Source organism: Numenius arquata, chromosome 22 (genome assembly GCF_964106895.1).
Source record: "Numenius arquata chromosome 22, bNumArq3.hap1.1, whole genome shotgun sequence".
In the NCBI taxonomy this organism is placed as follows: Eukaryota; Metazoa; Chordata; class Aves; order Charadriiformes; family Scolopacidae; genus Numenius; species Numenius arquata.
Window position 1 is genome coordinate 2,456,438 of NC_133597.1, and position 56,267 is coordinate 2,512,704.

At 56.1% G+C, this 56,267-nt stretch overlaps 5 protein-coding genes across 5 annotated transcripts; 4 read left to right on the forward strand and 1 right to left on the reverse strand.

Annotated features, from left to right (window-relative positions):
- Positions 1–4,067: 4,067 nt before the first annotated feature.
- POU2AF2 (POU class 2 homeobox associating factor 2) lies at positions 4,068–10,581 on the reverse strand. Its single transcript, XM_074162280.1, has 4 exons — positions 10,384–10,581; positions 6,125–6,167; positions 5,098–5,396; positions 4,068–4,469 (listed from the first exon to the last, which is right to left on the reverse strand). Exons 1-4 carry the CDS (start codon positions 10,579–10,581, stop codon positions 4,068–4,070), a joined length of 942 nt encoding a protein of 313 aa, XP_074018381.1.
- Positions 10,582–16,272: 5,691 nt separating this feature from the next.
- Positions 16,273–20,291, forward strand: HINFP (histone H4 transcription factor). Its single transcript, XM_074162409.1, has 9 exons — positions 16,273–16,435; positions 16,628–16,854; positions 17,060–17,171; positions 17,662–17,814; positions 18,169–18,246; positions 18,338–18,458; positions 18,572–18,710; positions 19,008–19,132; positions 19,769–20,291. Exons 1-9 carry the CDS (start codon positions 16,273–16,275, stop codon positions 20,289–20,291), a joined length of 1,641 nt encoding a protein of 546 aa, XP_074018510.1.
- A 7,968-nt stretch (positions 20,292–28,259) lies between these two features.
- Positions 28,260–35,536, forward strand: ABCG4 (ATP binding cassette subfamily G member 4). Its single transcript, XM_074162373.1, has 14 exons — positions 28,260–28,488; positions 30,963–31,080; positions 31,168–31,300; positions 31,531–31,581; positions 31,764–31,909; positions 32,235–32,358; positions 32,606–32,720; positions 33,001–33,140; positions 33,457–33,555; positions 33,744–33,912; positions 34,480–34,580; positions 34,774–34,932; positions 35,082–35,200; positions 35,311–35,536. The coding sequence occupies exons 1-14, from the start codon at positions 28,260–28,262 to the stop codon at positions 35,534–35,536; spliced, it is 1,929 nt and encodes a 642-aa protein (XP_074018474.1).
- A 5,585-nt stretch (positions 35,537–41,121) lies between these two features.
- Positions 41,122–48,439, forward strand: NLRX1 (NLR family member X1). The gene is given in 11 exon segments (XM_074162396.1): positions 41,122–41,171; positions 41,306–41,542; positions 42,017–42,205; positions 42,702–42,829; positions 43,048–43,108; positions 43,529–43,626; positions 43,826–44,442; positions 44,894–46,308; positions 47,161–47,247; positions 47,340–47,591; positions 47,746–48,439. Coding segments are annotated over 11 exon segments (3,453 nt in total). The 3' UTR covers positions 48,065–48,439.
- A 409-nt stretch (positions 48,440–48,848) lies between these two features.
- Positions 48,849–52,779, forward strand: NHERF4 (NHERF family PDZ scaffold protein 4). Its single transcript, XM_074162397.1, has 10 exons — positions 48,849–48,864; positions 49,467–49,494; positions 49,814–49,878; positions 50,081–50,292; positions 50,449–50,635; positions 50,720–50,856; positions 50,932–51,136; positions 51,318–51,514; positions 51,693–51,863; positions 52,117–52,779. The coding sequence occupies exons 1-10, from the start codon at positions 48,849–48,851 to the stop codon at positions 52,159–52,161; spliced, it is 1,263 nt and encodes a 420-aa protein (XP_074018498.1). The 3' UTR covers positions 52,162–52,779.
- Positions 52,780–56,267: the final 3,488 nt, after the last annotated feature.

Genomic DNA, 56,267 nt, shown 5'->3' on the forward strand with positions numbered 1-56,267 from the left:
CGGGCCGGGCCGAGGCGGCTCTGCGGCACCCCGGCTCCCCCCACCGGCCGCTGTCGCCGGGCCGACCCTGGCCGCTGCGCTCCGGCCCCGCCGGCGGCTCCGCGGCGGCGGCCCCGCGGCCGGCCGGGGCTGGCACTTGGCGAGCAGAAGCCCTTCCCTTCCCTGCCTCCTCCTTCCCTCCTCCCTGCCCTCCCCGGTTCCTCCTCGCTTGGGAGGCGAGGTTGCCTCACTCGCGAAAATGACCCCCGTGAACCCCGAAAGTGCCCCAAATTGGGGTGGCGGGGGGGCTGTGGGGGAGGCACGGCGGGGCTTACCGGACATCCTGAGCAGGAGCGGGCAGCACCTCGCCGGGCACCCGGTGCGGCAGCAGTGGTAGCCCCGGCCCCAGAGCAGGTGAAGGGGCCAAGAGGCAACAGGCTTAAAATTTGGGGGCGAAGGGACCCGCTTGCCTGGTGGCAGTGCCAGGTGGATCCCGACAATATTATTGTTTTATCCCTACGGGTATAAGTTTGAGTTTTTCTCTCCTAATGCCAAGTATTTAAAACCTCTAGAAACCAATGATTTGACAATCAATGATTGCGCGATACTTTCAATTTGAATATTCAAAGGCTCCACAAAATGGGCTATCTTTTTGTGAAACTGAGCACATCCCCATCTATCAGAGGGTCTGGGGGAATAAGATTTGGTGGGGCCACCCTCCTCACCCTTTGCTTTTGGGACATTTGCAGGGTTTTATCCACCTTTCCCCAAACGAAGCAGATGCCTTGAAAACGGCTCAGTATTTTCCTCTCAGACGCACAGGCTGGGCTCCAGCCCTCTCATATTTCATGTGCTACCTGCAGAGAGGACTCTGCAAGGGACTGAGCTGCTTTTTGCACATTTTTTCTCATTTTAAGGCTAAATACTAAGGGTTTGGGACCAAAATGGCAGTGCGTGGGTGTGGCGTAACAACAAGGCTACCCTGGGCACCCAGGCAGCTGAAGCTACCCAAACCCCACTTCTCTCCACAGCACTCCCTTCCCTCTGCCCAGATGCTGGCCTTATATTGGAGTTTATTTGCGTTTTCCCCTAACTCAGACTATTTGGTCTTGCTGCACAAATTGGCCTCTCTTCCTACGTACTTCAGCACTGGCCTGCCCTGTGTGCTGCAAGTGGTGGGTTTTCAGCGTGTGGTGGGATGACACAGTTTTTGGATAACCCTTCATCACTATACAATACTGACGTAGTTGGGCTTTTTAGGTTGCGTTACAAATTTTCCCTGGGCACTGCAGTCTCTGCCGTGCCCCGGGAATAACTGGCTGAGGCAGAAAGCAGGCCAAGCTGTTAATAATCTACTAGCAGTTCAGTTTGGCTATTGTTGCAGCTGAATCTTTTCTTTTCCTTTAAGTTGAACAAATACACTTGATTTCTGTGGGGAGTGGTCGCAGCTGCGATGCCATTCCTTGCCTCTGCAGCTCCCGGTAAGGCCAAGCCTTGCTCGGGGGAGCCCTGAGGGGATGCTTCCCCCGGGCCCCTCTGGAGAGCAGCCCAGGTGCAGCAAAACGGAGCCTGCTGTGCCGAGGGAGTTGTAGAGGAGGGTGGTCGCAGGGGAGTAAGACCCTGCTAAGCGGTTTGGGAGCTGAAGCCCTCGTGTTAGCGTGGGTTCCTTCCCGCTGAAGCATGGGTGGTGGGTGGGTAGAGACTGGTGAGGCCACGGGCGCTGTGCAGGGGAGCCGGCACTCCCGGGAGCTGGCGTAATGTTTACCTCTGTAACCGGAGACCAGGCTGCTCAGGTCCAGTCGTGACTGAGCTGCACACCTTAAGGAAACACGAAGCACCCGTGCTTGGGGTGTTCCTGCATGTCCTGGGTTTCAGAGCATTTCCAGGCTCACAGAGGCCCTACCTTGGTTAAGAGACAAATGCCAGAGCGCGTCAAATGCTTCCAAGGCAGCTCAAAAACTTTCTGTCCTGCTTCTCCCTCAGAGCCCGGTGGGAATACAGCCAGACTGACCCTGGTATCTCAGTGCGTACAAGGTCTTTGAAGAAGGTTCCAGCTCAGCTAGCTGATGGTGACTGCTTTGCCGCTTTGCCAAACAGCAGCTACGGACAGCAATTCAGCCTGGCGATGTGGTCGGTTGTGCTGCAGAACAAGGCTGCGGGCTCGTGCGGGCTCAGGTTTGGGGGCACAGGAGCTGGGTGCAGGGCAAGGAGTCCTGCACACACCCTGAGAGGCTCTGGGGCTCCTTGCCTTGCCCTGGCCCATGGTTTGGGGGAGCAGCTCTGCCTGAGAGGGTGCCACTCAGGGTGTTCCACACCTGCCTGTGGTGCCCACGGACCAAATAGGGAGGCAGCCAGGCTTGCCTTGCCCCGAGCTTAGCATGTGTGCGGAGGAGCCCTGGCTGCTGGCTCTTTCCCTGGGCTAAGCTTTCCTTCTCCCTCCAGGACTCGACTACCAAAAAGAAGGGTGCAGCCTGTGGGGTGGGCAGAGGCGAGATTTGAGGCACAGAGAGCTACTGGAGTTTGCTTTTCTGAGCAGGTCTGAACAAGGCTGGGGAATCAGGAATTGTCGAGAGGGTCCCAAGCCCTGCCAGAACCAGAGCTCAGGGTTCCAGCTGTGGACCCCGACGGGGTAGAAGCAGGGGCTGCAATAAGCCCTGAGCTCTGCCAGGCACGTTGCACCAGGGCTGCTGGTGCTCCGGCTCTTGCAGCTGCTTCTCAGCTGTGCTGCAAGGGGTCAGGGTGAGAGGTCTGTCCCAGGGCAGCCTGAGCAGAGCCTTTGCTTTTGGGGCAGCTGCTGAGATCCCTGGGAGCACTCATTCCATCCTTTCATGCCAGAGCATAGCCTGGATGGTTTGTGGGTGCCTAAACAGCCAGCAGTGGCTGCCAGGCACGGGCTGAGCAAGGGGCTTGTACAGTTACTGTGTGCACACTGAGGTGCAGGGACATTCCTGGGCTACAGGATGAGGAGTGCCAGGGATGGTGCTAGATGGTACACCTGTTAAAAAAAAGACTTTGCGTAGAACGACTGGCGTGGCCTGCTTGGCAGCTCTCTGGAGTGTTGCTTACAGGGGCCCAATATTGCTGCCTATTTCTCAGTGCAGTCCTGTGTCCCCAGTCCACATTCCCCAGCAGAAAGGTGCCTGCAGGACGGATCCTGTGACCCTGGTGCTATGTATGACCCCTGGAGGGTGCTGAGAAGGCTCCAAACGCCCTGTCAGCCCCAGGATTTGAGGAGAAAAAGCAAGGAGATGGCCTTAAACCATCTCATCACTACATATTCTCAGGGCCTGGAAAGCACCCGTTCTTCCTCAGTGAGGCTTTTGCTGCTGCTTCTGTGGGTGCCAGGCTGGGGGACAAGATGGGGCAAAGAGAGTGGCCTCCGCGGGGTATGGACCAGCAGGCGGGACTGGCCACATCTGTGAGGGCTGCACAGGACTCCTGCGTCTGTGTGTTTGTGTGTGCAGAGCTACCTCTAGTGGCCACGGGGCTCAGCCAGGCGCTGGGACTTGCAGTCAGCCTTGTTCCCAGTTGCAGCCCCAGTGGTGGGTGCCCGTGGGTGCTCTGGCCGTATCTGTTGCCCAAGACAATGCCATGTTCATAGCATGTTAGTGTTAGGGATGTACATTTATGCTGCTAGGTAACCAGATGCCATTATATAGACTCTGTTATTAAGGAGGGCTTTCCCCAGCCCCTGCCTTGCTCCCTGGCCTTCCCAAATCTCTTCTGGTAACGTTGCTCTGTAGATGTAGTTTATGGTTCAGAGCAACCCATTTTCTCAGCATCTGAAAAGAAGGACATGAGATTCTTGTTTGTAGGAAAGGCCCATAAGAGTGCAGATATTTTTCAGGCTGTGTATTTCACTTGTAGCACAGCAGGACTGTGAGCAACGACTTTCATAAGGCACTAGAAGGCATCACTGTAAGCTAAATGTGGTGTTTCCAAGTGATTGTATTTCTATACAGAGCATAAAGCATTGCATGTTGTTAGCATCCTCTGTTTGAAGGACCAGCTTTAGGAAAAAGGCATACAAGTAATTAATTTGCTTCAATAATGGTCCGTTTTTCTTTTCCTCCAGCTCTTATCTCTCATCAGTAAGTTCTCCGTCCTTCATAAGTCCCCCAAATGGGACTTCCATCCTCTTTTGCCCAGGCAGAGTTATCGTGAAGGGATGGCATCTCCGAGGACTGCTCTGGCGAGAGCTGGCTCATTCTGGAGGTAAGCTCATTTGCCACAGTCATGAATGGTGAGAAGGAGTAGGATGAGGTGGCAGCATAGCTGGGGGAGTAGTGGACATCTTCAAGAGGATGCAGAGGGTAGGGCTGGGTTCCTGGGATGGCTGGTGTCCAACCTGAGCTTCGGTATGGAGAAATGCCTCCAGACTCCTGTGCGGAGAAGCAGCTGGCGCTGGCAGGCAGAGGTTGCAGAGGGTCTGAGCATGCACCGTCTGACTGCCCAAGACTGTCAGGTGAGGTCTGCTCCCAGGACTCTCTCTGCATGGAAGTGGGGAGAGAAGGCAAGAAAGACCCTTAAGGATAAAAGCTTGTCCTGGAGATAATGGCATATCTAGCTTGGGTTCACCAAGCCAAGCTATCCCCAGAGCCTAGCTAGGAACACTCACAAGGGTTTCTGTTGCGCTGGAGCAGTGTTTGGTGTTAAAACTGTTGAAAGGAAACATCCATACTGTCAATAGTTTGCAAAGCCTGGAATAGGCTCCCGTGGGATTGATCAGCCCTGACCCTGTGGGGCCCAGGAGCTCTGCCCTCAGGGTGTGAATGGAGCCAGCTTCTGGGAAGCAGCTCTGATGAGGACAGGCAACAGCCTGGAGCTGACAAAGGATGTTTCTATAAATTTAAGGACCTTAATGGAGTAGTTTTCTTGGGGAGCAGGGAAGGTTGTCCATTTAGAAGGTGGTGTCCAACAGGAAGAAGGGACAATTAGACAGAGGATGGGAACAAAGAGAAAAACCGTTCTCCCTCAGCCCTGCCCCATCTGCTGGTGCTCTGCTGTGGCTGTCTCCTGTAACAGCCACATCCTTTCCACACGAGTCCCCCTGACTTAACCCCAGCTTTAAATTGGGTAGTCTTTCATTGGGTAGCTGAGAACTGTAGACTCACTCACTAGTAGGAAGTGCGCTGTGTCATTAGGGAAGGATGTCAGGAGAGGGGGCACAGAAGAAGAGCTGAAGAAGGAGCTGGTACCAGCTGTGAGGGGAGTAGCACGGTAATCCCCATATTGGTCGGTGAGATATGGGTCCAGAAGCGCCGGGTAGCCCTGAGTGGCAGAGGAATCACACGAGAAGGGCTTGGACCCTAGAGGGGACGAGTAGACATCACCGACAAACTGCTTTGTGTTGGGGAAATCCAACTCAGTTGTGAAGGATCTCCTGATGCCGTAGTAACCAGCTGTGGCAGGTGAGCCTGTGATGGTCAGAAAAAAAGGGTTGACTAAAGAAAAACTGTAACAGCAGCACCTGGGGAGACACAGAGCCATGGACAGATCTGCAGGTGCAAAGTAGAGCCCTTTTCTCTCTAGCATCACCCAGGGCTGGAGTCAATCCTATCTTGAAACAAACGTGTTAGCCCAAGTGCTTTTGGCACTTCAGACTGCCCTGATCCAGCTGATGATCTCCATCTGCAGCAAACCCAATGTGTTTTGGGAAGCTTCAAGTATGAGGCCAGGGGGGTTGGGGTTAGCTTTGCCAGCCTTGCTTCTTCCTTGCTCTGCTACGGCCCCTGCGGAGGAGGATGGGGTTACAGTTGCAAAACCACTAGCCTCTGCTGTAGCCTCACTCCCCTTTCCCTGCCCAAAAGCTCAAGGGACAAAACAGGTCAGGTCCAGGGAAAACTGAAAGATGCAGGGGGAAAAGAAGGGGTTCTCTGTGGCACCTCTATCAAGAGAGGTGGGAACTGCTTTGGTTACCTCTCTTTCCCCTCTTTGGGATTTTCATACAAGATTACAGGGGCCTTTCTTTTATTATCACTGCTCCTATTTTGACTCTCTCAATTACTTTTCTTCTGGGGTCTCTCTGAGGGTTGGCCCTGCTCCAGAGCTCCTTTGCTCATGTAATGCTCTTTGGAGGGGAAGAGACAGGAGCAGCATCAACTGGTATTTATCAAAGGTATTTATCGGTGGAAGAAAACCTCACCTGGCATTTGGACAAATGGTGACTGCGATGTGCTGGTGCTGCCCTGCAAAAGATAAAGATATGTTAAAAAATGTTTTTTCAAAGCAAGGCAGCTCTCTAAGCATGTTGTTGGGGAAGGTGATGGCATAATTCAGATGCACAATTTGAGCCTTGGTGCTATCAGTATGAAGAGCTTAACTACAAGATTTCAAGCCTGGGGCCTCTGAGGTATTAGCAGATGTAGGCTAAGAAGAGATTTTGAACGTCTCATGTAGGGCCGATGACAGTAGAAATATCAAGATAACTGGCTTCTTTCTCATTTACCGCAGGGTCCCTTAATGCAGGTGTAATGCTGAGCAGTTATTTTGGTGTTGGCACAAAACAGGTCTCAATAAGCTGGTATCTAAGCCCTTGGTTGGTGAAAACAGGCAGATTCTGCGCTGCCCATTTCTAGCCCAGCTCTCCTGTGCTGTGTCTACCTGCCACGGAGCCTCTTTAGCTGGCCCCTTCTAGCAGAACAGGCAGGCTGTGTGTAGAATGCAGTTGTTTCTGGCTCCTGTTTGGGTGCTACAGCAATACTGATAATAATATCTTCTTCGTCCCTAGGTAAGGGAAAATTAGCCCTGCATGAACCTGGTGCTCATGGTGGGAAATTACTTAAAAAACACCGGGGCAAAGGCATTTGTTCCTCTGGAGCAGAGTTCATACATGGAGTTTCATTGAGTTCTGTCTCTGGACCTCCAAACCCATAGAGCGGAAATACAGTGCCCATGGCTGTATTTTCTTCAGTTGTGCTGTCTCCCTCGCCAGTGATGGTGGCATGCTATTTTCAGTTTGCATAGCGCAAACAAGAGGTTCCTGCCATAGCAGGCAACCAAATTTAGAGGTTTAGATTTGAATTAAATTTGCCAGCACTAGGACTTCCTTTTACTGCTGAGAGAGGTTTGCAGCTGCTCCCTGCTCCATCATGAAAATGAGCTCTGAGCCCACACAAGTCACACGGGCTGCAGGAGTGATAGAAGGTGTCAGGAGGGAGCCCTTTGGCTTGTGGGCAGATGAGAGTGTTCACGTTGCAGGGTCAGGGCCGGGGCTTGCACCTGTCTCCAGCCGGGCCATTTTTGGCTGCAGACCTCTGGGGATCATAGCTGGTAATGCGCACTGCCCTGCAAAGCCAAAGCCTCCACATGCAAATCTTGTCTCAGCAGACATCCCTCTCTCACCATCCATGTCACTTTAGTAATACCTTCTCCTGCTTCAGGGTTTTTTCCACTACCTCCTCTGCCTGCCCATGGCCATCGTATCCTGCAGCCAGCTTGTGTCTGCATTCACTGAGGAGGAATCTCTTTGAAAGAGGTGCAGGCCTCTGCAGTAGTGTTTAGACCCCATTCTCAACACCCCACTGAGAAGTAGTCTAGTACTATCATCTGGCACCCCTAATACTGTGTTTGAGGAAAATGTTGAATTAGGAGGTGCAGGTCGCACAGGTGCTGCCTACAGGTCAAAGGGCTGCAGTGATGAGAGCTGGGATGCTTTGCTGGAGAGACAGGAAGGTCCTGGGCGCAGCTCCCATTCTCTAGTATGGAGCATTTCAAATTACCAGTACACCTAAGTGCATCTTTGATCCTGTCTGGTCAACAGCCACTGAAACTATCTGACTGTGTGTCATAGGCAGCAGGTCCTCTTGCACATGCCTATGATGGATGGCCACAGAGCTGACATTAGCTGCCAGGGCTTTACCTGCCTTAATTCTATTGCAAGAGCCTCTGCAGCAGCCCATCTTTGGCCTTCATCGTAGCAGGCACCCACATGCTTGCAGAGACCTACATTTCACTTGCCTCCTGGCTCCTTATTAGGCGATGAATGGCTTGGCTTAATTGAAGCCCATTAGTTCATTTCCTCCCTGCATTATTTCCTTTCAGTGCTATGGGACTGGGGTAGCTGGATCTTCTGCAACACATCAGTGTGTCTGTTCAGCATCACTTGAGCCCACAGCATATTCAGCTGTTGATAAACTTGGTCTCAACCTGCCTCGCACATGACCAGGCAGAGATACTGGCTGTGTTGCTTCGCTGCCTTGGTAATCCAGGAGCGTTGCTCAGCTACAAGGCTGCATTGGGGGGACTAAATGTAAAGGATCCAGGTCAAAATAACTAACTGGTCCTGCAGTGGGGACCTATGGTGTCCTTTGACCATGCTTTGGCTTCAGTGTATCTCCTTTCTGGGCCCAATGTGTAGTATAGCAGCTGAAGTAATAAAAATTAATAATAAAAGCGAAGCTTAGTCTGGGCAGGGCGCCTCTCTGGTTTGCTGACAGCAAGATTGCTGGATGATCTGTCCCTGGCCTCTGAGTGCTGCTGGGCATAGTGCTTCGTCTGCGTACCTACCAATTTCCCTACCTGAGAAAAGAGGGTAATCCTTATTGTGCGGAGGGTAACTGCTTGTTCATGCCTACGCAGTGGACGAGCCAAAAGAAAAAAAAGTCAGACCCTCCCTAAAGCCGAGGACCAAGCCTTTCTGCCCTGCAGTTGATGGGAATTCAGAAGCCCAAATTGTGTGGTTCTCATCACAGTACACACTGGTTTCCTATCGTTTGATGTGTGCGAGGCCTGGCTGTCGTGAAATCGTTGCTGTTCTGCTGCCTCAGTAAGCAGCCCAGCAGCTCACCTCTGATGAGCAATGACCTTTCCTTTGCGGCACAGGTCTCCTCCATAGATCTGCCCTTGTGCAACAAAGGCTTACTGATGTCGAAGAAAAGATCGTGTTCAAACAAAAGTTGTAGCTGAATTACACTGCATCATAAATATACAAAGGGGTGTTCAGTTATCTGCCGTTTGCTTTGATTCTGGATTATATTATGTGAGATAAACAGAACTGCATTTACAGCTGTTCTTTTTATGATATGTTTGAGGAAATGCGGATGTTTGCCCTGCACAATAATTTTTCATCTCTCACAGGGAATAAGCAACAGAGCTAATTTTGCATTAGATAGACACACAACTGCTAAGCTTTGGAATACAAAGCAAAGGGCAATAAAGGAAGCACCAAGTGTTTTGCAGTTCCTAGGGCTTTTGATTGCAGCCATTGAAGGTGCTGCCTCCAGAAAGGGGCAGGTAAAGCATGATATTCATCAACCAGGAGCTGTTTTCTCAGTGAGTGCAAACACAGCAGTTGCTTCCTGCTGCTCCCCAAAGCAGTTTTCCTAAACGCCTGCCTGGTGGGAGCATGTTTCCCAGTGACTGTCCATGGCTCAGGGGGTCTTCAGCCTGTCTGCATAAGCTGGAGGCTGTGAAGAGATCTATGGCTAGATCTTGCTTTGTTTGGTAATGCCCATGCTGTTTTTCTGCCTGTTTTGTTACACAGAGTTAACACGTGTGAAAGTAACAGCAAGAAATATACTTGCAAGTCCCTTCGAGGTCTCTTTGTTTCCTGAAGGCAAAAAGCCTGAGGCAAATGGCTTTGGGGGGAAAAGAGCATCAAAACTCCTAACGTGTCTTCCACTGCCAGTAATTGAGGTCTCTGCTCCCACCTTTCCTTCCACGACACAGTTTCAGCAGCTTGGCTGCATGTCCGCATCACTCAGGGGCCCCATGGCTGCCCAGTCAGCTTGGAAGTGAAGTGCTGCTACTTGGTAAAGGTGAGTATTGAGAGTACACAGGGAATGGCTTACTGTGCCACATGCTGGCACCTGCAGTATTGTGTCCTCTTCTGGGGACAGCATTTCTTTTCTGGTGAGTAATTGAGAAAAAACAATGTAGCGTACTATAATGTGACTTAGGTTTCCTGTTGCCATAGAACCACTTTAAGAAGAATTCATCTTTTACAAACTGATGCTTGGCTTCTTTCCAGGCCATACCATCATTGCATCTCCCCTGGCACTCTAGTGTGTCAGAGAGGAGCTGAAAGGAGCACAACATTCAGGGAAGAACATCTATTTTTGTGGCTCTGAGTTGATCTAGTGTAGCTAGTGAGAAAGGAAGCTGACTTGAAAAGGTGTCATATGCAGGATGTGAAAGGAATGAGAAATTTAGCATTACTGATTTGCTTAAAAAAAAAAAAGGGGGGACTTTAATCCCTCAAAGGTTCACTGATGTAAAAAATTAGGGAGCCATCTGTGATCTTTTAGGGCAAACACTAGTGTTGCAAATCTTTTTGCTATTCCCTGTCAATACCGGAGGTAGCCTGAACTCAACACAAATGCTCTTTAAACCAGAGGATTATATGGCATGGCTTTTCTGGTTTAAAAAAAAAAGGGGGGGGGGAGAGGGTGGGAAGTGACTTACACTGAAGCGGGAGCCACTGCTCTGCCTTGATCGTTTTTCGGCAAGAAGATCTTTGACTGTGTGTTTCACTCGCACTCCTTGGTACACCCGTTTGCCAAAATCTGTAGGGACTGAGGGAACGAAATGAGCATTAGGGGAGTTCAGTGAAGGCATAAAGCAGCTGGAAGAGGTTGTTATGGAAGAAGAAAATTCATACATCCGTACACCAAGTTTGGATGGAAGCATATAAGGCTGATATTATTAATACAAAATCATCCCTTAGGAGCCCAACAGTGAGGGCTGCTCATTTGCAGAGAAAAAAAGACTAAGGTGCCCTACCCCATATTCCAGCATTGAGTGCCATGCGGTTTCCTTGCAGCTCCCTCTGTGCCAGATATGGCTGGCTGATGGGGTTTGGCTTTTGTTTTTCCAAAGAGAGCTTTGGGGGATCCTACATTTCCCCTTTGGGTCAGCAAAATTTGATTGAACTGTACAGCCCCTATTGCTTTCAGCAGAGATGCTATGGTTTAGCCCCTCATTGCCCTTCTGGAGTTGCTGGCTTTCAGCACGTTGGTCTGTGAGCTTTGATCTCAGTACAGCAAAGCTGGAAGTACCCTAGACGGTAGAGTGGCTCCTCTGGCTGGGGATGTGAATCACAGTGCAGATCTCAGAGAAGGAAAAGGAACTGACTGCTCAGTCTGCTTTGTATCCACAACAAGTGCAGACAGGTACCTGGGGACTCTGTTGTTTTATCAAGGTTATGGAGGAAGACACAAAGAGGGGTCCAGTGTCTCAGCCATGTCCCCCCAAGAGGCTGATGGCAGGCCTGGCTGCGTTTTCTTGACCTGCCTGGAATATAGCACAACCTGTCCATGGGGTCTGTGTAACTCGGTGTGAGGCATCTTTATCCAGGCATCTTCTGCCTGGATAAAGCTCTGCGAGATCTGCCTTGTGTACAGGTGTTTTGGCACAAGTGAGGGCAGAGAGGTAGGAGGTACTATAACACGGACAGCTCTTTCATCCTGGCCAGCAGGCTGGGCCTGAACAGAGAGCTCGCACCTGTGGAGCCAGGGAGGAGTGTCCATATGGGCTTTTATCAAAATCTTCCAAAGAACCTAACTTTGAAGCTAATCCCTCGGAAAACACACAGCCGTGTTCTCCTGAGGGTACACAAACAGCCATTCCACAGCTGATATGTTTGATCTCTAAAATTGTGATTTATATTTTGCCCTTCTGCTTTTCAGGATGTGTCACTTGGCTCCATTTATCACTTCCATTCATGTGGCATTGTGTCCCCAGGTGCACATACACATGGAGAGATTACAAAGGGAAGAGTAGAGTGTTTAAACAACACAGAATCTCAGTGCTGGCTTGGGGTTACCCCAAATGTTTTCTGTTGGGCCGTAGCAATTGCAATTTTGGTCAACTGCAGCTTGGTTTTGGTGTTTGAGTACTAACCAGAGAGACTTCAGCCAAGACTGGGAACAAGGCAAACTCATTGAAAGAGTCAGCGCCCCTTGAAGTTTATGATAAAAATAGTCAAAATAGAGGTGAACACTAAGCCTGCATACCGACCAGTGAGTATCTGCGGACAAGCCAGGACACAGATAGAAATGGATAACATTCCAGAAAAGGAAACAGTCTTATATTTAATTTTCAGAATGGGCATATTTATAAAATAGCACCACTGGAAAAGCTGTGAGCACCTTTTATTATTTTGTTCTGCAGTCTGATATTGCCCAATCTCTTTGTATCAACTGATCTTGCTTCTCTGCAACCATTTCTAGCAAGTGTCTGATGTTCTGCACTTCTGCAATCCTGTTTTCCTAACATCTTTACTGTAGTCTACAGGCATTAAAAAAACACTTCCACACCTCCTTACTTTTACACATGGGTGCTGTGCTATTGAAGTTATTTCACTCGTATACTCACAGTTATTTCTCTGCTCAAATTCTTATAAGCAAGCAATGTAATGGCTCTGTCCTATAACCCTGTGTTTAACTTAGCAGTCCAGCCTCACATAACTAAAATGGTTGCTTTCAGTAAGTTATTCAGCAGGATCTGATGCTGAACTATTAAAACTCCAGATAACTCTGCTATTGGCAGCATCAGGGAAGTGAATGCTAATTTAGGCCCAAGTTTATATAATTTTCAAGCAAACTGAATCAGATTTCACATCACTTTGATCTAACTGCCTTTAGGAAAAATATTGCATTGTGAAGGAATATAAACTCAGTCTAGAGAAGGCAGAGCATGCTATTAGATACTGTTAAATTCTTGAGACATTAAAGATGCCACACTGATTTTTGACAATTCTTTCTGATTTTTTTTTTTTTAAAGAGCCCAAGGATGGCATGGTATGTTCTTTCCCTGATATTTCCATGAAGATGCATCTTTACACTTGTGAAAAGTCAAGGTGCTGAAACTCACCTGTTTCCATTGTCGTCACTGCTGACAAGTCCCAGCTCTCAGATTCTGCAGGACTTTGGAGAAGGGCCGTCTGTCATGAGCTTCCCAGAGCAGAGTGAAGTCAGTGCTCATACTCCACTGGTAAAGTTCCAGCTGAGCCTGACGGAAATGTTTTGTACAATTTAGTGATGTCTCCACAATACCTTGTTTGGGATTTGCTTAAATGCAAATCTCTTGATGTGTGTTTCACTCCAATTTGCATGGTCAGTGTGGATCATTCCCGAAGATTCTCTTTCCTGGCTGAGCTGACATTTCATGGATTAATACTGAGCTGAGGTTTACCGACAGAAAAATCTTGGGTTAAAGTGAAAGGCTGGTAAGTCTTGCAGTGATGAGCCATCTCCTTACAGGTGAGAAGCCTGGCTGGAAAAACAAGGCTTGGGACAAAAGCATCTTCTTGTGTTTAAGTGTGAGATGTCTATGTGCTGTGAGATACCCATGTGCTGTTGAAGTACAACTCGGGGAAGAGTACTGTCTCTCTGGGACCCCACAGGCTAGCTTGTGCATTGCACAATTAAAACTGGATCTTTGGACACTGTGAACCCAGGAGCTTTGCATGACATCCACTAGCATCTGCGAGGAGAAGGGTAATACTCAGCCAGGGACAGCATGCTCATGGGACCGGCAGGAATATCATTTAGCAAACCCACATGCTCCCTGGGGGGGGAAGCTGGGGTTTGGTTCTCTGTTATCAAGCGAGGGGTCCCCTTTCTGAAGGTCTGAGGTTAGTCCCCAGTGAGGTGCCAGGAGTGGAAAGAGCAGCTAGGAAAGGATCTGTTCTTACACTGCTGCTGGACCCAGATTAAAGGGGCCTTTGGCCAGGCCTGGTATAGCCATTCCTGTCCCCAGCCTCCAAATGGTAGTAAGTCTGTTTCTGCAATATTTGAACCAAGAAGCAGAGTTAAGCTTTAAATTCTTCTTTAAGCACCGTAGCTTATATCCCAGTTCTGAAACATATCCACATTTTCTCTAGGAGAGCCATTTTCTTGCAAGATGTCTAGCAGAACCTATCAGTACTGTGAGGACAGGCTGTGGTGAGGCAGATGATCTCTAGAGAGGGTTGTGTATAAGCAGAGAGGGCTGGTGCGCGGTATTGCTGTGCTCATCTTACATGAGCAGAACAAGACTGGCGCCAATACGTTCCATAATTAAATATTTCTCCTCTTGTGGAGTCTGCTGCCAGCTTGCGGGTCTATTAGGTAAGATCTGTCCCTCTCTGTAATCCCATGCGCTTTCCCCAGCGTTGGCCCAGAGATTAATTTGGCCTGTCACATGAACTGCCTTCCTGGGGAAGGCTATTGGATTTTCAAGTGTAATTATTCTTTTCCTTCAGAAACAAAATAAAATGCAAAGAGCAGCAGCTGGCAAAGGCTGCATCTGCTCAGGCCACCGAGGAAAGTGAGGAAGGCAGAGCTGAAATAACATCCTGAATAATTCCCAATATTCTTAACTTGCAGAATGACTTCTGCACTTCTTGCAGAATGACTGGGTATTCTGCCTGCTCAGACACAGAGCTCAGGACCAAGTGGACATCACAGAATCGAGCTCATGGAAGACTCGAGCTCCTGCACACGGAGTCTTTCACCATGTAGATACGCCCAGTTATGTAAGACAAGTCTTATTTTGGCCTGTCCATTCCTGGCCACCCCGTCCTGGTATCCACAGGTGTCTGGGATTTGGCTGACAGGTAATAGAACGGGCAGGAAGCACCAGGCAGGTTCAGGAAGCATGGGCAGATGTAAAGTCGCTACAGAGGAAGGCTGTCTTTGCCTTGTCAGCAATAGGCTTGGTTTGCCACCTGCCTCCTGGCAGGCTTCCCAGGTAGTTTTCTCTCCTGTGCCGGATGTTTATATACTTTGATTAGGATATACAAGTTAAATCCCAGCCCCATTCAAGCTAATAGCTTGCACCGACTAGCCAGTCCAGGTGTTTTCAGTTCTGATTACAAAATAATTACATTGGAAGCAACAGATCCTGCAGAAAACAAACAGATAAAAACTCAGCCAGAGTTCTTTTAGATGGGATCCATCTCTTACCTTACATTTTCATTTGAAAAAGCATTAGACTCAAATTTTCTATAGAGTTTAGTGAACTTGGGCATGTACTTTGAATTCACAGCTGAGGGGAGAGCGGGTGTGTACGACAGGAGTTGCAGAAACAATTGTGTATTGGCAAGGCACGCTTTGTGGCACATTTTATACAATCCCATTTGGTTTTAGCATGGCATTTACCTGTGCCAAAGCAAACTTTCTGAGAATTGTATCTGTGTTTTGTGTTACAAAAGCCTGGAGCAGCAGATGCAGTAGTCAATGTATATTTGTTTAATTCAAACTGCTGTGTCAACCCGTCTTCTCATTCCTGAGAAAAGGGAATTATGTTGCATTATCTCACAGCAGGAAACACAATACGCGTGGGTGTTGTATTGGGTGCTTGGCGAGTATGCCTGGTTGTGTGGATACTGACCGCGGTCTTTGTGCTGTGAGGACTCTTGTTTGGGTGAGGAGTGAGCCTAGAGAAGAGGAGGCTGAGGGGAGACCTCCTCGCCCTCTACAGCTGCCTGAAAGGAGGTTACAGAGAGGTGGGGGTCGGTCTCTTCTCCCAAGTCACAGGCGATGGGACAAGAGGAAATGGCCTCAAGTTGCGCCAGGGGAGGTTCAGATTGAAGATTAGGAAAAATTTTTGACACTGAAAGGGTTGTTAAGCCTTGGAATGGGCTGCCCAGGGAAGGGGTCGAGGCACCATCCCTGCAGGTATTCAAAAGCCGCGTTGACATAGTGCTTAGTGACATGGTTTAGTGATGATTTTTATCAGAGTTAGGTTGATGGTTGGACTAGATGATCTCAAAGGTCCCTTCCAACCCGGACAGTTCTATGATTCTATGATTCTGGAGGCACCGGAAATTAACATCTGTGCCAGCGGCAAAGCTTCACCACTGCAAAGCCAGGTCTGTGCCAAATCTTAACAGAACAAAAGCGGTCCCGGCTCCCGGGAACAGGGGTTTCCCCAAACCACACGCGAGTTATTCCCGCGGGTGTCCGAGAGAGGTGCCCCGCTCTCCTGCCCGTCGGCCCCCAGCGGCCCGGGAACCTTTGTGCGCCAGTGCCGCTTCCCGGCGGGCCCTCTCCGCCGCTGCACGGGTGCCGTCGCCTCCTTGCGCGGTGATTGGTCGGCCGGCCCGGCGGGGGCGGTCGCTATTGGACGGGCGCGGTCCGTTGGGTTCTGGCGCTCCCCGGCGGGGCGGGCGGAGGGTGAGCGGGGTCGGGCTCCCGTTTCGCCCCGTTCTGCCCGGTGTCGTCCCCCCCCCGCCCCGCCGCGGTGGCTCACCTCCCGGCTCCGGCCAACCCTTGCCCTGGCCGAGGCCTGCCGGACAGCGCCCGGGCCGGTTTCGGGTGGTTGGGTGACTGCCACGGTGAGGGGAGCCCTCGGCGTCTGCAGCCGGCCATGCCGCCCGCCAAAGCCGCCGGCAAGGAGGCCTTGGTGCTGCAGTGCGAGTGGGAGGTGTGCACCTACGTGGCCTCGAAGATGGAGGAGTTCTGCGAGCATGTGGCCCAGCACCTGCAGCAGCACCTTCCCGGCGAACAGCGGGAAGAGGTGGACCCTCTCGGTAAGGAGCTGCACTCCCTCCTCTCTGAGGTATTTCGCTGTCAGAGAATCTTCCTCTCCCAGAGGAGAGCAGCGCTGCCTGTTGCAGAACGTCATTAAAAAACGCGTGGTGTTTTTCTCTGCGGGAACCTGATCTTTACTTGGAGAGTTTCCGTCAGGTCATTATGACCTGTTTATCCTGTTTGTGTTGCAGAGGAATACACGTGTTTGTGGCAGGAATGCGGTTTCTGTTCCCCAGAGAGCTCAGCTGACCTCATTCGCCACGTCTATTTCCACTGTTACCACACCAAGCTGAAGCAGTGGGGGCTGCGGGCCCTGCAGAGCCAGTCAGATGTGAGCCATTGCCAGCTGGACTTCCAGAGCCGCAATATCATCCCTGAGATCCAGGAGAACTTTCTGTGTCTGTGGGAGTACTGTGAGGTGAGAACAGGGGACCCAGTTTCACTTTCCTATGTGTTGTTTGTGACGTGGTGGCCAAGGGAGAGCTGCTTTTGTCCTGCAGCTCACCTGCATGCCTGCTTGTTGGCTGTGTTTGTACCAGCGCGAAAGGGTCTGCTGTGCTCTGGCTGAGGCCAGCTCGTGCTGACCTTTTCAGCCTGTTCTGTCTATCCCTGCTCCCCAACAGAGGTCATTTGATAATCCCGAGTGGTTCTATCGGCATGTGGAGGATCACAGCTTCTGTTCGGAGTACAAGGCAGCAGGGAAGGAGAACCATGTGGTCCTCTGTGGCTGGAAAGGTTAGTGGATGCATGCAAGGCCTCTCTAGAGAGCTTTGCACAGGGCTGGATTGCAAACGTTGTACAGGAGAACTCTGCTCTCCTTGGCAGGGTTTCAGGGAGCCCCTTGAACTTCAAAAATATGTGTGCGTGACCCCAACAGTGAAATATTCCTGTAGAATTTCCTTTAGGGGATCCAGTGAGTGCTTAATATTGAGCTTTTCATGTATATTTGATTACTACTTAACAGAAAAGGCTCTAGTTTAATTTTTTCAATAATGTGTCTCTGCTGTGTTTGTGTAATTGCCTTAGCTGCTTGCAGTGGGGGGGGACTCATGCCAGTTGCACACTAGTGATCTCATCCTGCTGTGACCCTGCTCTGTGGGCTTCTTGGTGCAAGGAGTTGATCCTTGCTCGTCAAAACAGAAGCAAGAAGCCTGCCATTTAGTTAGGTTGTGAAACATAGCCTATGTGTGAAGGATCTTAATGGCATTCTGTTGTTTCTGTTTAGACTGTGATTGCACGTTCAAGGGGCGCTGCAAGCTGCGGGAGCACTTGCGCAGCCACACGCAGGAGAAAGTGGTGGCCTGTCCTACCTGTGGGGGGATGTTCGCCAACAACACTAAGTTCTTTGACCATATCCGCCGTCAGACTGCGCTGGACCGTAAGCTCCTGTGGGCGTGGGAGGAGTGGGTTGTGAGCAGTCCTCTGGCTGGGCCGTTTGGTTTGCTAGAGCTGCCTGTTCTCTGCAAGCAAAGGGCACAAGTGAGCTTGGAAACAGCCTGGCTTCTCTGATAATTGGGAACGTAGACACTGATCAATCTCTGAGAAGTGTCTTCTTGCAGAGGCAGGAGGGTTGGAGGCTGACAAGGCTGCACAGGGCTCACACTGCTGTAGCCAGAGCTGTTCCTCTTGTAACTACCTCTTTTTCTCACTTGCTGCTCTTTGTGCTGTTCTCTATGCTTTGATCTCTTTTCTCATCACCCCCTCCCCTTTCTCCCTGACCTCAATGCTGCAGAGCAGAGGTTTCAGTGTTCTCACTGCTCCAAGAGGTTTGCTACAGAGAGGCTGCTCCGTGACCATATGAGGAACCATGGTGAGTAAAGGCCCCTTCTTCCAGCTGAGGCTCTCAAGAGTGTGCTCTCCCCTGCTTTGTGGTAATGTTTTCCACCCATTCTTTCACGCAGTGAACCATTACAAGTGCCCTCTGTGTGACATGACCTGTCCACTGCCCTCCTCCCTGCGCAATCACATTCGTTTTCGGCACAGTGAGGAGCGGCCTTTCAAATGTGACTACTGTGACTACAGGTGAGGACCAGGGCTTTCCGTCTTCTCAAACTGAAGATGAAGAAGCACACAGAGGCACGTGTGTGTGTGTGCTACACAGTGTTCAGCTCTGTTCCCTTATCATTTCCTTTTAGCTGCAAGAATCTCATTGACTTGAGGAAACATCTGGACACGCATAGCAAAGAGCCAGCCTATCGCTGCGAGTTTGAGGCTTGCAGCTTCACTGCACGTTCCCTCTGCTCCATCAAACTGCACTACCGGAAAGTCCATGAGGTAGGAAGGGAGCAGAGGGATATTCTGCTGTGTATTCTCTCCCAATGAGGCTGAGAACTGCAAAGAGCAACAAGCTGTAGAGAAGCATGAGGAAAAAAGGTAAAGTCATGTGAAGTGCCCCAGGCTGACCACGGGTGTAGGAATGTGAGGTCAGGTTACATTCCTTTCTCACTGCTGCAATGATAGGTCATGTCAGTCTTCTCAAGGAACCTGATTCCTCCTTCCATGCATATGCATGAGTACCAGGCCCTCTCATCAGGCTCGTGGGGTATTCACATCCCTCTCTCTGCCCTTCAGGGTGACTCAGAGCCCCGGTACAAGTGCCATGTCTGTGACAAGTGCTTCACGCGTGGAAACAACCTCACTGTCCACCTCAGGAAGAAACACCAGTTCAAGTGGCCCTCAGGACATCCTCGCTTCAGGTACTTCCCATCCTTAGCTCCTTACTACCTCCTCTCTAGTGCAAGAGGTAGCTGGAGCTGTGTCTTGCTGGAGCAGAGACCTGGCAGTGCTTGGGCTCTGACGTTTGCCTGTAATGTGCTTAAGACCTGTTTCCCAGTGGCTGAGAGGCACTGGGCTGCAAGCTTTTGGTGGGATCTTGCACAGTGGCAGAGCAGTTCTGGGTGCTAGTTCCAGCAGTTGGTCAGAGATGAGGGGCAAGGGTAGCAGTGGTGCCATCATGTGGGTGGGGTGCTTCTGAGCTTAGCAGGGGCCAGGTTCAGGTGTTCCACTCTAGAGAGAGCTGCTGCAGATCAATCTCTTGACAGATGCCTCTGCTGAATCCTCTCTAGGAAGCTCCATAGGGTTTCCAGAGCCTAAAAGCTGGGAAGGGAAGACAGTGGACTTCAAATGCTCCTAGTGAAACAGAGTTGGTGGAAGGAGGTGGGCTTGGGATGTGATAGAGGCCTGGCAGAAAGCTCAGAAGCTGCCACGTGGATGTGCTTTTAGGGGTAGGGGCTGAAGTTTTTTTATTTTACTTGCCTGTTATCATCTGTAGCACTGGGCTTGGGAAGGGGCTGCAGTGTGATCGGCTCCATTACCCCTGGCTATCTGCTCAGGTACAAGGAACATGAGGACGGCTACATGAGACTGCAGCTGGTGCGTTATGAGAGTGTGGAGCTGACAGAGCAGCTACTGAAGGACAGAGAGAAGCAAGGGGAGGCACTGGATGCCTCAGCTGAGTGTGTGATGCTGTCTGAAGGTGAGGGCAACCTGCAGGGCATTGTTCTGGAGGCCCCGGCAGAGGCTCCCTCAGTAGAGAACAGTGTTGCTGAGCTGCAAGTGGCCCCACTGCGCTCAGCAGCTTGCTCTGCTGACAACCCTGAGCCAGCACGGCCGAGTGCCTTCCCAGGAGCAGCACTGTCATCGGAGCAAGAACCCAGCACCCCAGCCAACCCTATCATCCGTGTGGTGAACCGGACCAACGAGCATGGGGAGAGTGAGACTGTGTATTATGTCATGGCCAGCACATCCTCAGAGGAGCAGGTGGCAGCACCTGGTGGGCTGGGTATGGAGCTAGAGGAGAATGTCATGGACCGTCTGCAGAAAACGGCTGAGGAGCTGGGCATCCAGATTGTGTGAGGCGCTCACCTGCCACTCTGCGTGTGGAAAACTTGGGGTTCCATGGGTTGTGCTGGTGGGGAAGGTTGGGAAGTGCTTGAGGGTTAAGACTGAGCTTGTCTTCACCTACCTGGAGCTGGCTGACTTACCCCTCTGCTGCCCCAGCCTCACTGGGTGCAGGTTCTGGTCAGCACAGGGTTTCTCTCAGTTGGGGGTCAAGGGATCTGAGCTGGAAAGAGCTGCCTGTCTCCTGCTTTTGGGGATTAGGGACTAGCAAGCCTCTCCTACCATTCCAGGAGGTCTGGCCTTAGCCTGACACAGGCCTTCCCCTCTTGGTTGCTCACTGGTGACATGGTCCCCGCTGCTGTGCAGCTCAGTTGTCAGCCCTTGCTGAGCCTGGTCCTCGGCTAGGATCTCCCCAGGCAGGATGGTATGCTGAGTAGACACTGCGGCTGAAGCTTCTTCCCTGCGGAGATGTGTGGCCCTTAGCAGGCCTGTTCTCCCCTATCCATACTTTGGTCTCCAAGGGATGGTGTGCTCTACTTCTGCCTTCATCAGCACTTCCCTGCGCATCATCTGTCCTGGGCTATTCAGCTGGTGCTGTTGGTGGTGTTTGCACCACTGATCCCGTTAGGCTGCACTCATCTCTGGGAGGAGGGGACTGGAGGTGCTGTCCCTTGCAGGCTACCGCTGCCCTGCAGCACTGGGGGATTGGGAGCTTCTTACTGCTTTTGTCCTTCCCTGGGTTTCCTCCCCACATTGGGGTTTGGGCTCCTGGTTGGGCAAAGTGTACTTTGGCAAGACAAATAAAAGTCAGACTGCCAAACCATCCAGTGTCTGGTGTCTCTTTCAGCCCCAGCCCTGCCAGCCATGGCATGTTGTGGTGAGAGGATGAGACTGAGTTGTCTAAACCCTGCAGTGTGGGTGGTGGGCACCCAAGAGCTGCCAGGATCTCTTGACATACCCTGCGTGCTGCCACTTGGTGTGGCTGGTGACTCGCCTTGGAGAGTGTGTTGTTCCATGTCCCCAGAGGTGGCGCTGGAAGGCCAGGTTTAGCTCTGGCACTCTTGTTCCCTGCTGTCCTCATAACGGTTTTGATTTTTGCTGCCTCCTTCAGGGTGTGAATGTCAGCTGCCTGCAATGTCATTTTTTGAATATAGAGAGTGGCGGGGGCTTGTGTGCAGAGCCAGCCTGTCCTCTGTTGAGTGATTTGGATGAGGGTGGTGTGAAGCTGATGTCCCTGGAGTGACACACAGGCCCTCACTGCCCTGTGTGTGGAGGTGATGGGCCCAGATGGAGGCAGGGAGGCGACCTGCTAGTCTCCTAAGCTGGACACTGACTTTTTCCCCTTGCTTCCTTTCTCAAGTGGTTCAGCAAAAGCTCTTGGAATTCCAGGTTAATGTAGGAAATCACTTTATGCTAAACCCTTGGCCATCTGCTCGCTTTCTAATTACAAACACTGTGGGTGTGATTCGTGGCTGTGCCCTTGGGGTGGGGTGACGAGAGCAGCCCCTTTAGCCTGTGCCCTGGGTGAGAGGCAGGGATGAAGTGGGCAGAGCTGCCTGCTGCAGGCTGGGTGGGAGGGTTTCCTGGGGCTGGATCCATGTGTGAAGGGCAATGCATGTCCCTGCACCCCAAAACTGCTTTCTCCAAGGGCACGGATGCAAAGTGCCTCCCATGGGCCAATGAAACACATCTAGGGCCACGTGCTGGGCACCTTGTGCTCGGGGTGAGGCAGGGTGGGAGGCAGCCGGCTGTCCCAGCAGCCCTGACAGCGTGCGCTGCAGGACGATGCTGGTGGCTCTGGGGAGAGCATCCCTGGGCTGACAGCATGCAATGCCCCTGCCTGGCCCTCGCTCCCTGGTACTTGGCAGAGCTGGGCTGAGGATACCTTCGAGAGAAGGGCCTCCTGCCAGGTTTGCATTCGCAGCACTTCCAGCTTGGCCCTCTTTCTAACGTGGGCTTCGGGGCTCTGCTGCCGGAGCCACGACTGCACCTGCATGATCTCAGACTACAGCGCTCCTGCGCTACGTGAGTGCTAGGTGCTGGGAGCAGAGACGAGGCTGTGGTGGCTGGGGCGAGTTGTCCCTTTAAACGCGGGGTCCGGGGAGGGTAATCTGCCAGAGATTATCTGCTGGGGAGAGGATTGGCATTAAAGGGAATGTCTCCTCCCTTCCCCCATGTCCTACAGCATCCCTTGTCCTGTGTGTATGGAAACCAAGTTCACTTTCTCCTGGGCAAGCAGAGAGGGGGCCTTTGATTTGAGGGGCAAGGGGAGGAGGGCAGTGTGCGCTATGGGACTGGGCCTCCTCTTCCTCGCCGTGCTGGTCACGCTGGTCTCCTGTGAGGACCCAGAAGGTAACAGGGTATTTGGGGAAAGAGGGGGCTTACAGGGTGCCCCAGAGGTGCTGGCACCTGGCTGGACTGGTCTTCTCCAGCAGGGAGGAAGACCTTTGTCATGTCCCTGTGCCGAGGCTTGGCACAAGGGAAGTGGGAGCTGGCTTCCAGAAGAGCTGGGGGCCAAAAGTCGATGCACTCTGCACCACAGCAGGGGTTGGGGGGTGGGCTGAGATGAGCCTTCACTGGGCTTGTACCATCTCCATATGGGTCTCTGAGGACTGCGGAGCTGGTGGGAAGGGTGGTCCTCGCCCCTCTGCCCCAGCCCTGTTCTGCCTTGCTCCTTATGACACCAGGAGACCTGGATACTTACTGGTCTGGCACAGCACCCATCTGCCTGGGGGGCTGCAAGGGGAAGCACAAGGAGCTGAAGAGGAGCCAGTGTGGGAACAGCAGCTGCTGTTGGCTGGGCTACAAGTCCTTCTGCCGAGGTACAGCCAGAGGGGGGGAAACCTGGGGGGCCCTGGGGATGGCTGGAGGGCTTGGCACAGCCAGCCTGGGGAGGGCAGGTTTTGTGCCTTGCACATGTGCATGGAGTCTTTCCGGCAGCCCGGTCCTTGGGCCACAAGAGGACACAGCCTGGGGCACCCACAGAGCCTGCCCAGTACCCTGGTCCTCGCCCAGAACCCACAGCATGTCTGATTGCATCCCCTTGGGCTGCCGAGCTGCTTACAGGAATCTCCCTGTCCCCAGTGAACTGTGGGCGACCTGAAGCAGACTTCAACTCGGTGGTGCACGGCAACGACTGGTGGGTTGGCTCGGTGGTGCGGTACAGCTGCCGGCCTGGATTCCTGCTGCTGGGGGACCCGGCCAGTGCCTGCCAGTCCGATGGCCACTGGACACCCAAGCCTACCTGCCTCCGTGAGTACTGCTGTGTGTCATGCTGAGCCCGAGGGGACACCCTGCCCGCATGGGGAGCAGGTGGGAGTGCTGCAGGCATGGCTCCAATCTCTTTTTTCCCCCAGCCTGCTGCAGAAGGGCTGTAGGGCTGGTGGGCACCCTGTGACGTGCTCTGGCCCTCCTCTTGTAGGGATCTGCCTGCGCGGTCGGATCGAGATCAGTGAGCGGGATATTACTGGGAGGTGCTCCTCATCTTGCAGCACCCAGGCCCACCTGGGAGCCTTCCTCAACCATGGCTGCATCAAGATCTCAGCCTGCGTCACCAAGCGCTCGGGCTGGGCTCGCTGGTTCCTGCGCTGTGATATCTGCGAGTGCGACTGCCATGTCCCATGCGGTGAGTCCCAGTAGCATCTGCCCACCTTTGGTAAGGGTCTGCCCCACTGTTTGGTGGGAATGGTTGGCACTCACAGCTGGGGGCTGCAAAAAGCTCAAAATGTGCTGCTCTTGCTCTCCTTACAGCTTCCTCTGGGTAGAGCTGGGCCACCCGGGACTGTGGCCACTGGCCCCACGCTGAGGGAGGTTTCCACCCTGGATGTCTGCTTCCCTTTGCCACATGTTTCCATCACTGCGCTCCTTCCATAAGCTCTCTCCATCCCAAGGCTGTCATCTGAGAGGAGAGGAGATGTTCTGGACTCACTCTCTCACAGGGCTGCCTTCCTGCCTGGCCCCATCCTGTGACTCTCCAGTGGAAGGGGATGCTCTGTGAGCAGCAGGCACTGGGGAACTGCATGTGATTCCTGCAGCTGGGCTTGGGGACGTTGGTGTCTTGGCCTCTATTTCACAGCTGCTTTCTGGAGAAGGCTCATATCCCCTTAATTAGTGGGGAGGTTGCAGAAGTATCTATCCCACCTGTGGGGCAGGTTGTGATTCCTTCCTGCCACCTATTTCCTGCAGATGGACCAGGCTCTGGCCAGAGAGGTAGATCTGCCCTCTGCGCTTGCTGTAGCCATCAGGAAAAGCTGGAGCAATGTTCAGTGGGTTGCATTCATGCTGATGCTGGTACGTGGCTCCAGCCGGGAACAGCATTGTGCTCCCTGAGGGCTGCCCTGGCTCCCTCTGAAGCAGCAATGGAAAAGCCAGTGTTTTTATTCCCCCAGGGAAGGAGAAGGTGGTCTGGAACATGTGTGATGGGATTGCCAGTGGAGCAGCACTGCCATGGGTAATTAAAAATATGTTTACACGAAATTACACAGGTTTTCCAGTTATGCAAATAGATTCTACTGCCTGCTCTGCCCCCAGAGCCCTGGATCTACATGACAGAACCAAGATGGGCTCCCTCTGCCACTGATACTGTCCTGGACATGTGAGCCACCACAGGGATGCAGCTATGGTCAAGGCCGCTGTAGGAAGGTCCTAGCTGGGGACCAGATGGATGCTGAATGTGCCTATGGCACTGGGCACCAAGCCTTTCTGGGCTCTGGACTCCCATCCCTGCTGGCTTTCCACCTTGAAACGAGTCCACAGCAGGGTGCTGTAGCAGCTGCTGTTTGCTGTATGGCCACCAGCTTGGTGTTGGGAGCTCCCGACCCAGCCTCAAGCAGTTGAGAAGGAAGGAGCTTTAGCATCAAGGGGATTGACTCCCAGACCCTGCTTGTGCCCACCTGCAGGGAAGCAGGGCTAGGCTGAGACCTGCTACCAGTGAGTGCCCTGGGGGGATGGGAGTCAGTGTGTTGAACACAGAGCAAACTGGATGGGTCTGGTGTGCCTTTTGCTCCATGAGGAGATGACTTAACACCTCCATATGGAGTTGAGCTCCACGACTACCTCCTTGTGCCCTCTCCCTGCCCAGCCTGTGGGCTGCCCTGCCCCACAGTCTCTCCTCTGGCTGTATCCCGCTCTGCCAAGCAGCCAAATCACTGCCCTAAGCTCTGTCTCAGCCCAAGGCTGGCTGTGGGAGGGGAAAGCTTTCCTTGGCTCAACAGATGGTTTTTTAATTAATACTCTTGTTAGTGCCACTCATTTCCATATGTCTTTCATGTTTAAGTGCTGTGGTGGGTGAGAGGTGTGAGTAACAGCGAGAATGGAGCCAGGCACGCTGCTGCAGAGGATGGAGGTGCAGGGGGATGGCAGGTCCCCCACGACGAGCTGCAGAGGGGAGTGTGCTGGGGGCAAAGCAAAGGGGGAGGGCCTCTTATCAAGGCCCTTTGTGGCCAGCTGTAACCTAATCAGCCCTGAGTCTTGATGTCTGGTGTGGGCTTCCCTGGCAGTCCTCTGCGTTGCAGTGAGAGTTTCACGCGGTTTGTGCCCCCCTTGGGGTGGCTGGGCGGTGGAGTGGCCCCTGTCCCAGGTCAGTGCAGGGCTAAGTGGGATGCAGGACCCTGGGATGTTGGGGCCATTGGGATGCAGGAGCCCTGGGATGCCCAGGACACAGGGGCAACCAGGTGAGGGAACCCTGGGATGTTGGGGGCATTGGGATACTGGAGCCCTGGGACACACAGGGATGTGGCCAGGAGCGTCATGGTTGGGAGCAGACTTTGGGGGTGTATGGCCTGTGGGATTTTGGGCTGAGGTGGCAATGGAGGGAGCTGCGGTTGGCTCTGCCCCATATGTGAACAGCGGCGAGGAGGGGCGCCGGGGGGCTGCAGAGACAGGGCTAGCAAACCCCAGGCGTGTGCGCTGGGGATGCTCAGGGCCTTCTGGCTTGCGGGGAGAGGAAATAGGGCCGGTCCCTTTAAGAGGATTTTTCGCTGCCTGGCAGTGCTGCCTGCCTGGGCAGCCCATCCTGCCGCCCCGACAGGCAGCAGCAGGGACAAAGCTGGCGGAGAGGGGCACGGCCGGCACCGGGGGGCTGCTGGCCACTGCTGGGCCGGGGGCTTAGAGTCCCCCTCCCGTCCTGCCCGCCCGCCTGCCGCCCAGCCCAGCCCCCTGCCCTGCCCAGCCCAGCCCTGCGGGAGGGATGGAGAGGAGACCCCGGCTGGGGACCCGCGGGGGCAGCGCCCAGCCTGGGTCCCGGCGCTGAGGACCCACCGGCTGCCGCCGGACCCGCTCCCTGCCCTGCCCGGCTCGAACGGGGCGCCGGGCGCCGTTCCCCGGCTCCCGCCGCCGGGCATCGCCCCTTTGTCTGCGGAGGAGGGAGAGGCGGAGGGCGCTGCGGAGGAGGCACGGCCGCTGCCGGCGGGGAGAGGAGCTGCCGCGCCCGCAGCCTGCCAGGTGAGCCTGCGGGGAGCCCCTTTGCCCAGGAGGAGCCCCCTCCCCTGCCCGGGGTGGGGAGGCTGGGGGCGGCCGGGGATGGAGGGGGCCGGCGGGGAGCGGGGATGAAGGAAGAACATCCTCGGCAAAGCTGCCTTCCCCGCTCCTCGCCGCGGGGTCGGGCTAAGCCGCGGAGAGCGGCTTGCGGGATTTAGCGCTCCGTGTAACGTCCAGCCGAAGGAGTCAAGGTGAGCCCGAGGGCGCTTCGTGCTCGGTGGCCTCCCCCGAGCCCCCTGTTCCCGTGGCCCGCACCCTGGGGCTGGGTGCCACGGCGTGTCCCAGACCTCGCGGCTGCTGAGAAGGGGATCTGAGGGCTGGCATCCCGCAGCCCTCCTTCCCACCTCTTCTTCCCTAGGGCTGGGGCTGGCCGTCTTCCAGCCCTGAAAGGGATCTGTCTGCAACGGGGAGAGGGCTGGGAAGATCTCGGTGCAGCTCCTTGCGAAGCCGGCTTCCCCTTTCAGGGGACTGTGTGTGCATTGCAGCTGTAGCGAGGAGCTGCCTGCAGCCTGTGCCTCAGCAAAATGTAGGTTAGGGAAGCATTGAGGACCCTAGCCTTGGAGGCAAGATGGGTGCTGGGCCCAGCCTGCTCGGGTGCAGCTCAGGCTCCTTTTGCCAGTGCCATAGGGATCCCCAACTCTGTGGTGCCGCAGCGGGACCTGGGGTTAGGATGCTCCCCGCTCTGCTTGGCTCAACATCCCCCCAGCACCGCAGAGAGTCCTCAAGCCAAGCGGGGATGCAGGGAGCTTGGCCATGCTGCAGCCGGCTGTGGGGAGGATTGCAGGCAGAAGACACTGCCCATCAGGAGAGTGTTTGGGCAGGTGTATGTATTAGCAGTCAGGCAACAGCCCCAGTTAAGTACTGGCCTGGTCTCTGAGGCTGTGCTGGTGAGCGCCAGGAAGATGAAATGAGCTGAGGGAGTCAGAGAAGGACTGGCACTATTGGGGTCCCATCCTTGCTCTAGTAAGTCTTTCCCAGTAAGCCCGTGGGGACCCAGCTGAGGATCCAATCTAGTCTGGACTGCTCTGCTCCAGGATCCTGGGTGAGCCATGGCATGCTTTGTCTGAGGAACTGGCTGGGAACAGTATGTTTGCTTGGCACCCCATACCTGAGTCCCCTGAGCCCTGGCCAGCCAGGCAGGGGTAATTCCTGGTAAGCCCTTAGGCACATCCAGGCACAGATGATTGAGGGCAAAACAGCAGGTCTCCCATCTTCCATCCTGCGCGCACCACGGTGGGCAGGAGTGGGACAGGGAGTCTAGCAGCAGTGGGGCTGGGGGAGCTGAACAGCCTGCCAGGTCTGCTGCCAGAACTGGACCCAGCCACAGGAGTTGCATGAATTATTGACTGTGGAGCTGATCAGCTCCTCCTCACTGCGAGCCCCTTAGTGCTGGCTGAGCTGCCCTGGCCAGGTCCATCCTTCCATCCAGCTGTGGGTGCCAGACCCTGACTCTGAGAGAGGGCTCGCTGTGAGTCAATCCCTGTGTGTTTCCTACAGAGCAGCAGGATGGCAGAGAAGGCTATGGATCCTGCATGTGTCTCCATTGCCCTGGAGGACACGGTGTGCCACGCCAGCCCCCCAGATGCCCCGCTCCTCACCACCCATTTGAAGAAGGTGGAGAACCACATCACAGAGGCCCAGAGGTTTTCCCACCTCCCGAAGCGCTCAGCTGTCAACATTGAATTCATTGACCTGTCCTACTCTGTGCGGGAAGGCTCCTGGTGGAGGAAGAGAGGTAGGAGCTGCGGGAAGGGGAAGGGGAGAGGAGCTGCACAGCTATCGCACCCCTCTCCTGTTCTGCATGCCTTGATCTCACCCAGGTGCCCAGCACCTCTCTCTGTGCTGGATTAATCTCTTCTCTGCCAATTGCTGCTCCAGGCAGCCCCAGCCTTTGCAAGCACATCGTGCCTTAGCTTTGCATGCTAACAGGAGCTTGCCTCAGTGCATGGCAGTGGGGCTGCCACAGCGGGAGATGCTGGAGCCACAGCGGGAGACGCTGGAACCGCTCACCTTGCGCTTGCCCTGCTGTCCCCTGCAGCAGTGGGGGCTGGCTGGGTGGTCGGGCTGTCCGACCCTGGGGTCTATCTGAGCACCAGGTGCTGTTTGCAGCCATGCTGTGGCTGGCTGTCCTTGCTGGGCACCCATGGGTGGAGGGTGGGCTTGTGTCCCGCACAAATTGCTGCGTGCCTCTGCTGTGTGATGCTGGAGGAAAGCAGATCGCATCCCAGGAAAGCCTCTGGCCAGGGCTGCATGGGGGAGATGGGGCAAATTTCCTGGTTCAGGGCAGCCAGGATGGATTAATTTCCCCAGCACTGTTGTTTAGGGTGTGCCTGTGTGTGACGTGCCAACAGCAGGAGACCCCAATAGGTGCCCCAGTTCAGAGCCTGGCAAGGAGAATATGTGTGATTTGCAGGGGATTTCCTCTCCAGCAGCTCCCTGTGAAGCTGAGGCCACGGTTCCCTTTCCTGTGTGTGACTCTGGCCGAGAGCTCAGGGAGGGGAGAGGGGAGGCAGATGGCGGCTGGTGGGTGGTAGTCTGCTTTAATTAGCTCTCTCAGTTAATGGGATGCCAATCAGGCAGCCCCATGAAATGGAGGGGGAGCCGATCTGCAGAAGTTGAAGGCAGGCAGGGATGAGCAGGGGCCTGGGGTGAGCAGACCAAGGGTGCAGGGCTGCTCAGAGGGGTGCCTGCTCAGTCAGGAGTGCCGTCCCGAACCAGGCTCTGTAGCTAGGGAAACTGAGGGTCTGAAAGACAGCGGGACCAGCCCTGACATCGCCCCGGATGAGGTCTCCCTGTTTGCCCGGGATGCTGAGGAAGCATCCCAGGAGGAGCCATGGTACAGCCGTGGGTTCCCCAGGGCAGAGTGTGCTGGACCGGCCGCTTGCTAGGGGTCCAGGGCCTTGCAGGGAGGGAGGGGAAAAGGCTCAGACAGCTGGACTGGAGAGGAACATGCCAAGGGGTGCTGGGTGGCAGTGAGAGGTGCTCTCGTCTCCCCCAGGACAGGTGTGGGTGGAGGAGCAGGCGGGGAGCTCCCGGTGCCTTTGACCGCAGCCCCCAGAATCCGCCGCGCTCTGCTGAAGCAGGAGGTTACTGGCAGTCAATGAACGCAAGTAACCGCTGCGCAAGCTGCAGTGGCGCCGACGTGAGCAGCATGCGCGGTGCCGGAGCTGTGTGCGTGGTGCCGGGATGCGCTGGGGGGGCTGCTGGGCACGCTGGCTCTGCTGTCGTCACGCACAGCCCCTTGTCCTCCCCTCCCAGCTCTCGCTGTCCCTCTGCCAGCAGGGCCCGCTCCTGGGCACAGTGCACCTGACTCTGAGGTGTGCAGAGGAGGAACCAGGAGCTTGCGGTGCTGGACCCCCTGTCCTGGGGATGGACAAGCCAGAGGGGTTGCTCCCCTAGTGTGGTACAAGGACTGCGAGCTGGTCTGGCCCTGGGGCTTGCCCCAGCCTGCGGGTGGGGGATGGACATATTGCCCCTGCCCAGCACCAGCTGCCACCACAGGGCATATGGGGGGCCATATTTCCAGCAGGGAGATGCTCAGACCTGGTCCATGGTTCAGCATGGTCCTAGCACCCTATATACCATTGCTCTCCTGCCGGGGCTGGGTTTTGGGGGCAGATCCTGAGAGCCTGAGGCTGTGCCTGTTCCCTACTCCCAACACATCATGTTCCTTCTGCCAGAAAATGCTAATCAGCTGCATTTAAAGCAGAGATAATTCCAGGTCTGATTAGCAGTGGCTGCTGCTGGGTATCACAGCATGAATGCCAATGAAGGCAACAGACAGGCATCCAGCGGGCTTGGGGATTCTGCCTGCCCCATGCTACCCTGTTTCTTGATGCCCTGTTCCACTGGCCCTAGGGACTGGGATCTGATAACGTGCTCGGGTATGTCACAGCCTGGTAATCTTCCTCAGCCACTATGCGCCCTGACCCAGACATTTCCATGGTCTTTGCCGTGATCCAGGGCACGTGCTTCTTCGGTGCTGGAAATCTGTGGAGCCAGCCAAGGACTGCGGTCAGGGCTGATCGTGCTGGAAATGGCAACTGCTGTGGCTGGAGCCCTGGTGATGCTGATGCAGACGTCTCCAGGCACATGCAGCCCCTGGCATGACATGTGGAGGTTCTGAGGTCCCCTAGGTGCTGAGAAGGCATCGCAGTCCCTGTAGCGCTGCTGCTCTTGAAAGCTGAACCCATGCTGCTCTCTCTCCAGGGTACAAGACTCTCCTCAAATGCCTGTCAGGGAAGTTCTGCCAGCGGGAGCTCATTGGGATCATGGGGCCTTCAGGTGCCGGGAAGTCCACACTGATGAACATCCTGGCTGGCTACAGGTGAGGCTGGGGGGAAGCCAGCTAATCTATGGGTGCAGGGCTGGGTGCTACACTGTGCTACAATTCCCCCATGCCTCTTTCCTGCAGGGAGACTGGCATGAAGGGGCAGATCCTGGTGAATGGCCGGCCACGGGACCTGCGTACCTTCCGCAAGATGTCCTGCTACATCATGCAGGATGACATGCTCCTGCCACACCTCACTGTGCTGGAGGCTATGATGGTGAGCGATGCAGGACCCAGGCAGCCTGCTGGGTTCTGTGGAGCATCCTGTGGACTGTGTCCTTGGGCACTGAGCCCACACTGACATCAGGCATTTCCAAGGGCTCTGGGACACAGGAACAAAATCCCGCTGTTCTTGCTCCCTTCATCCTGAACCCTTGCTTGGGCAGGGATGGGGCCACAGTGCAGCTGATTCTGTTCCCTGCATCTGACAGTTGTGTCTCCCTGCAGGTCTCTGCTAACCTGAAGCTGAGTGAGAAGCAGGAGGTGAAGAAGGAGCTGGTAAGTACAGAGGAAGGTGGGCCCAGGCCCCCTCATCTCTCCATATGGGGACAGTAGGGAAGGGAGAGCCCTGAGGAGACCAGGGGATGCCAAGTGGCTCCTGGTGATGCAGGTCTGAAGGGAGGTAGCAGGGATGGGGTGAGGGTCCATGGGAACCCATGCTAAATAAGGCTGTCTCACAGGTAAACGAGATCCTGACAGCCCTGGGGCTGCTGGAGTGCTCCTACACCCGCACCATCTCGCTGTCGGGGGGCCAGCGCAAGCGCCTTGCAATCGCCCTGGAACTGGTGAACAACCCTCCTGTCATGTTCTTCGATGAGCCCACGAGGTGAGGCCGCAGGGGCCGGCGCTCCCCAGCACTGCCTGCCCAGCTGGGCTTCCCCTGCTGTGGGACACCAGGGTGGCCAGCACTCTCTGGAGCACAGCAGGGCTGTGAGACCTGAGGGTGGAATGTGACTGTGTCCACCTGGGCTCCAAGAGGGCTGGGGCATGGCAGGGTTGGGGCTGCAAAGGAATGCTCTCTTCCATCGACCTGGGAGAAGGGTGCCCACAAGGGGAGGCAAGTGGGGGCATCTCTAGGATTCACTTCTCTCAACTCTCCCCTTCTCTCTCTGCTGTCTCTTTCTCCTTCACCCCATCCTGCATGGCCACAGTGGTCTGGACAGTGCCTCCTGCTTCCAAGTGGTTTCCCTGATGCGGTCCCTGGCTCAGGGTGGGCGCACCATCATCTGCACCATCCACCAGCCCAGCGCCAAGCTCTTTGAGATGTTCGACAAGGTTTGGACTGGGCTAGGACACAGGACTCTTCAGGGTTGCAGGGTCCCTCTGACTCCAAGACCCAGGAGAGAGGCCATGGGAGGGATAGGCTGCAGGCATTTGACCTGGGGCTTGTGTGGCACACAGCCCTGATGGCCAGGGTCTGGCAAGGGTGCCCCATGTCACCCTAGAACAGGGAGGTGGGTAGGAGCAGGTGACAGTGCCCTTGGCTGCTCTGCACCTACCATAACCTGGTTTTTTCTTGCAGCTGTACATCCTGAGCCAGGGCCAGTGCATCTTCAAAGGCATCGTGACCAACCTCATCCCCTACCTGAAGGGTCTTGGCCTCCACTGCCCCACATACCACAACCCTGCTGATTTCAGTGAGTGCCCCTGCCCCTGCTGGGGCTCTGGTGAGGAGCAGAGGGTGACAAGGTCCAAACTCAGTGCCAAGCCTTAGGGGCTGGCTAGGGAATAGGGCTGCCCGTGCCCTTCCTGTTAAGTGCTGGCTGGGCAGTGCTGCCATGTGGCGCAGCATCGTGGGTTGGAGGTTGTGCTGGGCTCCCACTCCCCTGCCCCACAGGGTCATGGTCTGGGCAGGCCAAGCAAGGTGATGGCAAGTGCTCATTCAGCGCCTCTCAGGGGTCCTGTCTTTCTCTACAGTTATTGAGGTGGCCTCAGGAGAGTATGGGGATCTCAACCCCGTCCTGTTCCGTGCTGTCCAGAATGGCATGTGCACCATGGCTGAGAAGAAGAGCAGCCCCGACAAGTCGGATTCATCATGCCCAGCACACTGTGTGACGGTGAGTGGGGATGAGAGGAGCCTCCTGCGGTGACAGAGAATGGCAGGTAATGGAGTGCCCATCCAGGGACACCTCAGTCCCCACAGTGCACAGGTATCCTGTGATGTCTAGAGCCCCTTGGACATGGTGGGAAGCATGGTGGTGTTCAGCTAGCCTCTGCTTGTCTTGAGCAACAGCTCTGTGCTTGCAACTGGCAGTGCCTCTTCTCACCATGGGTGCTCACAAGGGGCACCCTGGGAGCACTTGGGTGCCATCCTAGTAGGGACCCTCTGTTGTGAACTTGACCCATGTCCCTGACTTGTCTGTGGTCTTGCAGGACACGGACCACATCGAAAGTCACACGTTTGCCACCAGCACTTCAACCCAGTTCTGCATCCTCTTCAAGAGAACCTTTGTCTGCATCCTAAGGGACACGGTGAGGGCAGGGGAGGCTGGGCCAGGGTTGAGGGGATGGGTCCTGTTGGTCACTGGGGGCAAGCAGAGACAGGAATTGAACAGGGAATGGAGTGGGGCTCACCCTTGAGGAGCAGGCAGGCTGTCCTCTGCTCCCCTGGGATGCTCATGGGATGTGACCCTGCCTCACTGAGCCCTCTCTGCTTGCAGGTGCTGACCCACCTGCGGTTCATGTCCCACATCTGCATCGGGGTGCTGATCGGGCTGCTCTACCTGCACATTGGCAATGACGCAGGCAAAGTCTTCAACAACACTGGCTTTCTCTTCTTCTCCATGCTCTTCCTCATGTTTGCCGCGCTGATGCCCACCATCCTCACCTGTAAGGATCTCCTTCCCCCAACACCCATTCGCTGCTCCCTACCCTTGGGGCAGAGGGGAGTACTCCAGCTGTGTGGGAGCGTGGGTGGTGTATGGTGCAGCCAGACGAATTGGACAAAAGGGGGAAATAAGAGAGGAGAGGACAAAAATTGAAACAAGTAAGGGGAGAAAACTTCTGTTTGGGTATATTGCGGTTTTGCCCTTTAATATTTGGCTAAAATGTACTTGCTGGCTCAAAGGAGAATGCTGACAATTTTTTTTTTTTTTGCTGAGAAAATGTCTGTAAAGCTGCATTTTCATCTGCTTCACCCCTCTTTCACTTCCTCAGAAAGTTTGCCTAAAAAGCCCCAGCCAATCTGACTTTTCCATGCAGGAAGTTCCTGTGTCAGTCACTGACTTTTTTTCCCTGGTGAAGATTTGAGCACCCACTCATAGTGCAGGCAGGAGGCTGCCTGGTGCCCTGTGCTGGGGCAGCATCGCATCTGCCTGCACCAGGGCAGCTGAGAGTTGGGGCTGGAGCAGCCCAGGCCAGGGCGCTGCTGGCTGCTAACTCCTTGTTTCCATGCAGTCCCCCAGGAGATGTCTGTATTCCTGCGGGAGCACTTGAACTACTGGTACAGCCTGAAAGCCTATTATCTGGCAAAGACCATGGCGGATGTCCCCTTCCAGGTGAGCTTCAACTGGACTAAAGCGTGGCCCTGATGCTGATGTGCCTTCCTTGGCACAGCCAATTGCCTGGCTACCCCAATGAACTGGCTGGCCTTTGAAGGGTCCCTGTGGCTCTCTGTCCCCTAGGGAGGGTCTGTGGGGTGAGGATGGCCGTGGCTCCAGGAGAGCAGTGTCTTTGTTTGCCCTTCTGCAGGTGATCTGCCCCATCGCGTACTGCAGCATCGTGTACTGGATGACGGGCCAGCCACCCGAAGCCACGCGTTTCCTCCTCTTCTCTGCCCTGGCCACTGCCACAGCCCTGGTGGCCCAGTCCCTTGGGCTTCTCATCGGAGCTGCTTCCACTTCCCTACAGGTCAGATGGGGCCCCGGCTTTGCCTGTTATGTGGACATGGGGGGAGAGTTGCAGGGGGTCCCACAACAAGGAGGGGTGGAGGGAAGTGTTGCCAATAGGCAGGCGTTTGAATGCGAGGGACATGACACCCAGTGGCCTCTGCTCCACAGGTGGCCACCTTTGTGGGACCCGTCACTGCCATCCCCGTCCTGCTCTTCTCGGGCTTCTTCGTCAGCTTCAAGACCATCCCCACCTACCTGCAGTGGAGCTCCTATGTCTCCTATGTCAGGTGGGACCCCGTGCTCTGGCTAGAAGCTCCCTGGCCTGGGCTCCCATGGGCTGGGGAGAGAATGGGCTGCCTGGGGCATGCAGTGACTCTCGTGGTGTGCTCTGCCCTAGGTATGGCTTTGAGGGTGTCATTCTCACCATCTATGCCATGGAGCGTGAGGACCTGGAGTGCCTCGAGGAATTTTGCCCTTTCCAAAAACCCATCAAGATCCTGCAGGAGCTGGATGTGGAGGAGGCCAAGCTGTACCTGGACTTCCTCATCCTGGGCATCTTCTTTGTCATCCTGCGGCTCCTGGCTTACCTGGTCCTCAGGTACAAAGTCAAGTCAGAGAGATAAAGGGGCTGCGGGGCCCTGGTGCCATTCCCGGGCCTGGCCTGCTGTGAGAGACAGTTCTGCAGATGGACACAGTGCTCCTAGCAGGTCACGGACCGCGGCGGAGGCGTCAGTAGGTGCCAGCCAGGCCTGGCTCAGTCGAGAAGGGTTTTGAGACATCTCGGAACTGTTTTAACCTTTCCACATGCTCTTCATCGCAAAAGTTTTGTACAGCCCTGGCATGTGCCACCCTCTCCCCCAGGACTGCCGAACCTCGTGGAGCTCGGGCTCCCTCTTGTCACCCCTGCCCGGCACTGTCCTTCTCCACCAAACACATTGGGACACCAAGGACGGTCCCGCAGAGGTGGCTGTCTGCCGAGCAAGGCCAAGAGGAGCCGGCTGCTCCAGGCAGGAGGGGAGCAGTGCTGTGGAGCTGCCTGATCCTGGGGCTGAAGCCAGGAGGAGACACTTGCAGAGCATGGATTGGTAGTGCAGCACATAGCCCTGTTGCTCGCCCTGGCCAGCAGCGTGTGTCAGTGCTAAGAGCAGCCCAAAGATGCAATAGGTCAAGTTGCACAAGGCTTTAGTGTTTCCTGTTGCCACAGAAATTGCTGCACCCCCTTTTTCTTTCTGCATAAATCCCCCCCCGCCTTTTTTTTTTTTTTCTTTTTTTCTTTTCTTTCTTTTTTTCATAAACTCCACTACTTCCCAGTCTGCATGGAGGGGAAAGGGAAACAGGAGGCAGAGAAGGACTTGGAGATCTGTTTCAGACCTCTGCTCGGATGCCATCCTCAGAGATGGGATCTCCAGACCCGGGGATGTGGCAGGGTCTGTGGGAATGGGACAGTATTCTCAGACTTTAGGGAGTCTCACATTCAGTCCCTGTTGTCTTCGGGGCCTGAGCCAAGAGGATAAAATCAACCAACATGGAGAAAAGTGACTGGTTCCTTCAAGTACTGCATGGAGTGGGGAGGATTTACGTTCCCACACCCTGCCAGCGCCGGGCGGCTGAAAAGCTGGGCTGGGCTCAGCCTTGCCATCGCTGGAGCCTCCACTGCAGGAGAAGAGCTGGCCCTGCGCCCTTCCCTTGCTCCATCTTGCTCCTCACTCCTCTTCCCCTGGCACAACTGTGGCTATCTCAGCGGAACAGGAAGGATGAACCTCGCTCAGCACTGGCTGTGCAAGGAGGGGATGCCAGCCCCAGGGATGCCCAGCCTCACCACAGTGCAAACCTCCCAGGGTAACACTGTACCGAAGGGGGTCCCAGCAGTGCCAGAACTGGAAAGCAGGTGAGATCTCAGAGCAGTTTGTTTGCACTGGGCCACCCTGACACTGGGAAGGGCTTTGCACTTTGACTGGTATCAGGAAAAGGTCTCTTCTGACAAGTGTCTCTGGTGACTCCTCCAAAGTCACCTGCCTCTCCACACCCCTTGCAGAAGGAAGGCATTTTGGCACCTCACTGGCTCTCCAAAGGAACAGAGCTGAGACCAGAGCCTGTGGGGCATCTGCACACACTGCTGTGCTGGGAGCATAGCACGCTGCTAAGCCACATAGCACAGACCTGTCTCTGTGGGTGCGCTGGCACTGGTGTCTCCAGGCTGCACTGGTCACCCATGCATATGGGAACCTACTGCTTTTTAGCGAGCATGGACATGGGGAAGGCAGCTCTGCCCCATCCTGGAATGCTGGGCCCTGGTTCAAGTGTAGTCTACGAGATGATGCTGCCAGCACTCTCTGGGCAGCAGGGGATTGCAGGGCAAATGCCAGATTTCAGCAAAATCCTTGAGACTGTTCTTTGCTTTTACTGGCTCGTGTTGGGACTGCTCCGCACAGCAGGGTCTGGCTGGCCTGCAGGTGGATGGCAGACGTGTGGCAGCACTGATGCCTGGCACTCAGTAAGGCTGGGTTTCCCCTGCCTGGACAGCATCAGTGCGAGGAGCTTGTAGCCATGGCGCTCTCCTGCACAGAGGGTCTGGAAACAGGACATGCTCTGATGCCCTTTCCATGTTGAGCATTGGGGTTTTCCCAGGGGCTCTTGTCTGACTTACTGCTGTCCGTCACAAAATTCCCCTCTGCTCCTGGATTTTCCTTCACTGCCAGCCCTGTGCCATGCTCTGCAATGAACTCATGCCAGCCTGGGGGGCTGTAGTCTCCTGGGCATGCTGCTACCAACCCCAGCTGCAGGGGTACGGTTGAGTGGGGAACGGTCCCCATGTCTGCTCTGTCACCAGGTGGATGGGTGGGCAGGGAGCCAGGGGGATGGTGAAGCTGTGGCCTGTCACCCTTCTCCACCTCACTGTGGGCCTGATGTGACCAGTGCCCCACTTCTGTCCTGCTCTTGGGCTGTGGCTAGTTAAGCCTTGCCCAGCACAGGGTGTGCACTGCTGGGCTGAGGGTTTTCCCCGGGATGGATACCAAGCCAGGAGGAGATGCCAATGGTGCAGCTTTGCACAGGTCCTGCCGTCCGCCGGCTCCCTGTCAGCAGGGGGCTCTCATGGTGGGTCCTGCCTCCTGCACACCAGAGGCACTGCTGTCCCCAGCGCTTTGTCCTGCTGCTGTCTGCACCCAGCACACGGTGCCTCCTGGGGCAGCCCTGTGCCATCGGCAGCCAGCGCCACCGCCACTCTCAGAAGGACCAGGATGAGATGGACTAGCGACGGCCCATGTGTGGAGCACAGGGGGCTACCAGCAGGCACCCGTGACTGCCACTGCCCATGTCCCACACACACAAGGCTGCAACAGAAGTCTTCACTGGCCAGTCTGCTGATTGCAGAGAAACCCTGTGGGACAGGCTCCCTGAGCTCAGTATGGCCTGAGGGAGACCGCCAGGGCAGGCAGCTCCACGGGTGGCTGCTGGGACCAGCCTGTCGGGGATGGGGCAGTTGGCAGCAACTCCAGGATCTCCAGGACAATTCAGCACAGCCCAGGCCTCCTGTGCTGGTGAGTGCACGGGTTGCAGAGTCCTGGCTGACCAGGTATGTGGCCACTGTGGGGCAGAGGGCCAGGATGAGCTCTGGAGATGGAAGATGGTTGTGTCCCCAAGCTGGGCAAGAGCGCTGGGGAGTTGGGGGTCACGGGACAGGCACTTCTTATCCCCAGGGCAGCTGGAAGTCTGAGGTGCCCAAGAGAAGGGCACCAGAACTCCCGGAGGATCCAGCAAGTGAATGTGTTGGTACGAAGGGGCTGTGATGAGTGAGGGATCTGGACACCTCATGGCACAGAGGCAAATGGTGCCCAAAGAGTGAACTGAACCAAGGTGCCAGAAGATGGCCATCCACTGCCTCTTCCCTCCTTGTGAGGACAGTCCCAGAGACAGTGGAAGGCCCAGAGAAATGGAAAGAGACCAAGCACGTTTGCACTGAGCCCCACAGGCTGGCATGGCTGGGCCAAGCACTCAGGATTTATTGCCCCTCTGCTGCCCAGGTGGCTGCCTGTCCCGCAGGACAGAGGGGTTGTCTCTGCCCTGGCATGGCAGAGGCATGGGGTGCAGTTGCCCTGCTCCAGGGGGGCCTTAACGGAGCAAGGCTGGACCTCTCCAGCCCACTGGCTAGCGAGTATCTCTCCAGGATGTTCTCTTCAGGGCAAGATAGGCACCAAGCCGGGTTGTGGCGGGACCCCTTGGCAATAACACTGGTTGTTTTGTGGTGTGGGGCCAGGAGCACGCAGGCTGGGTCTTGCCTTGTCCTGAGATGGTGAGGAGCACCCACGTGTTGGGCTGGCATGCAGCAGCGGGGATGCACTTTATCAGAGCAGGACAGCAGGGCCGTGGGTGCTTCTGGCTGCAGGAATCCCACCAGGGAATGCGTCTGGATAATCATGAGGAGTGTGACGGAGGAGAGCAGGCTTCTTCCCCCACGCCTCCTCTCCCCTCCTGCCCCCTGCCTTCCCTTGCAATGCACTTTGAATAGATGAGGATATGGTCCAGGCCACAGCTCCAGCTCCCTGGGAGCACTGGTTGAACCTCAACCCATCTAAAACTGCTTCAGCCCACAGGCACATCTGTATAAGGTACTGCATCTCCCTCATGTGCACTGTGAATGCAAGCAGGGTTATGGGTTCTCACCTCCACGTGTCCAGGCCACTTTTGTCACACGCACAAGAAGAGCAAACGTATTATCACCCGGCTGGTGCTAGGGTTTGCTGGAGGGGAGACTGGGTTAGCGCAGGGAGGGGATGGGGCTTCTTCCAGGGTTTTCACCCCTCTCTCAAATTGGGCAATAAAACAGTGTTTCATCCACACCATTTGTCCTGTCCCTCTGCCGTGGGAGCTTCTGGTGCCATGGGCAGCCTGCAGTTGCCTGGGATTTCTGTGTGCATCTCTGCCATGCTGGACCCTGTGGTTTTCCAGCCTTCACCCTGTCCACATGTGCAGAGGAGGTGGTACAGTGGGGTGCACACGTAATACAGGGTGGGAGTGAGCCATGTAGAGCGGGGCTTATGTTGAAACCTGTGCTCCCACATGACCAGAGGTGAGCTGCTTTTTTCCTGGGACCGTTTGCCAAAATAAGATGCAGATAACAGCTCAAAGGGAGTCTGCTCTCACAGCCATAGCTCTGCTGTAGTAGCCGTGTGTGGGTGGCATTTGCCTGGGTCCTTCTGCCTTGCTAGGGGAAGATTGCAAAGTGGGGCCAGGGCACCGCTGCCCACAGCTGCAGCCTGGCAGGAACCAGGTGGGGTGGAGGTGAGCCCCTGGGCTCTGGGGGGGAGCACGGAGCTGCTGGCAGGGCCCTGCTGGGTCTCTGGGCTGTGCCACACACGCAGGTAAGTGCTCCACAGGGACAGGGTGTCTGGGTCCCTGCCTGCTGCTGGTGCTCACCAGTGTCCAGAGGGCCCCAGGAGCTGTTGAGCAGGTGGAGATGCTGCGGTTTATTTCAGTCTTTCTGAGATGCCAGCTGTACTTATTGGATTTCACACATCAATAAAACTTATATTTATAGTGTACTGCCTGGATGCCTCCCTTCCCTGAGCGGCCAGAGGGCATGCACACGAGGGGAGATGTGAGTGTCTGGGTACACCGATGGGTGTCCCTGCATTAGGATGTGGAGAGTGGGTGTTGGGGGGCAGCATGAAGGCTGGGGATGGGCACCAAGCATGTGCAAAGGTGTGCAAGGACATGCGTGTCCATGTAGGCAGGCCTTTGGGGTGCGAGCATGGCCTCTGGAGTTAGCCAGGTGTGAACCCTTGGACCCAGCACGCCTGGCTCAGCACTGCCTGGGGCTGGCTGGAGCGGGCTGGCGCTTGCCGGGACAGCACCCAGGAACCAAGCAGCGTGCATGCAGCCCTGCAGACACTCCTGGCTCTGATCTCAACACCGCCTTACTGGGTTTCCAGAGCAGATCTCTAAGCAGCGAGAGGGTAGGTATGTATGTCTGTGTGTGTGTGTGTCCATGCACGTGTGTTACACAGCCCGGCAAAACCAGGCAGTGCTGGGCTGCCCTGCCAGCACCGCTTCCTCTGGGCTCTTTTCCCTGTGGGGCTGCTGTTGTCCTCCTCCCTGCACCACGCTCTCTGAGGCAGTGGCAGCTGGGCATAGGGGGATTTCACTCCCCCCTACCAGAGCAGGACTTGTCCTTGTGGGCTCCTGTTGCACAGCCGGGCACCAGCTGGGGATGCAGAGCTGCCAGATGTGTCCAGAGGAAACCCCCTCTTGCAGCACTGCTGGTGAGACCCCAGGATCCCCCCTGTACTGTTTGTGTCCCTGTGTTTGGGGGTACAGGTGTTGTTCCTTGCTGTTGTGCCTGCCGGCCCCTCTGCCGCGTTCCCAAAGTGGGGCAGTGGCTGCTCTCCCCACCATGCTCGGCGGAGCTGGCGGCCGCTCTGCGCGGGGCAGGACGGGACAGGACGGCGTTGCAGGAAGTTACAGCTGCAAAACAGCCGCCTCCGGAGAGGAGCCTCTCCCCAGGACAGGGATGGAAGGAGGCAGCTGAGCAGCACCGGTCTTTCCTCCGTGGGCCCCACGGGCTCAGCGCGTGGCAGCAAGAGCACAGGGAGCTGTGGGCTCAGCCTCCCTGGCAAGGATTCCTGCTGGAGGTAACTGCCGCTTACGGTGTGGCCATCACCCTCTCCCAGCTTAGTGCCTGCCTCACCATTGCCCTGGGCTCCAAGTCCCTGCACTGCTAGTGCCTCCGCCACTGTGTCCCTCCGGACACAGAAGCAGGGAGGCGAGAGGCCGTGGTAATGAGAGAGTGAGGCCGTGCGTGCCAGACGTGCGGCAGGGCTCCCTGAAGGGGGACTGCAGCGGGCGGTGTGGGAGCCTCCACTCGGCAGCGTGCCCTGGGCAGCAGAGGGGCTGGGAAAGGACTGGGAGCCAGGGCATGGGACACATTGGGGTTCGCTTGCTGCAAAAGCCTCAAGGTCAGGACACCAAGGTTCAAGGTCAACTCCACTGCCTCCATGCCTGTGCCTCAGTTTCTCCATCTGGATAACATGATGAGGGACTGCAAAAAGCCTAGGCTGTAAGCAAGCTGTCGCCCTGCTCGTCCTCCCCTGGCCAAATGCAGAGAGATTTGTGTGCTGCCTCTTCCTATCTGCTGAGGTTTGCTGACACCCTCTCCCCTGTGCCTCAGTTTCTCAGGATGTTGGGAGCTGTGAACACAATCTCTGCTCCTGAAGGATTGCCCTGCTGAGCTGGGGCGGGAGCTTGAGTCAGCGCTGGTACAGCCGGTTCTGCCGGACTGGACCCTATCAGGGCAGGTAAGGCTGGGCAGGGCGCTGCTGTGCCGCATCCCTGGGGACCAGAGCTGCTCACCCCATCCTGCTCTGCCCTGCAGAGCCGAGCTCATGCGGGACAGCTGCCTGAGCACCCCGGAGCTGCTGAGCCCCTCATCCACTGCTGAAGACAGGTGCTTTGCCTGGGAAAAAATCACCCAGTGCAGCCCGGAGAGACCAGCTGAGCCCCCGCAGCCCCTTGCCAGTCTGTGCCTGGCTGCTGCTGGGTGCAGCCTCCCCAGCTGCTTTAAATAGGAGGCAGCTGTGCATGTCGCAGGGCATGGCTAGAGGGCTCAGTGGCTGCTAAGGATATGGCAAGGGCTGCCTGTTTGGGGACGGCACTGCTCGACAGGGCAGGCCACCACAGCACAGCCTCAGGGCATGCCTGGGGTTGGTGTTGGGGGTAGGTACAGCCTGAGGCTGCAAAGCTGGGCTGATCCAGGCACCCAGCTTGCCTCATGGGCTGTCCCCTCTCTTTCAGACAGAGGATGTCGCGGGCCATGCAATGCCAGAGCTGCGTGCCCTGGGGCAGCTGGATGCAGCTGCGTCGATCTCTGCCAGGGAGCAGTGGGACCCGGAGTGTGTATCTGTGTGCTGCTTCAGTGCCAGGTGAGCCGGGCTCTGTGCTTGAGGGACTGTGACCCTGAATCTGTCCTGTCCCCAGGGAAGCCCTATGCCTGGTGGACATCCCTCCCCAGCTGCACAGTGGAGCCTGTGCAGTCTGTGAAACACCCCAGCAAGATATGAAGCCAGTGAGCTTGGTGGTGTTAGCTTTGCTGGGCTGGAGAAGGCCATCTCTTACTGTTTGTGGTCTTCTTTCCCCCCAGGCGCTGCAGGCGGCCCCTTTCTCAGGAAGATCCTTCATGTTAGCAGCATCTCCCTCCCCAGGTACAGTGCCACACGGCTGGGGCCTGGCCCATTCTGCTCTGTGACTGTTCTCCATGGAACCTGGGTGGCTGAGCTGGCTGCCTGGGGACCATCGGGGCTCTGCGGACAGAGGCACTGCTTTACCTCCACCTAGAAAACAACCCAGACCCAACTCCCTGCCTGCTCTGAGTTGACCCTGACTTCTCTGCCTTGCCACGGGTTTGCTGGGGATGCACAGCGCATGGCTTGCTAACCTGCCTTAATTTCCCAGCCATGTCCTTGCCTCAGCCCTGCGCTCCCCCTTGGTGCAGGGAACAGAAGGGGTGAGCTGGCTCTACTCAGCACTTCCCACAGCACTCGCTTGTGATCTGCCCACCCTGCCCCAGGCAGGGCTTGGAGCTGCTGGCCCCTGCCCTCCTGACGCTCTTCTTCCTCTTGCAGGGGCTCTGTTCGCTACCAGGGAGGGTCCCAGGAGCGCACGGTCCAGCCCAGATCCTCTGGACATGGCCTGTCCCAGCTGAGGAATGTGGCCTCTTCTGGTAAGCTTGCACCCCTGCGTTAAAGAGGATGGGGACCACTGGCTGGGGACAGCTGCTGCCCTGGGCAGTGTGAGGGTTAGCAAGAGCTGGATTCTGTCCTCTCTGCAGCCACCTCACTGCAGTGGCTTGGGGCGGGCAACTTCCCCAGTCCCCTGCCAGTGAGAAGACCTTGCCTTGTCAAGCACCTCCTTCTTCCCAGATGCCATCAAGAAACACCAGAAGAGCCTGTCTGCATGGTTCAGCCACCAGCCCAATGAAGAGAGGCAATTCGGCCCTTCCTTCTCGCTGGATGCAGTCCATGTGGACCCAGTGATCCGGGAGAGCTCCCTGGAGGAGATCCTGAAGCCCTCGCCTGAACTAACTATCCAGAACCAGCTCCAGCAGCCCTATAGCCAGGTTATCAGCCTCCAGAATCTTTTTGATGTGGATGCCTGTGGGCGGCAGGTGAAGAACGTGGTGCTGTATGGCACGGTGGGCACAGGGAAGAGCACCCTCATCAAGAAGATGGTGGTGGACTGGTGCCATGGTCTCCTACCCCGCTTTGAGCTGGTCATCCCTTTCTCCTGTGAGGACCTGTCCCATAGTCATGCCCCCATCTCCCTGCGACGCCTCATAACCAAGAAGTATCAGCACCTCCGGGATGTGGTGCCAATGCTGGGCACTTCCAACCTCAAGGTGCTTTTCATCCTCAATGGCCTGGAGCGCCTCAACTTGGACTTCCGCCTGGCTGGCACAGAGCTGTGCTGTGACCCCAATGAGCCTGTGCCTCCCTCTGCTATCGTGGTCAACCTGCTGCGAAAATACCTGCTGCCAGAGGTTAGTGTTTTTCTCCAGCTCCTTAATGCTGGAGAGCGGTTGGGGGCGAGCCCTCGGGCATTGCAGGCATGGCCGTGGTGCTAATTGCTTGCTGTCCAGCTTGGTGGTGGGCGAACAGGCAGTCTCCGTTCCTGGAGGGACTCACCAAGGTGGCCTCATGTCACTGTTACTGATTTGTCTCTGTGAGAGACAAGGCCTGGTAAAGTAAAGAAGGTAGTCTGCTGGGCTGTGGTCTTCCAGTCGTGACACATGTCCAGCAGGGTCTTCTGTCCCCTCTGTCTGGGCCAGATTTGAACCAACATCCTTTGCGCAGCAGCTTCTTGAGCCCCGACTCCCTGGGTGGTGGGATCCTTGTGTACCTGTATGTCAGTTACACACTTGGGACCCTGCTGAGCTTAGACCAAAGCCACAGAGGGAGCAACTCCAAACTCACCTAGCTCTCTGCTTCTAGGCCAGCATCATTGTCACCACACGCCCATCGGCAGTGCGCCGGATCCCTGGCAAGTACGTGGGCCGCTACGCCGAGATCTGTGGCTTCTCTGACACCAATCTGCAGAAGATGTACTTCCAGATGCGTCTCAGCCAGCCTGGCTGCAGTGGAGAGAACAGTGCAAGTAGCAGCTCAGGTGAGCAGGAAAACTTGGTGGAGATGTTGTCGAGGAACTTGGAGCGCCACAACCAAATAGCTGCTGCCTGCTTCTTGCCTTCTTACTGCTGGCTGGTGTGTACCACGCTGCACTTCCTCTACTTCACCAGGACGGTGCCTCCCAGCCAGACCCTGACTGGCATCTACACCAGCTTCCTGAGGCTCAACTTCAGTGGGGAGGTGCTGGACAGCACTGACCCTACCAACATCTCCATGATGAAGTATGTGGCCAAGATGGTGGGTAAGCTGGCCTATGAAGGGGTGATGTCCCGCAAGACCTGCTTCTCAGAGGATGACCTGCAGCAGTGCTTTGAGGTGGAGATGAAGACTGAAAGTGAGCTCAATCTCCTGGAGGTCTTCCGTAGCGACGTCTTCCGCTTCTTCCTCACTCCGTGTGTGCAGCCAGGCAAAGAGCACACCTTTGTCTTCACCATCCCTGCTATGCAGGAGTACCTGGCAGCCCTGTATGTGGTGCTGGGTGAGAAGAAGACCCTGACACAGAGAGTGGGGAAGGAGCTGTCAGAGGTTATTGGGAGGGTGAGTGAAGATGTTGCTGTTGTTGTGAGTATCATCTCTAAGGTGCTGCCCTTGCGCTTCCTGCCAGTGCTTTTCAACCTGCTCAAAATCTTCCCTCGCTACTTCTCCCGCCTGAGCAGTAAGGACCGGGATGCTGTTGCCCACACCATGGCAGAGGAGCTATTCAAAGAAGAGGACTACTACAATGATGATGTCTTAGACCAGATAAATTCCAGCATCCTGGGCGTGGAAGGCCCCATGCGCCACCCTGATGAGTCCCATGATGATGAGGTCTTTGAGCTTTTCCCCATCTTCATGGGTGGGATACTGTCCCGCCGTAACCGCGCCATTCTGGAGCAGCTGGGCTGCTCCATCAAGAACCTGGCAGCCTTTGAAATCGCCAAGGCCATGAAGAAGACAGTCATCAGGAACAGCCGCAAGGGGCTGCCCCCCTCCGAGCTGATGGACTACCTCTTCTTCCTGCATGAGTTCCAGAACGAGCGCTTCACAGCTGAGGCCATCCGCTCCCTCCGGACTGTCAACCTCTCATCGGTCAGGATGACCCCTCTCAAGTGCTCTGTCCTGGCGTCTGTCATGGGCACCACATGCCATGAGGTGGAGGAACTAAACCTGAGCTCTTGCAACCTTGACACGAGCAGCTTGAGGATCCTCTTCCCTGTCCTGCTGCGATGCAAAGCTCTCCAGTGAGTAACATCTTCTGCCCTTGGGCAGCACTCAAAAATTTGGCTCTCCCTCACCTTTGCCCATCACAGGAATACATTAGGAACACGAACGTGGCGAAGGCAGGGAAGAGCATGCATGCCCTTGTTTATCCTCAGTGCAGACCTAGGAGACTACAGCTCCCAACATGCAACACTCCTTGAGCAGCCTTGCTAAGGCGCTGCATGCTGGGATTTGCAGTCCCAACACACCCTCCCATAGCACGCTTTGGGCAGCTCTCTGCATCTGGTACCACAGGCTGCACTCAGCTCCCCTGGCAGACCCTGGTCGTTCCCATTGCCCGGCCTCCCGGAGCCACCCAGTGTTCCCCTGTAGCTAGCTCTGCTACTGCTAACTCTGGGCAGGAGATACGCAGCCCAAGGGTGGGAATCTGGGCTGCACAAAGGGGTGGGTTGTGTTCCAGTCCATTTGTGGAACTGCAGTCTTCCTGGTGCCCAGGGGGTGGCGAGCCATGCTCAGCAGAGATGGACTCGGCTGTGCAGCAGGGCTGTGCGGCACTTCCTTCCTCCAGATGCTCAGAAGGGCTTGGTGGGGTCCTGATCCCTCCTCAGACCTTCATCCATCCCCTGCAGACCCTGCACCCCCTTCCCCTCCCTTGCTCCTCCTTGCACTGGCTCTGCTGGCTGATGCTACCCAAGCTCTGGTGCAGTTTCAGTATGCCCTTTTTCGGAGAGGAAGCCTTCCGTGGCCTTGTCTGGGGAGCCCAGGTAGGATGGTGATAGGGAGGGCCAGGGAAAATGGAGAGAGCAGGGTTGCCAGCAGCACAGATAACAGCCATTTTGGTCCTGCCACCCCAATGTCTCGCCCTGCATCAGTCTGCAGCTCAACAGCCTGGGCTCTGACGCTTGCAAGGAAATCCGTGACCTGCTCCTGCATGACAAGTGTGTGGTGAGCAAACTGCGGTGAGTACTGCCTCTGTCCTTGCATGAAGCTTGCAGTGCCCTGGCCCTGTGCCCCCTGGCCTCGGCATTGCCCTGAGCTCCTGTGTCCACAGGCTGGCAAATAACCCCGTGGGTGAGCAGGGGGCACAATACCTGGCCGAGGCACTGGCAGGCAACCACTCGCTGACCCATTTGTCCCTGCTGCACACTGCGCTGGGGGACCGGGGTGCCGAGGTCATTGCTCAGCACCTGGCTGAGAACCAGCACCTCCAGGAGCTCAACCTAGGCTACAACTCCCTGACAGACACAGCTGCCCTCCGCGTGGTGGAGGTGGCCAAAAAGCACACGACGCTGGACGAAGTGCAGTGAGTTCACTCTGCCCCATGTCTTCCCTCTTGCAGGCAAGGCCTCTGAGCCAGTGTCCCTCCCCGTGGCAGTGCACAGGGAGCCCTTGCCTCCCTCTGCATCCTGCCTCCCAGTGCTCACAGTGTCTCCCACTCCTTTTCTCTCAACCCACAGTCTGTACTTCAACGACATCAGTGAGGATGGCAAGCGGGCTCTTCATAGCCTGCGCATGGACCGGGATGGTGTCAGGGCACTGGTCTTCCTTACAGCAGGCACCGATGTCTCCGATTACTGGTCCAATATCCTGAATGTGGTGCAGAGGAACCTGCCTTTCTGGGACCGCGAGCGGGTTCGGCAGCACCTTGCCCTCATCCTGCAGGACCTGGAGAGCAGCCGGAGACAGACTTCCAACCCCTGGAGGAAAGCCAAGTTCCTACGAGTCGAGAGTGAGGTCAAGAAGATGCTGGGAAAACTGCAGCATGGGACCCTCTGACCTGCTGTCCATCCACCTGGCCAGGGAGGGAGCAGTGCTGCTGGGGAGGAAACATTGGAGTGTGCCTCAGCATCACATCCCCTGTGCCCTTATCCATGTGGAGATGCCTAGTGGTCGGGTGCTACCAAGGCTGTCAAAGGTGCTGGGTACGTGGGGCTCAGCCCTCATCTGCAGGCAAGGCTGAAGTGTGGGAGAACTGTACAGACACCAGGCCAGGAGCAAATGGGACTTTTCTTCTGGGCTTGTAGACACCCAGTCCCTGCACCCTGGCCACTGCCAGCCTGGCCATGAGCCACAGCAGTGGCAGAGGGGCAGGACTCAGGCTTGCTTGTGAAACCTTTGGTAGCATTAAAGTGCACCGCTTTGTTTCCACTGAAGCACACTAGTGCCAAGACTCCATCTCCTCTGCGGGCCCTTCCTGGGGGAGGAATGCGGAGGTGCTGGTGCAGCCGTCCCTGCAGCAGTTGGAGTAGAGGGCTCTAGCCTTTCCCCGTCTCACAGGGCCAGGATGGGGCAGCCCACCCTGAACCAGTTGGTCTTCCCTATCATGGGCTGCCCTTGGTGGCAGCTGGAAGCTGGGATACCAGGATCTGTTCCCAAGCTGGGTGTCCCAGGGTGCTGGTCCCTGCTCTCAGCTCTGCTGGGTGAGGGCTGGCAGTGCCTCAGGGTGGGGAGGGCAGGGGAGACATCGGAGTTGTTTAACCATTAAACGTCTTAGAAGAGGCGGGGACACTTCCCTGCCACTTCATCCTGTACCTTGCTCCCTCCTGCATTCCCTGCAGCCATGAAGCAAACAAAAGGTATGTGCCGGGGCAGTGGGGCCCACAGAGACCCTTCGCCACACGCGTGTCTCCAAGCCCTGCTTCTGTAAGGAGCAAGGAGCCCAGGCAGGCCATGGAAAAGGAGCTAGAGGCATCCAGGAAAATGGGGGCACTTGGCAAGAATGCCCTCTCCTTGGGTTTGGGGGTCCTTGTGCTGGAAGAGGTGGGGAGGAGTTTTATGGGGAGGTATGTGGGGGTAAGACTCTGTCTCCATCTCCTGGCTCCAGCCAGCTCTCTGGGACCCTGGTGACCCTTCTCGTACCTCACTCAGAAGCCCTGCAAAGCCCCAAGACCAAACTCCATCTGCATACTGCTGCCTGGCCCTACTTTGCCCCTGGTGTTACAGGACCCTGCTGGGCTCAGCAGGTGCCCATTGGACCCCAGCAGCAGGTGTCCCACTGCTTTGAAACGCAATGCAGTCAGAGGGGCTGGGGGGCGGGGGGCTGTGTGGACTTGGCAAACCCACCTCACCTGGCGTGGCATGCTCAGCCTGCAAATGGACAAGCCCTGAGTGCTTAAGAGTTGTGAGATCTGCTCCTGGCCCTCCACCTCCAGCACTGACCTCTCCTCTCCCTCTGCAGGGCTCGAGGGTGACAAGAAGTCCATCATGTAAGTGCTGAGCTCCCCCTGGCCGGGGGCTTTCTGGGGCTCATGGCACCACAACTGAGCTGTGCTGGGGCACATCCTCAGCTGAGGTGGTGTGGGTCACAGCTGCCAATCCCAGCTGCCTGCCCCAAGACGGTCTTCCCTGAGTTGTTAACTCAGGAGAGATGTGGGGGACAGTCCAAGAGGGAGATCCATCCTGGCTCTCCCCAGGGAAGAGGAGGGACTGGAGCTGTGGCCCCAGCTGGCCCTTTCTGGGAGGAATGGGGCTCCTCACACCCTGCTGTTGCACTAATGTGCCCTCTCCTGCCCTTTATAATTTCAGAAAATTTGAATTTAACCCCAAAGATGGGATTGACAACCCTGCCTTGTCGCTGGCTGAGGACATGGGTAAATATCCTCATCTCCCCAGAGCATCCCTGTGTCAGCATGGGGTTCTGGCAGCTGGGCATCACTGGGGTCATGGGCTCTCTCACACCGGGGAGCTGTGGGGAGGTGAACACTTAAGGCAGCAGGAATGGGGAGATCCCAGCCTGGGATGAGGTAGAGAACCTGTGTTAGGATCCCTGCTCACATGCTGTGCCCGTCACAGATGGTGAAGGTGTTGGGGAGCCCCGCTTCTACCTTTTGAACAAGGGCAGTACAGAGACCTTCGGCTTCTGCCTCCATGAGGAGCTGGGCTGCCAGGGCCACATCATCCGGCAGGTTGAGCTGGGGGGCCTGGCCCAACGCAGGGGGCTGCAGGATGGGGACCGGCTCCTCCAGGTCAATGGCAAATTTGTGGACCATATGGACCACCGCAGGGTAAGCTGGGAGCACTCTGGGGTTGTGGGGATGCCCGGGTCCTCCCCAGCCAGGGGCACAAAGGGTATGGGATCCTCCTGCCCTCCAGGGCCCTCATCCCACAGGGTGTGGTTGGGGGGGTGCCCTATCCAGGCTTCACAGCCTGGATCCTTCCAGGTGGTCCAGAAGATCAAGGCCAGCGGGAACCAGGTTCTACTGGCGGTGCTGGATGGTGACTCCTATGAAACAGCCAAAGCCCTGGGCAGGGACCTGTCCCAGATGCTGCCAGCTGACATCCGCCCACGCCTCTGCCACATCACGCAGGACAAAAGCGGTTTTGGCTTCAGTGTGTCGGCTCCGGAAGGTAAAGCAGGCAGCGGGATGCTGGCGCCACGAGCCTCCCTGACACAGCACCCCAGTCACCCCAGACTGCCTCTGCTCCCCGCAGGCATGAAGGGCACCTTCCAGCTGTCAGTGCGGCAGGATGGGCCAGCAGAGAGGGCAGGGGTGCCACCAGGCTCCTGGCTCCTGGAGCTGAACGGGGTCAGCGTGAGGAGCTACTCGCACGCACAGCTCACCAGAAAGGTGCGTGGTCCTGGCACGGGTGGGTGGGGGACCGGGGCTGGCAATGTCACTGAGCACCCTGTGTTTCCCACCCAGCTTAAGCAGAGCGGCAGCAAGGTGACGCTGCTGGTGGCATCCAGTGCCGTGGAGGAGTTTTATCGCCTGCGGGGACTGCGGGTCACGGCCGCCTTGGCGGACACCTCCTGGCTCCCCTTCAAGGTCCGTGAGCTGCACATGGTGAAGGGTCCAGCTGGCTACGGGTTTCTGCTCAAAGAGGATGACTGCATCTCAGGGGCCATAGGTGAGGGGGCCGAGGGGGGACAGTCCGTACCTGAGCAAGGCATGTTGGAAGGTCAGGAATAGCTGCAAACCCTGTGCCCACAGAGGGACCCTGTCCCCACCTGCGCACAGGGGTCAGCGTTGCCAGTTCCCCTCTGGCTGAATGTCTCTGTGAGCAACTCCCCACCCTCCCTCTGTGGCAGGTCAGTTCCTGTGGGATGTGGATGCGGGGCTGCCAGCTGAGCAGGCAGGGATGAAGGAAGGCGACCGTCTCCTGGCCGTGAATGGTGAGAGCATCGAGGGGCTGGACCACCACCAGACAGTGCTCAGGATTCGTGCCCGTGATGACCAGGTGACGCTGCTGGTCATTGACCCTGCTGGTGATGAGTTCTACCAGTCGGTAGGTTTTGGGGACCCAGTGTGGTCCCTCCCTGGTTGGGAAGACTTGGGGTGCTGCAAAGCTGGATGGTGGGATGGGTGTCTTGCCCCCAGGCCTGCACAGCGAGGTCCTCTCCAGGGGACCTGGCTTGCCACGAAGCGCCAGGAACTGTACAGCAATCCTTCTTCTGCTCTTCTAGATTGGGCTGTCCCCTCTGCTGTTCTTTGAGGACAGTGACCCTGCCTCAGACTCCTGCATGCCCTCCCTGCCCTCTCCTCCTGGGTCCCCTGGACTCTGTCACGTTGAAGTGGGACCAAAGGGACCTGGCTCCTGGCTGATGGCTGCTGCCAACAGTATAGAGATCACACAGGTAACCTCTCTTGCCAGGCCCTCGTGGCAGTGCTGCTCACAGCCTGGCACTGCTCTGAGTCCTACCACCCTCCTGCCCTGCCTGTCCTAATATTTCCCTGGCACCCGTGAGGCTGGCAGGAGGGGACTGTGTGGTTCCCTGGCCACAGGGGCCAGGCAGAAAGATCCCTCCAACATGCCCATGGGGCAAGGGTGGAGTATGAGGGGGTGGGTGGACATGTCTTGCCCACAATAGCCCTGCTGTATCTCCACAGAACCTACGCCAGGAGGAGCACAGGAGGTTGCACCAGGCATTCTAGCAGATCGGGACCACCCTGCCTCCAGCCACATCGAGCCCATCGCTGCCCCCTGCCTGGCTCCTCGGAAAGCACAGTGCTGCTCAGCATGGCTGTTGCATGCATAATTGCTGTGCCTCCGTGCCCGTGATGGGGCTCACACCTCCCAGAGACTCACCTCCACTGACCGAGGCTGGCTCCAAGCTTTTATTGACCATGGCGATGGCTTCTTGTAACCTGAAGACAGACCTGTGTCTTTGCCTGCCCAGCTGCCTCCAGGGATATCTAGGGACGTTGCACTGAAGCCCTTGTCCAGCTCCAGGCTCTGGCAGCTCTCAGGAGAGCCGAGCCGAGCCTGCCCTCCATGCCATGACCCGGGGGACTGGGGAGCATGAGGCTTAGCTCAGCCCAGGGCTGGCCTTCGGGCCATTGTGTGAAGGGGAACGGGATCAGCAGAGGCCGATGGGGCATTGGAGTAACCACCCTCCTCTCAGCCTGTTGGCTCAGGTTTGTCCCTGCGTGGACATCTTTCATCTCCTCCTCTCATCCTCCCTGTGAACCTGTGGGCAGTGACTGCCCACTACCCGTCACCACGCTGTTCCTGTGTCACCCATTTGGGGTGTGATTAAAGGACAAATCCACACTGCTGTTCATGAGCTCATGTTATGGAGAGGACTGTGACTCAGCAGGACATCCCAGCGCCAGACAGGACCCATCTTCTCTTACCTATCCTGGGGAAGCTGCAGGGTTGGGCAGTGGATGTGGGAAGCTGATAGGCAGTGTGCTGACAGGGAGGCAGGGGCTGACCCCATCCCCACCCACCGGCCAGGGCAGGCATGCCGGGGGACCACACTGAGCTGCTCCTGCAGGCTCTTCACCTTCGCCTCCAAGCTCTGGCTGTGGGCTGCTGTCTGCTTCTGCAGCTCCTGGTATTGCCAGATCATTTCTAGGAGCCAGGGAAGGGAGAAGGGGACAAACGTGGTGACTACAGGAGGGACAAACAGGCAGTCCCTGTGCTTGGATCCCAGCACCTGTGAGCAGGCAGAGGCTTCAGCAAGACCAGACCCGAGGGTTCCCCTTGCAGGGTGACGCATCGGAAGCAGCCATGTGTGCACCCTCTCCCTGCCTGGCAGGGCTGTGACAATGCTGGGGGGGTGGGGCGGGGGGGGTGAGGAGCAGGAGGGAGCCCTGGAGGGAAAGTTTTACCTCTCTGTTGAGCGTGGGAGAGTGAAAATGAGCACGGAGTTTTGCATGTGGCAAAGACCGCAAACCTCTGGCTGAGGTTTTACCTCTGCTGAAATCAGCCCCTTCTTGAGCACTAACGGAAATAGCAAGGCAATGGCTTTTGCAGGTAGGGAAGTCTCTGCCTCTGTGGTCTCCTCTGCCTGTGCTGAGTCTGCATCTGGGGTGCAATGAGTCCGTGTCCAGTTCCTTTGCATGCTGACAGCATGGGAGGGAGCAGGGCTAGCCAACAGCAGGGTGCTTTGGGGTTGAGCAGTCAAGGCCAAAGGGAGAGGTGGGGTAAGCTTGGCTGGTTTTCCCCAGCAGCACCAAGGTGTGGGGCCCCGCATCTGTCCCACTGGCCCCTCCCATCTCTGCCCTCTCCTTCATGAATGTCTTGCTTGTCTTCCCGTGCCTGCTCCCATGCCTTCTCTAGGTCCCACAGCCTCTGCTTGAGCTGTTCATTGTCAGCTTTTGTCTGCCAGGTCATGTGCCTCCAGGAAACTGCCATGGGGACAACGTGTTTCCTGATAGGTGACCCATACCATGACCCTGGCGACCTGAGCACCGTCAGTCACAGGGCACTATCCAAACCATTCTGGGTGGCTATTCCTTGCCCAGTACCTCCTTGGTACATTGGCTCAGCAGTGACTTATTTCTAGCCTTTCTCTGCTGCCAAAGCCAGGAGGATGTGGACACTTCCTCAGCCCGTGCCTGGCCCCAAGCCCTGCCTGAACCAGAGTGAATCTCATAGCAAGAAATTTCCCCTTCGTATGAGCCTAGCACTGTGCTAGGGAAGGCTTCCAGAGGCGGTGTCCCACTACAGCATCCCTACCACCTCCCACTCCTCTCTTTCTCTGCCATCTCTGTAGCACTGCTGGCCTCTGTAAGCAGCTGCTGTGCTGCGCACCAGGGACTTTTGGAACAGCACTGGCTCTCCTCTCCAGCACACCCTCCCACTCAGTGCTGTGAGTTTTGCCCTGGGGACTGTGACTGGAATTGGATCCTCTTTATAAAATAGGAGAGGGAGGAAAGGAGAGTATTTAAAACTGCTGTTTCTGGTCTGGATGTGGTTAACCCCAAATACCTGTGATTGCGCAGGTGATTCCTGGGTGTGCTGCAGTTCAGCAGGACGGGGACCTCGTTGTGTGGGGAGGCAGCGGGAGCAGGGAGCTGGTACGTGGGGAGGCTGCAGGGCCATCCACTGCCAGGGCAACCCGGGGATGCCTGGCAGGGACACAGGGTCCTGCTGGAGGAGCTGGCAGGGTGACAGGCTGGGTGTGGAGAGCAGGGGGAGCTAGACGTGGGCCAGGGACGATGGTGGGGGCTATTTCCCTGTGCAGGCACAGAAGCTGGCATGCAGCTTGTGCACACCCATGCACACACATCTGAAATCCCTGCCTAGCCATGCAGAGCTGAGCAATCAGAGGGGCATCGGTGCATGTGCAGGCCTGGCATCTGGCTGGCAGGCAGTGTGGGGCACACAGAAGGGAAGGGGAGCACACACTTATGCCCAACCTTGGCTGGTACAACCAGCAAGGGACCTAGACACTGCTCTCACCCACAAGCATACACGAGACACACTCAGGTGGTCAGAGGCACCCAGGCACCTCTTGTCTGCCAGCCACCAGGCTGGAGAGAAGTGATTTCAAAACAACAAGCGTGAGGTGGCTTTCCAGTGCAGTGGTGGTGAGCGAACGCTGTGCTGAGCATGTCCCCAGCCCTGGCAGGGGCCCGAGGGAGGGAAACACGTGGGAGCCCTGCAGAGGGGTGCTGGACTTCTTGCTCCTGCAGGGAGGGAACAGTCCCAAGCGAAAGTAACCTTTACTTGAAGTCTCTCACGTAAATACAGCTGCGACTTGCAGTGAATCATGCCCAGAGAAGCAGATAGTTAGGAATGCAATTGCTCAAGCATGTTCCCTGATCTCTTTGGATTGGGGCCATGGTGATTTTTATATTTGGCTCCAGAAAACTGGTGTAACCCTCCCCAGCCCTCTCCCCAGGTACTTGTGGTATCCCGGAGCTGGCCAGGGCACCCTCCGGTGGTCAATCCGGCTTGACTATTAGCCAGAATCCATTAGCATCTAATGGGAAAAGCCTCAAGAACACAGCCTCAATAAATGTTGACATATTTGAGGTCAATATAATCCTTAGGAAAATTTGCCCAGGTAATTAAAGCCAGACAAGGAGCTGCCTGTCCCAGAAATATTTACCAGGCTTTACCAAAGGCAGTAAAATCAAGACAGAGAGTTTCATAACCAATCTATGCAGGGCTCCCTTGCTATACCCAGTGCAGCATACTGTTTCCCAGTGTCCTGCTCATCTGACGCCTCAGCAAGCCATGTGCTATGTAGGTAGTCATCACGAGCCATCAGCCAATAGACTCGTGGAAGAAAGAAGTGCTGGGGCTGTGTGGGCCAGCGCAGTGCTTTGTCGTGACACAAGCAGGCTGATGTATGATGTGTGTGCGCAGCCAGGGCGTGGATGGTAGGAGAGGGACTGCATGCACAGCCTCGGTGTTGGCAGCACCGCAGCCTGAGCAGAGAGCCCTGTGGCCATGCCCCAGGCTGGCAGGGGCTGAGCAGCAACAGTAGCAGAGCATGGTACGTCCGTTCTGTGGCAGATCGTGTACAAGGGCAGTGGCTTTTCCATGCTGCTGAAGCTTTGCACGCCTGGCACCCCAGGGGTCTCAGCTCCTGTGCAGGAGTGCCGCACCCCATGGTGCCGCAGGGGAAGCGAAGGGGTGAGCTCTGTCACGGGGTTCATCTCCAGTGTGGACCCCAGCTTCCCAGAGGCTGAGGCTGTGCTGTCTGACCTCCAGGCCTGAGCTCTGGGTGCTTACATGCCCCACAGTGAGACTGCCCAAACTGCAGCACTTGCTGGTTGTTTTTGTCTTTTCTCCTTGAAGC

Excerpts from the sequence above, each read along its gene's own strand:
- HINFP (XM_074162409.1), top strand. The coding sequence starts at position 16,273 with ATGCCGCCCGCCAAAGCCGCCGGCAAGGAGGCCTTGGTGCTGCAGTGC. Across the intron at positions 18,711-19,007 it reads ACTACCGGAAAGTCCATGAG|GGTGACTCAGAGCCCCGGTA; the intron begins GTAGGAAGGGAG and ends TCTGCCCTTCAG. Across the intron at positions 19,133-19,768 it reads TCAGGACATCCTCGCTTCAG|GTACAAGGAACATGAGGACG; the intron begins GTACTTCCCATC and ends CTATCTGCTCAG.
- POU2AF2 (XM_074162280.1), bottom strand. The coding sequence starts at position 10,581 with ATGTATGAATTTTCTTCTTCCATAACAACCTCTTCCAGCTGCTTTATG. Across the intron at positions 6,168-10,383 it reads GCAGTGGCTCCCGCTTCAGT|GGCAGCACCAGCACATCGCA; the intron begins GTAAGTCACTTC and ends TATCTTTTGCAG. Across the intron at positions 5,397-6,124 it reads ACCATTTGTCCAAATGCCAG|GCTCACCTGCCACAGCTGGT; the intron begins GTGAGGTTTTCT and ends TGACCATCACAG.
- ABCG4 (XM_074162373.1), top strand. The coding sequence starts at position 28,260 with ATGGCAGAGAAGGCTATGGATCCTGCATGTGTCTCCATTGCCCTGGAG. Across the intron at positions 28,489-30,962 it reads CTCCTGGTGGAGGAAGAGAG|GGTACAAGACTCTCCTCAAA; the intron begins GTAGGAGCTGCG and ends CTCTCTCTCCAG. Across the intron at positions 31,582-31,763 it reads AGGAGGTGAAGAAGGAGCTG|GTAAACGAGATCCTGACAGC; the intron begins GTAAGTACAGAG and ends GCTGTCTCACAG.
- NHERF4 (XM_074162397.1), top strand. Across the intron at positions 50,293-50,448 it reads ACCATATGGACCACCGCAGG|GTGGTCCAGAAGATCAAGGC; the intron begins GTAAGCTGGGAG and ends GGATCCTTCCAG. Across the intron at positions 50,857-50,931 it reads ACGCACAGCTCACCAGAAAG|CTTAAGCAGAGCGGCAGCAA; the intron begins GTGCGTGGTCCT and ends TTTCCCACCCAG.